Genomic DNA, 60,948 nt, shown 5'->3' on the forward strand with positions numbered 1-60,948 from the left:
GAGACCTTATAACAAAGATGCAAAGTCTTAAGAAACACAAAGCATTATATTCACAAAAATAGGAATCAAAATAATAATTTTAAAAAAACACGCTTGACTTTTTTTCCTGATTAAAGGAAATACACCTTGTTTTTCTTGAAGCATGGACCATAAGAGATCAGGTAATCTAGACACATATTCAAGGCTGGACCAACAGTATTGAAACATTTCCGATACAGCTTTTTTAAATAGAAAAAGCAATAACAAAGACTCAAAAAACCCCTTGACACTCCTGCATTTGAATATAATAGCAGCTAGAAGATTTTTCCCAATGTCAAAGGTATCCCTCATTGCTTGAGTGTCAACCCATGAGTTGGAGTTGATGGACAAAATGCAAAAGACTAAAGGGTAATCTTCTATATATGAATAATCAAGAGAGCACATAAAGTCAACAAGATGGGAACACGTAATTAAAATCACTGAAATACACAGTGGAGTTGAATTAGTGAAGTGGGATACAATATTGTCATCATGTGAATGTCTCTGGTTTTCCTCAGACATAGAAACACTGACCATCTTCTTAGTTTTAAAGCCTGACATAAATAAATTTCTAGTGAAAAACACTCAGTGGTGGACATGGCTCAGCAAGCACTGGGCTGTTTGACGCCACCAGCAAAGAGCCATGAATCCCATGAAAGCTGATAAATCTGAAGGGGTGCAGGAATTTAGGGCAGAGTAAGAATCTACTTCCAGTTCTGCCCTGCAAGTTAACTCTTTACTACCCTCATATATCTCCAGTGATACTACCTTCACATTTCAAGTTTTCATCAGGTGTATTACTTCATTTAATGGTTCTTAGCTGTTTAAAAGCCTCCAACAGGGATGTTTTACAAGGACTGTCTATACCAGCAATTGCAATTCCTGAAATGAAGAAAGGTATAGAGATTCTTTTCCTGTACTAGCTTGAAGTCAAGAGCATTTAGGGTTTGCTTTTTTTATCCCTTACAATTTCCTGTTTGAGGATCATAGAAGCTATTCACTTTATGTAATTGTTTCCTTAAACTGCTGTTTTCAAGTTGCATAATGTATCATTTAAGTAAAGGTAAAGAAGCATTTCATCTTGATAATTTCTACCACAGCTGAGATTGCAAAATTGCTTCTTGTTAGAAGGAAATTTTTAAAAAGTGCAATCACTGCAACTTTCCAGATGGCATCTAACATATTTTTCAATCTGCTGCAATAGTATGTTATAGATATGCTTGCTATTCAGTTCAAGCTAGGGAACATTTTCTCTAGCTGAGGTAGGTCTTTTGACCCCCACTTTTTCATATTGCATCACATTCCTTGATAATTTCTGATTTATTCCATAGTTCTGAACATTTTCTTGTATATTAAAAATTCTCTACAATATGACTTACCAAGACACTCTATTTCTTCAGAAAGCTAATTTCTTTTCTATTAAATCTGATTAATTCTTTTATACAACCTTATCTAAGAATGCCATAATTTAGCCAAAATGCCAATCTATGTTTATCAGTAATTTCCCCCAAGTTCAATTCTCTTCTATTATTAATAGCAAGTATTAATACATGCAGTACCCTATACCTCAGATGTATACCCATAGGTTGAAATCCTCAAAACATAAAACTCCTAAGTTTCATGCCTGATACTTCTCTGGAATTAGCCTTTATGTATAGTGTTGCTGGAAATATCAATGTCATTATATCAAATAGTTCTGTGCAGGTCAAAATCTGGCAATTGCTCTATAAACATGTATTGTTCGTACATGTTTAGTCCCACATTCACCTGAGCTTTTGACTCAGCTAAACATATGAGCCTTATACTTCCATAAAGTCACTACTTATATGCCTAAACTTCGTTTCAGTGTGTCAATACCAGCACAGACATTCAACAATTTAAATTTGTTTGGGTTTGGTTTTGGTTTTTTGGAGTTTTTTTGGGTTTTTTTGTTTTTAAACCATTTCTTTACAGGTGATAACGAACATGATCATGATGGCTTAAACAATCCTATTGCTTAAGACTGTAAATCAGACCCAGTGCCTACCAGAGAGAAAAAAAAACCTGAGTTATCTTCAAGTGATTTACCTGGGTCAGGAATAATTCTTATGTACCTGAATTCTCCCATTCTCCCTTTGCACTTCAAGGAAAGCAGGATCCATATCCTTATTGCATCTGCAGTACAGGGCCATAGACCTGTGCAGATATTCAGCAAAGTAAAACAAGATTTGTCCTTGATTTTATCATCTTCCTTTTCTTACATTTAGAATGCTATATTTCTCTCTTTATCACTTGCAAGTCTGCAAGCTGATGCAACCCCTCACTTGAAATTCTTTCATTAGATCAAGAGCATTAAAATGGGGCATGCATATCCCTTCTTGGTTGCTATATTAATCTGTCTTTTTCCATCAGAACTGGACAAAATTTCCAAGTTTTTAATTGAAAATTTGAAAATTCTTGTTTGGTTGACTTGAAAACTTAGGTGTTTTAAGGATTTCTTTTTCAATCACTCCTGTTTTCAAGCTTCATTTTAACACCAAAGAAAAAAAAATCTATGATAATGTCATCTTTTATGACATCTCTCTTGGTCAAAGTAAGCTCCATGACACATTTCAGCTTCAAAAAGCTCCAGTGCTTCCTTTATGTTTAATGACTATGACATGGACTCAAGTGATCTGCAAGAAGGCAGCAAAATCAGCCACCAGCATGGAAGAGTCAGGACTGCTTAATGTCAGACCTGAAAGACTGTAAAGAGTGCAGAGTTTATCGAGATTATGTGCACATCAGCCACGTGGTTAATGATTCATGGAGCTATCACCATGTCTTAATCTGGGTGAGACGTGCTGTGGGATGTCTCAAGTGAATTGTTTGTATAGCACTGCTTGGACATGGTCAGAGGCTGTGAAGTTCACATGTGACAGCACCAGCAAGATCATCTGAGATATCTGAAACATCAAATATCTTAATCTCAAACTGAAGGATTCTGTTAGGCTTATTTGCTAGACAATGAAAAGCATTTGTAAAGGACCAAATTGCAATAATACATGCAATTTCATTTTGAAATACAAGGACTAATGGCACACAATGCCAGTAATGGTAGTTAAATTTGATCTCCAGCAAGGATTATTATAACCCTGTGGGATATTCCTCTGCAACTGCTTTTAAAAAATTTACTTCCAACAAAACACATTTGCTGCATCCCTCCATAGCCCTTTAAGGAACACACTTCTCCATCCTGCTGCAGCCTGGTCCACCTATGCTGCCCAGGACTGTGCCTGCTACTTAGGCCAGCTGGCACTGGACAAAGTGCTGTAATTTACTCCTCTTGCCCCCCAGTGAGAGCAACTATGTATTGATAAAACTCCCATCAGGAACTTCCACTTGTGTCCAGAAACCACTTGGCTAGCTGATGCAAACCAAAACCACCCCAAAGACTAGCTAGTTAACTTCTAACATGGACATAGTCAAGAAGAAACAAAATCAAAAATTAAATAAAATTATGTGTTTCACAGAATCATCAAGGTTGGAAGAGACCTTCAAGATATTCTAGTCCAATCCTCAACCCAGCACCACCATAATCACCACTAAACCACAATCCAAGTGTCACATTCAGACGCCTCTTGAGCAGCTCCAGTTACAGTAACTCCACCACCTACCTGAGGAACTTACTTCAATATCCAACCATACTTTCAATGCAAAAACTTTTAATATCTAATCTGAACTTCCCCTTGAGCAACTTAATGTCATTTCCTCTTTTCATTTGAGATGTGGCAAAAAAACCAAATCCCACCTCACTACAACCTCCTGTCAGGTAGCTCCCTCAGCCACTCCTCACAGGACTTGTGCACCCCACCCTTCACCAGCTCCATTGCCCATCTCCAGATTCACTCCAGCACTTCAATGTCTTTTTTGAAGGGAAGAGCTCAGAACTGAACACAGCACGTGAGATGTGGCCTCACCAGGGCTAAATACATGGGGCCAAACACTTTATGGTCACACTGTAACTGATACAGGCCAGGATGGCCTTCTTGGCCACCTGGGCACACACTGGCTCATGTCCAGCTGCTGTCAACCAGCATCTTCTTGTCCTTTCCAGCTACTGCCTGGGTTGGTGTGACCCAAGTGCTGGATGCTGCACTTGGCCTTGTTGAACCTCATACAATTGCCTTTGGCCCATCAATCTATCCTTTCCAGGTCCCTCTGTAGAGCCTTCCTTCCCTCCAGCAGATAAACACTCCCACCAAATTTGGTGCTGTTTGTGAACTTACTGAGAATGCTCTCAATCTCCTCATCCAAACCATCACTAAAGACATTCAACAGGACCGGCCAAAACACTGATCACTGAGGAACACTGCTAGCAGCCATCTGCTGGCTGGATGTAACCTCACTCACCATCATCACTGGGCTCAGCAATCCAGCCAGTTTTTCACACGGTGAGATTTTTACTGTCCAAGCTCAGGACTGCAGAGTATAGCTGCTGCACTGGGGGATGCCAGCAAAGGCTTCTAAATTAACATGTAAGTGGGGTTATTTCTCGTCTACAGCAGGTATCTGAGAGGTTTATCTAGTTGCCTGAAAATTTATTAATAAAGCAGTTTGTGACAAAACTAACATAAACAAATTGTTCTTGCATTTATTCATAACTCAGAAAACTCTTCATAAATGTTATTTACTTCGCAGACAATTTCAGTCTGATTAATTAGAGCATCCTTCTTCAGGAGAGCACTTGAACATGTCCTCAAGTTCCACTGAATTCAATTTTTAGGTTAGTTGAGCAAATCAGTTACAAAGAGAGATTGGGGTGGAACACTGGACAAAGAAAAGCAGGAATTAAATAGCCAAGGACAGAAACAGAATATGGGACAAAGCCTAAACAAAAGAAAAACAAAGCAAAACCAAACAAAGGAAAGGGCCAAAGCCCCGGGACTTGAGATTAAATCTGGTGGCCTTTTGTCACTGTACTTTGGCTGTTGTTGGAATCTGTACCTCAATCTCCAGTAGTTTCAGCACACACAGAGCAGAAAATGTCTTCTGTACTTCTCTTGCAAGTTTCTTCACGACTCTTGCAAAATTCATTATTTTATACAACTTAACCTACAAAACTCTTTAAATAAATATGTAAGTAACACGGTGTAAAGGTATTTATAACTTGAATTAAGTACTTGTGATTTCATCCAAATTTAAAGACATTATGTACGAACTAAATAGTAAAAATCCCTAAATAATGGTTACAGGTAAATGCAACAGCAATGCATTTGCAAGGACATAATGAATACTCATGGGGAAAAATCCATGACAATGAATTAAGCACATGATTAAGTAATGATTTGGTTGATTTGCTCCACTTAGCATGCCCTGCTACTATGATAACAGAAGTAAGAGATGCTCACACTATATAATTTACTCAATGAATTTGACTTTCATGTGAATAAAGAAACAATAAATCAAGCTGCATGACCCAAAAAAATGCTCAGGCTCATTCTCTCTGCTCTCACTTAAAGCTCTTGTAACCTGTCACTGCCACAGGTCTTTTCTTCCCATATGACTGAACAACCAGATCAGAGCATGTGCAGGGATAGAGGCTAGATAACTAACCAAAGATCTAATTTGGAGTTCAGTATATGTTCCTACATGACCAAACTTAAATGTTTTTTCAATACTTGCATGGGATACTTGTTCAAGAAAAAGACATGAAAACAGTGATGCCTTAGAGAATAAATTTTTATATTGCTCAAATTATACCAGTATTACCTGAGAATAGAGTTGTCTTCTTCCTCCCATCCATTGTCCAACTTCACTTCCCTGTTACCTGCCTTTTTCTCCTACTCCCTTTTCCTAGAAAAAAAAGCAGGAAGAAAGGCCTTTGCCACGGTATCTGTATGACATAGCATCTGCTAGGGTTTAAGTTCAAACTTTACTGTGGGTGTGGTTATTGGATTTCAGCAGGAGGAACCAGCACGTAAAATGCTGTGCTGGTTTTAGCCCAGGGTTTGCAATCCAGAGGTTCAAAAGAGAGGCTGCTGGTTTTCCTCCTTTGGGATCCCTGACTCCTCATCCTATGTTTATCTGAGAGTTACAGCGTCTCAGAAAGGGATTTCAAAGATCAAGATGCTAAAGAGGAACTGTCTGGAGGTGGCTCAAAAGAAAACTGAGAAGAGAGTATATCCTAATCTTTCCTCAACCACTTCTTTAGGCTTCACTCAGGTTTACAGTGAGATATGTTTTCTCCAGGCTAAAAACTCTGGGTGGGTTGTTGCTAACAGCATTTTTTTTCCCCAGTAAATTCTGCAGATCTCATGTTTCTAGCACACTTCTCAATTTTTCCCTCTGATGAGAGCATATTTCTTCCTTACTGGTAGCATTTATATGCATTGAGTTTCCATTCCAGCAGAAAGAGCACTCAATGCCTAAGCCCTTCAAAGTCATACCTAGCACATGAACAACATTTTCATATGTACGCTTTGATATATCTACTTATCCAGGTTTGCCCATAGATACCTTAGATAGAGAACTGAGCAATCCATTAGAGATAAGCTCTTTTCAGATCTTTCTCAGCATAAAGACACGCGTATTTTTAACAAATTTCAGAATATACTAAACCAACTTCCCTCCCAATCATCATTTCCAATATCAAACTGATGGCCATTTATTTTCATGTGATTCTATTCATAACCCAGAGAAGACTAATTGCTTATATTTTAGAATGCAGCTTATTGACAACAACAAGATAAAACATTCGGTATGTAAGGACTGGTTGAAAAAGATCTGACAGATGCCATGATATGTAAGTGGTCACAAGTTCGATAACTAAATATTCGGAAGCAACAATACTGGCATCTTAGCTAATCTAGGTGAATGTGAAAATTAGCAAAGCCCAAGATGTTGTTGGATCCCAGACTCTTAAAATCACAGGAAAAGAGGCTTCCAGTTAGAGAAATTAAGCAGACTTAACAATGACCCCACTTGTGTTGTTACTTTCATAAACAGTTGCAATATTTTCTCAAATTCGGGGAGAATTAATCACATTTGGTGTTCAAACATGGTACTTATTGTAATCTTATATGATAAATTTGAAACTTAGTAAAAGGGCCTTAAAATAATGCCAGCTGCTCCAGTTCTCAGACACGGCTTGGAGCCACATGGAGAGAATGGAAACACATCTCAAACACCTCTTTCCCTGTGATGGCCAAGGAATCTGGTAGGGGCCTGCTTCCGCATTCCTAAGGCATCCCTGCTTCTTGACCTTCAGCTGTCAATGTACAAAGCAGAGCTTACACACACTGGAAAACATTGCTGCGCTTTATAGCTCACAATGAATCACACAGCAGAGATGCAATGTTGTTTAGAGGAGTTGGAAATTTAGAAAAAACACAAGCACAACTTCCAGCCTGAACTGACAGATGTAATTCATTTCTATAAAAGCAAAGACTGTTATTAAGGAGGATAAATAGAGGAATCAAAGTCAAATGCATAGTAATAAAAGGCTAGTAGCATTGCAGTAGAAAAAATAATTGAGATGAGCCCAGACTTGTGCAAATAATCAGGCCCGTTTAACTTCCAACTGGACACCTCCACCCTTAAAAATTCTTTCTTTGAGCCCCATATCAACACCACTATAACACCTAGTCATAAAGCTTGGGTGGAACTCCAAGGATGGTTGTATCCCTGGGGAAAAATACCCTTTCTGTGGCTGAAATTCTGTCCATACAACCCACACAGCATTTGGGCCTCTCCAGCTGAGTCCAGTTCCCTCCAGGGCCAAATCTGTAGGCATTCTAACATGTCTATTCAAACTCCATGTACAACATTACCTGGTGCTAAAGCTTCCTGCATGTATAGGTTCCTCAAACAAGGGGTCCAGAAACACTGCGAAAAACATGTATGAAATTACCTTCTGAAACAGAAACAGAATCATACAGCTCTTTCATCTTCAGATCCTGGATGACTCCTGAAGCAAAATACCTTCTACTATGCTTCGAGGGACCCCACAGGTCTTTTTCCTTTGCTATAATGGCTCACTGTCTGTGGTTACTTCATATTACACACACAGGTTTTTTATGTCAGCTGGGAGCTGACACTCATATACATGTTTTAAAACAGGCAGAAGTCTTTCAACATCTTTTATGGGCAAGTGCCCTAATCATTAGCCTTGTAAAGGAAGGATATAATAACACCTCCATCTGCAATCATTTTAAAAAAAATTAAAAAAAAAACAATCATCAAACACGAAAAAAACCCAGCAGATAAAACATCAGGGAGCCCTGAGTTGTTTGTGTCATTTTGGCAGGCTCTCCCATGCTGTGAATGACACTTCAGAGCAGCTTTTTATTCAGCTTCTTGTCATCTGGAAAAGAAAATACTTCAATGCATTTTTAATGAATTTCCTGTAGTTTGAAATGAAATTTTCTCAGTCGAGAAAGTAAAAATCTCCACAGAACAAACAGAAAAAGTCATTAAAGAAAAATAGACAAAATTGCAATAAATACAGTGAATACATCTGGACACAATGCCCATCCTAGTGTGCCTTTGGCAATTTGCCCCAACAGCTTCACACCTGCTAGGTCTCCAGCAAGTTTCCTTTCACACTATCCATCAGGACTGACACATAATTCCCATCCAAAGGCTTTCACCAGCATTAAAGAGTTCAGCAATACAGGTAAGTTCTCTATTCCTCTTAAAGACCCTCCAGCAAATCTGAAAAACAAGCCTTTGATCTATAATTTCTCTAAATTTTGTTGGCTTAATCACATCAACTCATGCCTTCATCTTCCCTCCCCTAATAGCATCAGGGGCTACCAAATCCTTCCTGCACTCAGACTGGGACTACTCTTCACCTTGTATTTTGAATTTGTCCTCCAGGCTCACTCAGCTGTGCTGAAGTCAATCCAACTTCCTGTCTCTCTCTGCCTGTGCTGGCTGCCCTCCTGACATGACAATTGCCAGCATAAGCTATGAAATGTCACATGAACCACATCCAGCCTTTCCCCAGCTGCTTTTACATTTATATCTGGAGCTGTCAACTATCTGGTTTCCTATAAAATTTTAGTCTTATCGTCTCAGACCACTGAACAGGCTGAGCAGGTTTTACCTTTATATACATACCAGGTCAGAGGCTGTTCAGTAGATGAATACTGATATTCAGCATTTGAGACCAAGATTTTTATTCCAGTAGCAGCATAGTTAATTGTGTCTTCTCCAGGGCCGTTCCAGAAGAGCATCCAAATACAAATTTGAGAACACAAAATTGAGACTGATCCCTGCAGAAAGCAAGGAGGAAAAAGGGCAGAAGACAGTGGTAGGCAAAAAGCCAGAACCTGACTTCCACTCCAAGTCCTCCTTAGCTGTTTTTTTTTCCTCTTAGGAGAAGTACTAAGTACTACATATAAAAGTAAACATATTTGAATGGGAATTGAGAGCACCTATTCCCAGTTCAAGATATTCCCAGTTCTCAGATATTTCATAGGCCCACAGTAAAGACCACTCAGACAGAAAACACAGGCTCAATTCCCTTAAACTCAGACTGAAATTATATACAACAGAAGTTTCATGCTCCCAACTACCAGAAATGGATCCAGGGGTCTTGAGAAGCAGTAATCACACCCAGTACACAAAGAGATATTAAAAATTGTTTTAGGAGGTGTTTTTCACCAGTCCAGGTAAAGTTCCTGATAATTTTCAGCCTGCAGACTGAATTCCTCTTATACTACCTGCAGCCATAGTTCTGAATTACATAAAACTTGACCCCAGCATCCAATGAAACTCTGCTTGGATGCTAAACAGGCCTCATCTATAACCTAACAGCAGAAATCCCCATCTAGTCAATGCAAGTGATGTGAGTAAAATGTGAGATGTGGGGTAGGTAGCATCATGCCATGTAGCATTAAGCAGCAGCAGCAGCACGTATGACTAATTTCTGCTACAGGCTTGAAAATGACAGCCACAGAAGCTAAGAAATAGGGCTGTAGTCTCCAAATCTATGATCTAGCTGTGGTTGTCAAACATAGCAGATTTCTTGGCATCAACATCTGTCCCTAAAGGAAGCAGCAATTACAGCATTTTGCAGCACTTTAAGCCATTCTGACAGCTTTCAGCTCAGCCTGCAAAGAGATTTGATGGTCCTGGCCACACTTAGCAAAAGAAATTTGGGTTCCCCACTCCCTGCTTTGCATGGGCCACTACTCACACTAAAATGATTTCTCCATACATGCCTCTATACACATATTTGCCAAGCTATAGTTCATTTTTGTTGAAACAGTTTTTGCAAGTCTATGGTTTCTAATGTTCAGAAGCTCTGACAGGCCCAAGCACAGAATAGAAAACCACTTTTGGTCATGTAAAGAAACAGAGCAGCTGACAAAGGGTCCGTTGGCAGGTAAGGCAAGAAGGAAGTGGTCTTAGATTACCTCACAGGAATAATAAATAAATAAATTAGATAATAATGTGAGCATTGTTAATCCGTGTATTAGTTGTTTCCACTGCTGTGAGAGAGGCAAGGTAATTCATTTAACTTTTAGCCTGTTGACATAGTGAGATACATCATGACAATGATACATCAGCAGACTGGTCTGCCATCTTAATAAATAATAGATTAACATTCATCATAATGCTCATGAAACCCATCCCTTTATCTGTTCATGTCTAAAATTTCAGGCTGATGGAATAATTTAGCTAGCATCAACGTTACAGCAATAATTTCAGGAGAGTCCATATTAAAGAGGTTTACTATGGTCCTTCTTCTTTCTGTTTCAGGCCACAATTAGAAAGACAACTGTTTAAGAACTCTCACAATTGTATTTTATTTGACATCAGCAATATACACTGGAGTATAATAGGAACAATTTTTTTGCACAATCTTTCTTGCAAGATGGATTTATTTTCCAAATACATAGATGTTCATAATACAGGAAGGTAACAGTTAAGCTGCACAATAGCAAAACAAGTTGACAGCTATCAAACCACCTTTTAAGTTTGTTAGTATAGTCAGGTGACCAGCATTGAACATACCATTCAAATAACTTTATCTCTGGTTTTTCAAATCTTCCCAGCCACATTTTTCCATGCAACTAAAATGTGCCCCAAGAATAGCGTAAAATAATTCAACCAAAGGCTTCCCTTTGATTTCCTTTCGGTTTTTCCCCGTGTTGGAGCCAATACAAAGGGATAAACGCCAGAATTTGGCATGGTACAGGAACTCTTGCAACATGCATCTAGGACAGCCACATATTGCAGAAGTAGTAAGTTATTGACAGAGAAGATAGGACTTTCCAATAGGGGGTGTTTAAGAGCATTTTTTACTATGCTTGCTTTAAGTGTATATTTTCTGCATGCCACTACTTTTACAGAAAAAAAAAAAAAAAAAAAAAAAAAAAAAGGTACTTCCAAAAGCTTCGTATTTTTCACCAGGAGTCTTCCTTGCAGTGTCTAAGCCTAAACCCAGATGTTCTGGTTTTAATGGACAGGGCTTGTCAGGAAAAGAAAAGCTTAAAGCTTACAGTAAAACAAAGTATCAGTAGATACCATCTTCTTTTTTTTTATTTTTTTCTTTTTCTTTCTTTTTTTTTTTTTTTTCTCTTTTCATTTTCAGCTTTAAAGTAAAATAAAGCAGCTTCTGCACCTCACATATAAATTCCTTTTTTTTTTCTGGTTCCTCACCTGGTATAGGTCTTAAACTTCAAATTAGCACAGAAGTTGGTAACTCCCAGTCTGCCTCTTAACTGTGAATTTGTGAGTAGAAAGAACAAGAGAAAGGATGCTCCTCATCATTTGTTAGATGGACTGATTTTACAAAGTGCCCCAGTAGTTTGGAATATCAGAACTGGGAGAGTGCAAGGGTGGTAGGTAAAGGTGAGGAGAAAAAGGTACCCAAAGCAACTTCTGGACACCTCATTTACTTACTACCAGCAAGTTAAATACTGTGCCTGCAGACAGACTTTTAATATACTGTCTTGCTCTGTATGCTTGCTAGTGATGCAGTACAGAGCAAAAGAGGGCTGGCAGTGCTAGCAGCCATCCAGAAAACTTAAAAACCTGAAAATCTTTTGTCTGTTCTACAAATGACCTATATTTCAAGCAACCAAAGTTGGCTTGTGCCACTGCAGTAGCACTGGATCTTGAAGCCCACCCAAAAATCCTTACACACCATACTTTGGGACTCCAACCCTACTAGCACTGTGCCTTGCTGCTTGACTGCCAGGGTTTATCTGCCACTGGCATGGGTGCACACCCTCTCCCTGCCCAGATTCTGCTGTCCACCTGGTGATGGAGATGTGATGCATAGAGAGCCCATGGCTAAAGGAAAGGTGTGGGAATCCCACACCATCCAAGAAACTCCTGCTCCTCACCTCAGCCACAAAAGCAAGGAAGAAAAGTCAGGGACAGAACTTGAACAAATCAAAACAGTGCAAAAGTAGCAGAACATGCCAAGGAGTGGGTTTAGATTGTTCATTGGGGAAGTTTAAAACAGCTAATGAGCAGCCCTCAAGCCTAACTCAACTGCAACATCTTACCTCAGCAAAATGCCTCAGTTGTTCTTATCCAGAACTGGGATACCCTCTCCTGCTAACAGATTGCTCCAGCACTTACAAACACATGCTCCAGCATGTGTTCAGCAAAGCCAGCACTGAATGCCCTCCTAACTGGACTGTTGAATTGAACCTAAAAATTCCTAGGTCTTCCACAGTTCACACATGGCATAGCAGAAAGAAAACTTGGAAGTATACGAGGAAGCTGGGTTAATTGCTTACTTAGTAAGATCAACTGAGAATGTGAAGAGCAAAGAATGTCTTTTTTTTTTCATTCATTTATCTTTTCTTACCTGATTTCACTATATTTATGCATATGATAGCCACAGAGGAAGTGAGAAGTAGCATTTTAAAAACATCTCCACAGAATTTTCCCACCTTCTGTTTATATATCCTCTCCACATTCTCCAAAGGATAAAAAATAAAATCTATGTATTTATGAAATGACTACTGAATATCCCACAGCTAAGCACCTGGTTTAGCTTAGCAGAAAACCCACATACATTTCACCTTACCTTCCTAAGTGAAATGTCTACAAATAAAATTCACGTTTTCAGTACAGAGAAAATATTTTTATACTTAACATTTTAAAATTTTAAGTAAATATTCTCCAAATTAGAGATTTTATTTAAAAAAAAAAAAGTTACCTTTGTGAGATAATCACAGACAGAAATTTGCAAAGTGTTTCCTACCTTCCTGAAGTTTGCAATGGAGATTATGATTTCCATGTGTGCAGATGAGGAAACCTCTTAAAAATACTAAAAATGAGGAGAATTCAGCTTGATTTTTTTCTTCATAATTATGAAACAAAATGGAGAAATGTGCATAATTATGCCACAAAATAGAGCGTCAAAGAGAATCTTCTTTTTCCAATGTTTAAGGGACAGGAGAGATGGTAGGGGCATAATAATTACACCTACAAAAATGTCAGTGATGCAGTTCTCTCTGGGATGGCCCACAAGCTGCTGGCAGGAGGCTGTGGGTATTTACCAGGCAGCAGCACTAAGCATCTTCAGTTTCATTACCAGACCTGGATTTGTCATTCCCACCACTCTCCATTTCAAAACATTTGGCAGACAGGCAAGGAGAAGACAAGACTGCAATACACCTTGGTGCTCCTCTAGGATGTTCTGTGCTGTTACAGTGCATATGAGCAGTGCTGATCTGATGGAAGTTTTTGTTCTGCCCTATTTTGTATTACAAAAAAGTACTTTCCATGCCACCCCCACTACTCTGAAGAGCCTGTTGCCCTACAGGACAGCTTGGCATTCCAGCTGGCAGCAGGAGCTACCTCACACCTCTCCAGTGTCATAGGCACAGCACCACAAACCTCAGGGGAGATCAACTGTGCTGATCCTCGTGCAGAATTTACAGTTGGAGTCCAATTCCACATTGCACTCAGCTTGCTCCTAAGCTGTCTACATGGAAAAGTTTAGAGGGCATTTTCATAAGTGGCTTAATCCAATATAAGCTCTGCTCAGCCTCTGGAAGAGGCAGTCACACTCTCCTTACCCTCTGTTTCTGACCAGACTCCCACCTTCTCCCACATGAGCGGCAGAACCGCTCCCATGCACCCACAGCAGGTTACACACACACCTTTGCCTTTTGTGGGATCCATCCTGTGCAAGTGCCAAGTTGTGGACGTACATTTTCAGTCATGGCAACTTTAAATGCAGGTGCAGCCCACAAGCTGTAGCACTGACTGGATTATCAGAAATGCTCAGCACTAAACAGCTCCTGTGAGTTCAGGTACAAGAATGAAGTCTTCAGATTTAGTAGGAAAGCAAGATACTTAAAAAAACCTGGTTGTTACTGTAATGAAAGCTGTTTTCTTCACCCACATCCCCTCTGATATTGAATTAAATCAGAGACAGCATTCTCTCTATTTAGGCTTTTAAACATAAAGCAAGTTAAATGCTAGACATTCCAAAGTGCTTTATTACTGAAAATTAAATATATAGAGTCCCAGAAAGAATTTTTTTAAAAAAATGTTACTGTTTACATTTTTGGTTGAGAAATGTTCTAAAACAAAGGGAAACAGTAATACTTAATAAAACTCATTCTTTTTCCCTTCCCATTCTGTCTCCTAATTCTTCCTGGCTGACAGTGAAAATACCATTTTCGAAAACAGCTTCAATGGAACACAAATGTTTATAATAGGACATTAGACACTTTTCTTTATTACTTTCTCATTATACTTATAATGAAGAAATAATTATTTCTAGGCTGTTTCCTGCCAGATGCAGTTCTAGTACCTCTAATAGGACATATCTTAAAATAACTGCTTGGTAGCAAGAAACACATTTTTCATCCAGACTCATGTTCTCTCCTTTCTCTTCTTTTTCTCTTTCTTCAGATAACTTCATCCATTTTAGCTCTTTCAAAAATTCTGGCCTCTTTTTTTGTTTGCCTTTTTTTTCAGTCCATGATTCGTCATTCATGTAATTCACAAAACCACCTTTGTGCAGGAAAAATGACCACAGGGGGCACCGGAGGTTTGAGAAAGCCTGAGAGAGCCTCTGTTTTAATGACAGTGGAGGTAAAACGAGAATCCTCAGACTGTGGTTTCAAACCAGCATTAACCCAGCTCAAAGCATCAATCCAGGCTCCTCACATCCTCCTTCGTACCAGCACCAAGATGGGAGCCAGATCAGACAGATCCCACTACTACTAACCAGCCAAAAGGAAATGACAAAATTGGGGGGTTAGTTAGCCAAGTTATTTCAACCTGCCCCCCCCCCGCCCCCCCCAAGCACTAAAATACTTCCCCACACATAAAGCAAGGCAATAAAGAAGGTGAGGGTGCTACATTCAGCAGTAATAGTTTCATGGTGGATCTTAAAAAAAGGTTGCAAAAGCCCATGGATTCTGGTTGTACTCTCTCTGGTGCAGACTGCTTCAGAAGATGGCAAGACTTGGGCCAGCTCCAATTCAGAAGCCTCTTAGAATGAACATGCCCTGAGTCCTGCCTTGCCCTATGCGCTTCATCAGCCCTTCAAATATGGGTTGAGTATTCAAGGCCAGGGTTTTTCACAGGTAGATTAATTTTCACCACATAAGCACTGTGGCTGGTATTGATTTGCAAAGGCATGTACCTATGAAACAAGTATTTTAAATTGCTCAAGAACTCTGGTTATCTGAAACACGTCAAACCTCCACCACTCAACTGGTGATAGAGAATGTTGCCACAAATAAATTAAAAAGTGAAATAAATGTACATACAGAATAATCTATTTATGAAAAGCTTATCTGACAACCTGGTCATTTTCCTAACAGAAAAGGAGATTTTCAAGCTTGCAAATATAAAGCATACCGTGACTTTACTGTCAGTAATAAGGTTAGCTATCTCGTATTTCAAACTAACTTTGAAGAAATACTTGTAGATGCTCTTTACTTCTGAGTCCTCCATCCCCATTGTAATTTTACTTACCATGGAAATGAGCTACCAGCACAAGATGATGATGCAAGACAAAGCAGTACTCAACTACATTTTTCAATATTGAGCTCAGAAGTACAGCTGAGTTCTTCATACTGTCATCTGCTTCTTCTATCAAACTCCAGTTAAGTTTTTTCCAAGGAAGAAAACATAATCACAAACAATTATTTCCTTTTGCATTTCTTTATGTCATCAGATAATCCATAGATTGCTATGTCAGTTAACAGCAACCTGGATACAGCATTCACAAAAAAACACTGAACAAATGTTGACACAACAGCAAGATGACCAGCAGGAAATAACCCAGATCTTCATGCTATTTGAAGATTAATTCAGTAATGCCACACTCTTCCTCCAGATCTTTTTTTGAAAATAATTATATGAAGACAGTAATAAAAAAAAATACCTACCTCACATGTTGTTTTCCATCCAGAAAGGTACTCTTTCAATAGAGAACTATTAGCAAGTTCATCTTGAGTTTGCCTCCTTAAAATTCAGGGAAATCATATTATTTCAATGGATATTTGAATATATGTATCCAGGCTGCAACAGCATTAGTATTTTTTAACTGCTAAAACTACACTTTTTTTAAAAAAAGCACTCAAAAATTGATAGGAGTTTTGAAGGTTTTCTAAAAAAGGGAATCTCCAAGGCTTTTGTTTTGTTGCTGTTATTTTTATTTTGAAGAAGCCATCATGCTCTCAATTTCTCTTGCACAAGAAAATCAAAGTAGAATTATGAGCAAAAAATATAGTGAACTGCAATGGATATTAACTGGTATTTTTAAATCATTTTCAGTGGAATAACACAAAAAACATAAGAAACTCTACGAGATACTTTTAGATGCAGTAAGTTGTGGACTAGAAGACAATGCTATTCAATTCTGAAATAAATACCTACCACATTTCTAACTCATGTGAAAACAAAGTGTGTTTTGCAAATTCTATCAATTTTACAATAATTGCATTTTTCATTCCCTCCAGTTAACATGGAATATAACATTAGCAAAGAGAGAATTTACAGGGTGCTCTGTACTTCGCACTACTCTCACTTGCCTGGGATGTGGCAAAAATTTACTTTCCGAGTTTGATTTACTCAGAACACGCTGAAACTCTCACCACACTCACATTCTCTAAAATAGCTACATCTTGATTCTGAGGAGAGGCCTACAAATGAAGATTGTACGAATTAACACATATCAGACTCTTTAAAAAGGTACATTTTTCCTTCCAGTAAACTTGCAGCTTAAAGTGCACTGAAGTAAATGGACAACACATATTGGTGTCATTGGATACCAGTAAAGGTTCTTAAAAAATGTAAACTCACCTTGGAAGCCCACAGTGAAAGAAAGACAAGGTCTTGAAAAATAAATAAATAAATAAATAAATAAATTTGAAAGATGCTACTGTCATTTAACTTAGTTTAAATTTTTTCACTGATATTTTTTCCCCTGGTTTTTTGGGGGGATTGGTGTCTGGTGGATAATACTGATCTCCATAAGGTTATTTGCCCCCTGGATTTTCATTGAGTATGAAATATTTTTATGCAGTTTTGTTCTATCAAATATAAATAGAGGAGTTGTATACTTGGGTTTTATTGCTTTATTCCTGTCACAGTATGAAGGGAAGCACCTCCTTTTCTCCCCACTTAGCACTGACCTGCTCTTACTTACTGCTGTATAGCCCTGCACTTCTGTAAGACTTCTACAACTTTGCCCATCCTTGGCTTGATCGATATCATCAGCAGATGTTATACTAAACCTAGGTTTCTTAACACTACAGCTGCTTTTCCTCTAATCTATTATTCAATACTAGGATGCAAGCCCTCTTGGCAAGTTCCAGGAAGACAAGGTACAACTCACCAAAATTTCTTTCCTCCTTGATCTTCTAAGTCAAGCAAAAGTTGTAAGAAGTGTGCAAAGTCCACGACCTACTCTGCTATCCAAACAGACCTCTTGGCAGCTTTTGCGATTCGAATATATAGTGTGCTACAGCACTCCGAAAAAGGTTCTCCTAAGAAATCTGTAGTATCTATGGGAAAATGGTCCCAGATGGCCAATGTGTGTCTTTTACAAAGCCTGTATGTCATTTCTACCATTCTGGCCTTCCCTATACTTTTGACAGAACAAAGCATATGGGAAGTTAGGCTTTGGATAAATTGGATAAATAGATACTGTATACTCTGACATTCTCACATGGCACACAGACAATGAGCTACAGTATTAAGGTACACTGAGGCCAAATGACATACAGGAGGTACACAATACAGTAGAAGAACATGGAATTCTGGGCATATCAAAAAGCCAAGTTCGTTCAATTTTTTGTAGAAATACTGGTGAAATCCTTTTAAATACATTTACTTGGTACTATTTTTTGTATGGTCCATTCTGAATGATGAAAATTATGAGATGCCAAAGGCTACCCTTGAACACCCTGTAATCAACAACTCTTAGCTCCTGTTAACAGAAGAGCTCTAATCACATTCCTCATTAAACTATTTACCACTTTCATTCAATTATTGTCCAGTTTACTTGCTTGATCAAAGGGTAATGTAGAGTGGATAACTAAACAGTTTAAAAAGCCTACTTTTTTCCCCTTCAAATACCCATGGGAGAAGAAATGTACTACCAGCTTCCCATTTATGGAGACAAGTCCACTTTAATAGGAGGAAAAACACATTCCAGTACCTCTGGTGCGCTCTAAGAGTTCAGGTCACCTTGCAGGGCTGGGGAATAAGTTTGCTACCTCTCTCATCTTCATTATTTTCACAATCACAATGAAACCTGTTAGTAGTGGGCCCACAATTGACTACAAACCACACTTCAGTTCCTGCGAAGGCAACCTTCCTGAACCAAGTTTTTAACTGTTTTTCTCAAATGACTGCATTAGTGGTCAGGGTCGTATCACTGCAATGTATGGGAGTTTTGCTGCTGCTAACAATGTCTCCAATGAAATGTCAGTGGAGAACTATCTCTGTTTCCTTGTAAAGATTTTTGTCTTTCTATTCAGTTTCCTTTCCTGTTGATAGATGTAAACTTATCTGAAGTGTTTGGTTAAACCACTATGATACTGTAAATACAAGATTATTCAACAATGCCAATAGAAAAAAAGAACAAAAACAAAAAAAATATAGCCGTTATAGAGTTCATCTCACTGAAGCTCATCTCTAATAAGCTATTTGGTCACTGAAATGACATCTGCAATGTTCTCCCTTAGGATTTTAGTTAGCAGTTTTGAACATTTGGACTGCTATATTTAGCGTATTCCTCCTTTTGTGCTTCCACATTATGGTGTCACCAAGTATATTGCAGGCTCTTTGTTGTTTTACTGTTTCTGATCATCCATGGAGATTAAAAATAATTAACAAATGTTAACAATAAATTCCTATTTACTTTGTCCACATGTACTTTGGAAAGGTAATTATGGCAACTTCTCCATATGCTGCAATATAAAAATGCAGTACAGTTCAATAAATTAGTCCTAGACTCATAATGATTTTTTTAAATGTACTTCATTTTGCATTTAGGCATGGAAGTGTTGGAAGGTACTTCAGAAATACACTGGCAGATTTAAAATAGGTTACTTTTTCTGTGGCATCTTTAGAAATTTCCCCCAAAATGAAAGCATAGAAATAAAGATTTGGAATTTATTGTTTTTGCAATGCTTTTTCCTCCTTGTAAGTCTTTAAAATTAAACAGAAACTATAAATGAATTCAAGCAGTACATTTAGATCAACCTTAGCCTGAACTAGTACTAAAAAAAGCTGATTATAAAATCAGTATACAAGGATGGGTGGAAGGAACAGATAACTTTCTAATGAATTGTTTAAAGCCCTGCCTGTGAGAAAACATTCTTGGTTTTCATCACAGAGGAAAGCGAAGAGTAACTTCAGTAACTTCTGGTTCAAATATTAGCTTCTCCACACAGCAGGTCACCATTCTTCACGCTAGAAGTATTTTATCATTTGCACAATTACAATTGCCAGTGGTTTAGCTTTGTTTATTCTAGCTTAACCAAATAAATCATCTCTTGTATACTATCTTTTATTCTAACAATTTGTAACAATGTGACCTAAGTGGAGAGGAATCAGCTACAGCCACCAGCAGTATATCCAAAGATACAAACTACTGCAGCTAGACATCTTGCATGAGTGCTCCATTTCCAGTTCCATGATATGCCACATAAAGTTTTTCTAACAAGTGCTGTAATCTCAGGCATCTTCTAGATGTAAAAGATGAAAAAGGAAAAAAAAAAACATACCTGGCCTTTTGAGAGCATCCCTTAAGTAAAAGAAAGACTAACACAATTGTTTATATTACTCCGTTATAATAAAGTTATGTAAGACAATCCCATTGCATTCTATCATCTACAGTTCATTATTACACATGAAAGAACCATCTGGGATCTATACTGCACACCATAGCATCTCTTGCCAGGTATCTCTCAGGTCCCGTAAGTTAATGGTCAAAATCTCAGCCATGAGCTGGCTAAAAGGCTTGGAGAGACAGAGGTACAATCATATTTTCACCATTATGGGGTCATTTTACCCTGACTCTTTTCCCAGCATAGTCTAGGGCAGTTTTACCCATGCCTTTTGTTGCCAACAGCTTGTGGTCTCCATCAGTTCCTTGATCATTATCTGAGCACAGAACTACCCAACACTCATCTGACCTGCTCTGCAGCCTAAGACTTTGACAATAGGATACCAATCTGCTACTCAATCAACTGAAGCGGAGGATTAGTCCAGAGCCTTTAAAGGCACAGCCAGATCATAGCTGAGAATTTGGCCTTTGATTTTCACTTGTCACCTGCACAGAAACACTAACCATTTGCCAAGCCACACAGATCTGTACAAACATTTCTTGTTCTTACTGGCAATGTTTTCTACCCGTTCTACGGAAAATAACATTTATGATCAGGATTTCTATCAGGTTTAACTATTCAATTCTTCAATAATATTGCCTGTTTGCCTACTGCAATTTGGTAAGAAAAGCACCTATCTATGCCACAGTTTAAAGTAAACAAATAGATCATAAATTAACTTTTTTAGCCTGCGACCCACCTAGAAATTTTACTTTCCTATTATATCACAGCAGTCCTTCTCAAAAAGGTTGTCTTTCATTCACTCAGTGACATGCCACATTCATCTGTGCACAGATAATGGGACTTTTTTTGCTTAATTTTGAGGCCGCTTTTAAAACTGTGTTGAAATTTTAACTTGACACAAAATTATATAAGGGCAGGAGAGGGGCAATGGAATATGCATTTAAAGGAAATCAGAACTGTAACTCAAAAGTATGGGGGGAAAAATGAAAAACAAGCCAAAATCCAAATCCCAAAGCACCCAAAGAAAAAGCAAAGAATTCAAATAAAAAGTTGAACATTGTGGTCTGGTCCTCATCTACAATTGGTGTAATTTAGGAATAAATCCTCTCAAGCTGGTCAGCAAGGTCAAAAAAGAATTGCCCTCTTAAGATCACCTTACCAAACAAGAAAATCCAATTTTGAGAATTACATCAGATTTCAGATTTTACAAGGTTCACTCATTCTTAGTTTGGTGTGAGAATTTCCCAGGTTACAATGCAAAATAATGCTTAGTAAAAATATACGGAGCTCTACAACTCCTTTGCATAACTTTCCTGGAGTTGCACTCTCCCAGGCTGGACTCTCTTCCCTTTTGTCACTATTGATTTTCTTCCCATCATTCTGTCAATTTTAATCTAGCAGGGAAAAGTCCTTTTCTAACAACCACTGTCAAAATATTCAGGACATAAACCTCACACTCAGAGAATGCAATGCTGTGTCCAGACAGCAGTGCCGGGTGCCTCAGGCATTTGTAATAGCCAACATGCATATTCCTAGCAGTCAGATGTGTTCCACTGCACAGCTGTGCACCTCTGCCTCTGATTTTTTTTTTCAGGTGCATGTTCCTCCCAAATGCAAGTTCTGTGCAGCCAGAGTAGTTTGTCTCAAGCAAATGTTGGTTCATTGCTGGCTGAAGGGAGGAAGACCCATTACTGTTACCCATTACTGTTACCCATTAGTCTGTTAACTAATTATCCCCACTAACTCCAGCCTTTAGAATGGGAAAGTAGCACACAGCTTTATAAATAAGAATTACTGACCTTTTTAAATAGTTTCAAAAGAAGAAACTCTGCATCAAATGTGAGTATAATTTAGGAACTACTACATAGCAGCAAAACTACATTAGACTTTCCGATTTTTCCATGGTATCTTTGGATAGATAGACCACCCAGTAGACCATGTTAAATGCTCCGAAGGTAACAGGAAATAAAATGCGTGCATATTTGTCTATCTTACTCGTGCCAGAGTGGGAGGGAGGGGGAGGAGGTGGTATGACAGTAGATGGCTTTGCAGATGCTCCTAATGTATTAGGTGTGGTGGTCTGAATCTGCTCCAGTCTAGATCCAAGCAAGTGCTGAATGGAAGGGGATCCAGCTGTGGCATGCTGGGATACAAATCCAGTTAAAATTGGGGTAGAAGGAGGAGCAGGAGGGGTAGCTCTTGCAGAAGATAATGTCTCCGATGCGTTGATTCGTGTGAAAGGGTTGGGACTTGATGCAGAAAGGGAGTGGGGTGTAATGTCAGAAGACCCCTGAGCTACAGAGGGAGGCTGGACAGAGCTGTGCCTCGTGTCAATTCGGCTCCCACCATCAGCTTCAGACTGTACTGTGGCATTCGTTCTTTTCCTCACATTTGAATTGGCATCTGTACTCTGCAAAGTTACAAAAAAATACCTGTCATTCTTAAAATAAACACTCAAACAAAAGCAATGGAAACTATAATCAAGCACTATCCAAGTAATACTCACGAATATAACCAGTAGCTTGATCCTGAAGAACAAAGTTACCAAAAACTCATAAAAATACATTTAATAGAATATAAAGTGACAAACAAGAGTTCCTTTTACCTGTGGCTGGAATATCAGACTGAAGACATCTAAATGCATCACACTCCATGTGATGCAGTACCTATACAAACTGAATACCATGAAGCTAAGGATTCTCAGGTTAGAGTCACAGCTATTTCCAGGCTCAAGCTCAAAACAAGATTCTCCAATGTCTACCTATTTCCCTGATGATATAAAAGCACTCTAGATGCAACTTATCAACCACAAAGGTTTATTTATGCTTTATATCTCCAGAAAAATAACTACCACGTACTAAGAACTCTAGTCTTCTACAGAAGAAGCTGTTAAAATGCACATATTCAGCAAACCAAGTTACCACATTGCTGCTCTTTCAGAAATAAAGCCAGTGTTTTTCACATCAACCATAGGCAATAAATTCACCAGGTACAAATGAATCAGGGAATAAATTAGTCTTTCATCAACAACTCCTCTCCATTCGTTAAGTAAGAGAAGTGGTGAATTTGGTATCTTCATCACTTGGTATCTTCAGGCAAGTCCAGATGTCTTTCTGAAAGATATTCTTCAACCAAATAGTACTTATTAGGCTGCATGAGAAACTGAAATACAGATAAGGAAGTACAGGAATAGGACATCCATCAGAATTTAATATTCTACTGAATTTTGGGAGTAGGACTTGGCCTCTGCCTTTCTTCTCTGCACTTAAGAGGAAGACTAACATCTCCTGAACTTCCTTCTGGAAAGATATCTAAAGAATCCTAACCTTCAGACCTGCACCTAAATATAATGTAAAACCTACAATACTTTGGATGTAATATGTGAATATCTTCTAATTAAGAAACTAACTGCTTTCCAGATAGGGTACATGGGTCTAAATACAGACAGGATGAAACAACCTCTTGTTATATATAAAAAATCCTATTTTCACACCTCTCTGATGATACCATTCCCAAGCATTGCCCTGCTGTGCCTTTGGTTCCCCTTTCCCCCAGCCTTCCCAGAGAACCCTGCCAAAGCTCACAGCACAAATCAAAGGGAGAGAAAGCAGGCAGTGATGTCTTTCCTCCTTCATCCAACAGCAGTTCTCTCCAGCCAAGTGACAGAGCAGTAACAGAGAGCAGGTTAGGTGTTATTCAAGGTATCAGTAGTACCTTGAGAAGTGACAAGAGTTATACTGTGTCTGTCTGCACCAGTTGAGCTTCACTATTCTGCTCAAAGAAACAGAGAATTTGAAGCTGAAAGGAAATCCAAAAAAATAATTTGAAAAAAAAAAAACAATTCACTTGATAGTATTCCCATCATGACCAGAATGCTGGTCTCTAATCCTGTTAATTGCAGTACAAATCTGTCACTGGCAATACTGTTGGCCTGAATCTATCTGAAACTGTCACAGCTTTATGCTTGTTCATGGCTGATGTATTTGCCAGCTCACAGTTGATATATCAAATAATCCCTCTTAAATTTCAGTTTTCCTTCCTGCACAGAAGCATGTCAATCCCTTTTATTTATTGTTCTGCATCTGCAACCCAAAGAAGAGGACTGGAAGCAACACCAGAAGTAACTAGTGTTTCCTGAAAGAAACACTAATTTTACTGCTTGATAGAGAAGCCTGAGTCACTCTTTGGCAAGTGCAGAAGTACACACATGTGTGCAAATTGGATGCCTTCATACTAGGGTTGTCAATGACCCAGGAATAGTAAAGCCATTTTCAAGACTGCTAAATTGAAATTATAAAGTACAATTAGGACAGAGGTACATTTACTAGAGACTTGATAATACCTGAGAGAGTGCTGCATGTCACTTGAAGGCTTGCAAAGCTAAGCAGATGGAAGCCATTAATATTCATTGCCCAAAACAACATCTCTGTGCTGTGGAGAAGCTGTCATTAGTCAATGAGAAGAGGTGAGTTTTATCTTCTACATGCAGATCCTTGGACAACCTGGCTTTGCTCAAGTATGTGTCACCCACTGTAAAGCTCTCAAGCAGTGCCTGGGAAGCAAAAATCCATGGGCTGGGACAGGGGTTGCAAAGTAGATCTGCACACATCTTGGTTCCTTCCTGTTCTCTGCCTACATTAGACAAGCAGCTTAGAAGTGTCGCTGCTGGAGAACAGAATTACCACATCTTCAGTCACTCCACATGCAACCATAAAGAATAGTCCAAAGAGCAAAGCAATAAATCAGGTGCAATTAATTAAAGAGGCCCTATTTTATGTTCTTGCTCACTTGTAATGTCACCTGTTTTCCACAACCATCTCAATATACTTCCCTTTTGTGCACCATCAACTACAGACACAGGTAAGACAGACAGGTAACTATCAGGCTCCTCACATTCCAGTCATCTCCATTTCTTTTGTAGGAAGTTTTTTCCATTAATATATTTGCATAACACTTCATCTCCCCCCCCACCCCCCACCCCTGACATCCATCTAAATTACCAAATCAGACCTGGGGCTATTGGATTCACTACTTATTTTCCATTACAGTCTCTATTCTAAATAAAATTATCTATACTATTTCAAATGGTCAAAATGGGTATCTGTGTAAAAGCCTACTGGGCATTTGCTTTCTTGTTATTGACACAGAAAATTTCCAATACTTCAGAAACCTTAAGTTTAGAGAGAAACACAATTTACTCATAACATACAAATAAATGTACACATAAAGCCAAAATACACAATATTGTAAGATCAGAAAATAAAACAGCATAACAAGCACTAAAATATGGGTACATTTTTTGTTAATTCTCTAGAAAATACATTCCAATCACTCGGAGCATGGAAATCAGAAATGGCATTTCTAACATGCTCCACACACAATGTATCACAGAAACCCGGTTGTTTTTGCACAATGACATTGTAATAGTTTGTATTTGTGTTGTTGAGTAGAATCTTGTTCTTGGAAGGTACTGAAACAAGCAAGCCCAGATCCTGCCCTGTCAAAGCTGAGCAGAATGCACTCTCCTTGTCAGGGTGACCTTACCAGCACACTGACCATCATGGCCTCTCACTTATACTTTTCTAGCACTTGTTTTACTCAAGATAATACCATGACAATAGCTCATTCTCCTTATTTAAAGCACTCAGGTATCCCTCATTGTTGAGGTGTCCAGTTGAAAAGTTTCTAGCAAAAAATTCTTATTACTGGTTGTATACATAGCGCCCTTATATATTTCTCTATTCAGCATTGCAAAGATAGCTCCCTTCTTCCTACATTAGTCTATTTCTCTGTACAGAAGCCATCTCACAACTCTACATCATCTGAAGATTAGCGACAAGGTCACTAAAAAATATCAAACAAGCCTGATTCTGTGGCAAGCCTTAATAAACGTAGTACAATACAACACTCAGTTTGTATTAGGAAAACATTTTTTTACAGTCATTTCAGTTATGGCATATACCCCTAGTAAAAGGATATAAAAGGAAATCTGACCAGAAAAATTACAAATGTATGCAAAGTACTTGCTACCTCCCAAAATTATTTCACTTTATCTTTTTTAAAACAACAGCAGGGAAGAAAAAAACAAACAAACAAACAAACAAAAAAAAAAAAAAAACCCACACAAAACTACTGCCTTTTCAGTTTGGAAGCACTGATTAGGTTTGCATGACAGAAGGGCCACAGGGGTGGCTTCTGCAAGAAGGTGCCAGAAACTTCCCCTGTGTCTGACAAACATACACCTGCAGCCCATGGAGGTCCCCTGCCGGAGTGTGGAGCAGTCTGTTTTTGAAGGACTGCACTCCATGGAAGGGACCCACACTGCAGCAGCTCATGACAAACTGCAGAGCCTGAGAAGAATCACATTGGAAATGTTCATGGAGGACTGTCTCACACGGGAGCAGAACAAGAGTGTGAAGATTCTTCCCCCTGAGGAGGAAGGAGTGGCAGAGGCAACTTGTAATGAACTGACTGTAACTACCATTTCCCATCCCCTGAATCACTGTAGGGTAGGAGATTATTTCAGGAGTAAAATTAGGGTGAGGAATAAGGCTGCAGGGAAGATGTTTTAAGATTTAGTTTTAATTTTCTCATTACTCTACGTTGCTTTTACTAGTAATAAATTAAACTAATTTTCCCCTAGTCAAGTCTGTTTTGTCCATGATGGTAATTGGTGAGTGATCTCCCCCTGTCCTTATCTTGACCCATAAGCCTTTTGCTATATTTTCTCTACCCTGTGCATTTTAGGAGAAGAGTGATAGAGCAGCTTTGGTGGGCACCTGGTGTTCAGCCAGGGTCAAACCGTCACAGGCACAAAACCAAGAAATATAACATAAAAATCAAATAGAAGCCAAATGAAAATGCAAGCCAAGAAAGGAAGGGATCATCCAAGAAAGGATTCTTTTATGAGGGCAAGTCAGGAAACCACTCGATTGTCCTGAGCCAACAGGACTGCCATGCCAGTCCAGACGGGGCTCCACAGGAAATACTGAGCACACATTTTTCACACTCTTATTCTAGACTGAGAAAGGTTCTTATTTTCTGGAGGCATTTCAGTAAGACTTTTGGGAGACATTTAAAATTGCATAGCTCAGGAATGCAAAATGGGAGCCTGGAAACTATCATAACATCCGGTCTGTTACCCCATGCAGCGCCAGGCTTAATAGAGCTGATAAAGATTGCCTGTCTATAAAAACAACAAATTCTGCTTAGGTAAATGATGTTTCACCTTCCTTTGAAATATCCTATCCATCTCATAAGTCCAACCAATTAGTGCAACCAATTCCACACACACCAGAAACTCTGATCGTAACCACCACCAATTCAGAAGTTGTAAGTACTTTGCTCTGATATATCCTTCCTTCAAAAGGAAACCTTCTTGCTATAGATCCTGTCAGGAGAATTCGGCCTCTGAACCTTCACCAGCAGAAACACTACAGATAAATTTCAAAATTTCAGGTGATTTGTGTGCACAATTCCTGTCTGTGCATAAACAAAGTTCTCAAGAGCTCTGAGAATACATATATTGTTCTAATTGTAAGGTACCTTCATTTTTTAAAGCTCTGTGGTTGGCTGGGATACACTAGTACCTATTTTATTTTTAACAGCCAAGATCACCAACAGTAGAAACTAAATTCCAGCCTTGATGGGAGTTCAAACATTTATCACCAAAACTTTGATCAGAAGTAGACACATGAGTGTAGTAAAGCCAAGGAATTGACAAAATATGGGAAAATGTGGACTACAGTCTTTTTCAGAAGCAATTGATAATCACTCCTCCTTTCTATCCAAATGAACGTTTCCTTAGTAAATACAACTAAAAAGAAAACAAAACAAAAAACCTGCTCAGTAAAACGCATTTAGAAAACTCCCATCCTATGCATAAGCATACTTCACTGAAGAAGAAGGAGGCTAGGATAGGACAGGAGGTCCAAATTCAGTCAGACAAATTTTGTCAGATAGCATGCAATATGCAAAAAGTTTTTGAAGTATTTACTGCTTTAAAACACATAGAGATTTTACTTTAAGTATCACATACTATTTCTCAAGTGTTTTATCCTTAAAATAACTAAATTATGGAAAGAATCATTAAGTACAAATTCTTCGCATGTGTAATGTCCTGATGCAAGATGCCCTTTATGATAGTACTAGAACAGAAAGTCCATTTCATTTGGCATAAAAATAGGACATCTAAACCAACCTCCTTACAAGTGTGTGTAAAATGTGGTAATTAGTGCTGTATCCTTCCCTTGACCAGTGGATTGACATGTAATTAACCATGAATAATACAATGAAAGATGCTGTTAGCATAGTTCAGGATAAATCAATACAATTTATTATTAAATACTGTGGCAGGTTTGTGAAGTAAGTTTGATGGTCAGCTTCTATAAAAAAATGTATAGAACAAACAAAAAAAAACCTAGAACAAATCTATTGCCAAAAATCAACTCACACACCATTTTCTTTTCCATTAAAGCGCAACTTTGATGGATACTGCTGTTTACTACAGCACTAAAATGATGCACAAATACAAGTCAATCTAAATTCTTCAATATTTAACATGGTTTGTATACTATAAACAGCTGCTCACATAATGTGGAAATTCTGAAACTCTTTCTAACTCTATATAAGCCTCAACTCAAGCCAAAAAAAAAATAAAGTACTGGATTGTTTTGTATGTATTACCAGTTTTTGACAAGCAAGGCAATTTTGCACTTCAATGAAGTCAAGATTGCAAATTTAGCATGAAGTGAAGTAGCGTGCAGCAGCTGAGCTGAGGTTCAAGGGAAGGGGATCATCAGAGCAGCAATATGCAGTACTGAACTGACAAACTTAGTCATCTTGTTACAGAACAAAGAGAGCTGGTAACAACCACCCTGCATATTTCCTATGATAAGGCCAACCTAGAATCTATAAAACAAACAAGAACATAATTTAAAAGTCACAAGCCAAGCACTGGGGAGAATGCAGGAATGATAAAAGTGATTACCAAAAGATCAGGGAATTTAATCTTTAGGACTGTATTTAAAAACAAAAGCAGTAAGAACACTGCAAGCTGTGAGAAACTCTTTTATTGCTACAGCATTGTACAGTCAGCTGTTTCACGCAACTCAAGAGCATCTTTCTGTCGCCTGTTAGTGCTCTACATAGCAGCTTTAAATCAGTCTCTGTAATTTTAAATTTCTTCACAGTTTTTATGATGGACACATCCTTTTGAGATGTGAATCTAAAATAAGCAGCTCTTACTGCCTGAGCTAACAGAGTAACAGTAGTACTCAGCATGAAAAATCCCCTTCTTAGGCGCTCTGATCACCAGGAAGCACAGCCATCATCAACTCCTGAAAAACAGGTGCGCATAAAACTAGAACCATGTATTGCCAATATAATTCAGATGTATTCTTCTAATCTTCCTCAGGACTCCTTGGAAAATAGCTCAGCAGTTGTGGGGTTGGATATACAGACACTTCTGAAGACCTGCATCAGGCTCACAATGTGACAGAGCTTCACAACATCACTGTGCAAGATCCCACAGCTACTTTTGCACTGTTTACTCAGGTAAAGAGCTCACTGCTGCAGGTCAGTAGATTTTCTAGTTCACAACAGATCTTTGCCACAGGATATCACTAAAATGGTATCTCTCTCTGGAACTGAGGTAGTACAATACTTAAAGCAGTAGCTTCTTTTTTCCCAACAATAAATGCACAGCAGAATTTACAAGTCACAACATCACCATCTGGTACCAGTTCTAGTGGGAGAGAGAGCTAACACTTTGACATCCAGCAAGCAGCTGTCAAAGCTGGAGAGAAATGCCCTGGGTAGGATCACAGTCTAAATTACATGCCTTTGCAAGAGGAGCCACCCAACTGTATCCAGTGCTTCCAGCTCTGAGCTGTTTGCTGAGGCGAGACAGCTAAGTCACACTGTAAAAAAACACTCACGAAAAGACTCTGCCCTCCTCTACTGTAACCCAGCAACCAGGACGGGAACATGGGTCTACTGATAGCAGACCACTTCTCAAATCTGCCCTGACTGTCACAGGGATATCAATGCAGCTTTTCACATCTCAAGCATTTCCACACTAGGCCACTGGATTATTCTAGGACAAGTGATCATCCTTCCTTGCTAGAGATGTTGCTTTCCTCACACTTTGATCTTGCACTCCCATTGCAGTGCATGCACAGACAAGCTGGCTCCAGAATAAATTCCTCTCCTTCTCCACGGCCCCATATAAATTATTTAACATAACAAGAGGAGCTTCAATAGAACTTAACATGCCAAGGACTACCTAGCAGTCTGGCTACTAATCTAATTTTCCAGTATTGAAAAGGTAGGACTCAAGTCTGCTCAGACTCTCATGTAGGATTTGTGGGAATCTGTATCTAATAGGCATGATGGCCACTGAGTTGAAATGGGGTAGGTATCCACCTAAGATGCATGGCAAACACTTGAGAAGCAGCAAGTTGGTTCTGTACATGCCTACCCAGGGAAATTTAGTAATTAAGCCTTCCAGGTGTCTAATCACCATTTTGCATACTTCATCTCCCTAAGTAAAAAATAAAACCCAAACACAAAACCAACCAAAGTCAAAAAAAAAAAAAAAAAAAAAAAAAAAAAAAAAAAAAAAAAAAAATCTGAGAAGGGCACCACAATCAAAGCAGTTTTACAATTACAAAGAATTTCAACTGTTTATTAGAATAATCAGCACGTAACAATGAGGTGTTAGCAGAATGAAATCAAAAGTGAATGGTCAATAAACATCTTTATACTTTTCTGTTAATTTTCCAAGGATACATTCAGCATCTTTCACGATAACACTACTAAAACTTCAATGAGACATAGGTAAATTAATATATAGAGAGTCAGTAATGTATTGTATGAGAGCATGGGCTTCCCAAACTGGGAAAACTCAATTAAGTCAAGCAGAAATTTATGCAAAAATTGGAAGGCCTAAAGCAACCAAAGTCTGACATCATTTACCATTTAGCTGCAACAACAAAATTGTTTGTATGGTAATTTAGTAAAATTTTACTATTAAAATCTACTACCGTGAATTTCATCCTTACCAATCCTTCCTAAGAAAACAGACTGTTCTTCTAGGAGGACATTGTATAGCCTGCCAAATTCACACTATTTGACATTCATCAGGAAAACAGCATGTTGTCATCAGTGTAAATAATGCTGCTTGTCCCAAATCCCACTGAGTCACCATATTGACCTGCTGCGAGCAAAAACAAAACTTGGAGGAGAAATCTACCCTGTTTTACTACCATGTTGTCATCAATCCGAATTGTTGCCAGTCAATCAGAATTTTACTGGAATAATACAAGAGATTTTTGGTTGCCTTACAGAGCCCTGGAATATGACCAAGTAAAAGCTCCACCTGCCACAAAACACAATGAATTCTAGTCCATAGATCTAGCAACGCAGAGAGCAGTGCAAATTATTTGGAAAGAAAAAACAAAGGGGAGATAAGTTAGAAGAGCCAGTCCACTATCTACTCTGCTCATTTTGCAATCTGAATCATATGATGGGAGGGGAAAAAAGGCAAGAAGAGCACGCCATTATATGTTCTAGCACTAGATGGGTATAAAAATGCACAGAGTAGGAGAAAAGTGAATAGAAGGTTATTAAAGAAACCTAAATTACAAAAACCTTTTATAAATAAATCGATGCCAAAATTATGACAAATAAACCCATCCACCTGTGTGTTTCCTAAAAGATTTAGACATGTAAACATGCGTGTGTATATATATATATATATATATATGTATGTATGTACATGTATTTAAATGTAAGTATTCATATATATGATTCTTAAGTACTGGTGTGCACAATTCTTAAAGATTTTATTTCTATTATGACAAAAGGAAAGAACTGAAAATGTAACTGTGGTGGGGAACAAATCTATTAGCCTACGTCATGTCCAAATGAACTGTGGAGGTGATTTGTGTAACATCTCTGAAAGGAAGAAGAATGGCTGATTAGGAACCAAGGACCTTAGTTATTTTCTGTATCTTTAAATTTTCATTGACCTTAAAGCTGTAATTGAATTTGCTTTAGTAGTTTTCTGAAAGTGCTAGCAACACTCACTTCCTTGTGGATTTTCCCAAGCCTCTGAATGCTTATTTCTTCTCATTCCAATTTTCCCAGTGTAAAAATGAAGTCAGTTAGAAATCTCACACACAGCTGGGAAACTCAAATGTGATTTGGTGTCATTGGATGCACCAGTATTGAAAACTTTGTGGAGAGGAAATAAAACTAAAATTTAAATATAAATACATGAAAAGGTTTAAGCAAAAAAATATGGAGAGTCTTGTGTTCAGAGACATTATTTCATATTAATCATGACAGCAAAAACTATAAACACTCCAGCAATTTTCAGTGTAAGGGCTGATGCTGGAAAATCTCAAAATTTTACCCCTGTCACTATAAAGGATTGCCCTGACTCAATGTTTCTGAAATGCTACCACGTATTTTTTGACTATGTAACATTTCCGTCTACAAAAAATGATTTTTAAAAAGCAGGAAATTGCCATTATATCAATAGAAGGCCTATCTGAATGCCTGCAACTGGTATTGCCAGGAAATTAACTTATTATTAAACAGAAACATGCATTGTATATTCTAGTGAAAAACATGTAAGGAAAATGGTTTTTTGGAGCATGACAGTCTTTGCTTTTCTAGTAGATCTTCACAATGTTAGAGAAAGACATTCACAAGTATTTTTGGAACTCAAAACAATGAGATGTAGTATTTTTTAAAATAACTGCATTATGCTTTGGTTTCCAAAAAGAAGCCTTATCCTAATACTATTTAAATAAAGTCTTCCACTACTTAGAGTAAACACTGTCAGGTATTTTAGCATCAGATGAGTAAGAGCCAAGTACATCTTTCATATTGCCTTGTCTACTTTGTGATAGATCATTCTAATACTTACAGAAAATCAAAGAATGATCAATTATAACATTTCCTAGTAAGGCTTGGAGAAGATAGCACTCCAGAAGGATTTTTTTTGTTATCCACCAGCTGCTGCAGCTAAACTCCTGCTTCTTTTAGCATATATTGAAAAAAAAAATCACGACAAACCCAATCTGCCCCCCCAAAAATATTTCCACTACAATAAGAAAAAACTTCATTGTCCACCTTTAAATCCCAAAAGTTTTGATCAAACACCCTACCATTTTTTATCTTCATTATAACTGAATTCTGGAATTCAATGGAGTTTACATTACAGCTAACTTGAGTCAGAACGCAGGCACAAACCCCACACTACATTGTCCACTTCTATTAATTACTCTGCTCACTTTGCAGTAGAGAAATGTTTCTACTTACAGTTTAAATTGATTCCACAACCCAACCATGTTAAAGGTAGAGTAATATCAGGTTGTTGATGAGAGACAAAAGTTTTTAATATAGGACTTTATTTTGTGCTAAGAAGACATATTATGTGAAATTTTTTTAAAAAAAATTATGTCTCATATTTATTCCCAAATCATATTGCTTGAGCACATATTATCAAAAAACCCTACAACCAAAACCAAAAAAGCCCCAAATGAACACAAAGCACCCATCTCTCACAAAAAATTAAAAAAAAAATTACAAAAATAAAATAAAGGAAGCATAAAAAGCCCCATGAAACATTGTACCTGAGCATCACAGCTAACAAAATATTTTATGAACCATTTTGGATCTATTTTATCTTCAGTTATCCAAACATTGAAACTTCCCACTATGTCACTGCAACCTTCTCCCAGGTGATCAATCTCTCCTATCTTTCAAGCAGCATTTAATACAAAATGTGCCAGTAGTTTATGACCTTCATCCACTCTCACCCTACTTAAACCCAATGCTAGCATACCTTGACTGCAAATCATCAACAACAAAAATGCTGACTAATGAGATTAGAGCAGAAGAAATTTGTTGACATGTCAAAGAAGTTGTTCACATGGCACAGCAGCCTCCATTTGTGTGGTCTTGTCCTTATACTTAGATTAACTCAATGCATTTCTTGAGCCTGACATCCTTCATTAGGATCTGAGTTTTAAATGTCACTGCCCTAAAAACACTCAGACTGTAACACCCTAAGCAGTGGAGAAGTAGCGAAGCAAAAGAAAATGGTCATTATATTTAAAACCTGAAATGGTGTCCTAACTGCAGAGCTGTTTAAGTCACACAAAGGAGATAGGCTATGCATTCACCTAAAGAGTCTGGTAACCAGACCTGTGGCCCAGGTATTGCTATCAAGACGAAGCTGCTCTTCAGATACTTACATTCACATATGAGGCAGGAGGGTTTAGCTCCACTTCCCTACTGCTGGGACAAAGGAAGCTATTATTCTACTACTCCAAAGAAGAAGCAAAGTTGTACTACTCTAGGTCTGGTAGGTTTTTTTGTACCTCTCCATTATGTCTATGTATTCAAATAGAAGTTTTGGTCCAGCAGCTAAAATTTTCAGTTTCAGTTAAAGACTAGACCTTCAACACAAGAGTGTATCTGCTGACATCTCACCATAAATCAAATTTGGGGATTAAAAAAAAAACAAAAAAGCACACCAAAAAAAAGAGATTGTATGCAGCCCATCAGAACAATTTATCAAGCCTAATCCTCATTCTATAAGTCAGGAGTTTGGGGAATGGAGCTGGGCATCAGCCAGATTAATTGCTCTAGATGTCTGTCCACCAAGGGCTCCCAAACGATCTTCACTTTTCTCCCACCCCACCATGTATCTTGAGCTATGCCCATAAATGACTAAAAAATACATATTTCATACTAGAGAAAATGCATCTGAATCACATAAAAGCAGTATGCAGTTTGTCCACATGACAACATTTCCAGTAAATTTGTGAGGTGGATGCCAATCACATAGTACCCAAGCAAAGAGAAGAGTGTGTGTCTACATGGCAGTGAAGAGCTTGACCCTTGAGTGCTGCCATTAGATGCTACAGGATTTGGTAAAGACAAGATGACATTTAACTGTCTTCAGAAGAGGAAGAAAAATGAGAGTTACAACCTACTTGTGACTGAGTTTGAAGAAATAATTCCATTCAAAAGAGTTTTTTTGAGTCTGACCTGATTTTTCCCAAGTTCCATGCTCTTATAACAAACAGCTGAGGTTGAAGCTCATGTTACCAGTGTTTAGGAGTCTATTTTGAAGACTACTTTTCAGTAGCATTCTTCATCTCCAAAACTGGGTAGGTCTTTAAAAATAAACTTCATAGGAAAACAGTGAAAAGGAAATAGTACAGAAGCATAAAAATAGACTCAGGAATCCAATAACAAACTATAAATCATTCATTTCTGTCATACACTGACTTGCACCAACATTTCTGCTTATACTAACAAAAGTAGTTCAGAACATTTAGGGGTAGGTTCATTCCTTCTAATCAGAAAGCATTTTAACTTGCTCCCAAAACAAAGAAATCACAGGTCACCATGGTTTAAGTTACCTCTCTTGGCTTAAACATATTTCAGTGCTATCCTGCTGTGCCTGACAAAAAAATCTGTCCAAATCCCTTGTCAATTCAAGGCAGACCTCAAAAAAGCTTGGGTCCCCATTCCTGCGATGTCTTCCGCAGACCTACACTCCTCCTTATTGAAATGCATTATGTTTGTATCAAGACTTAAAGACAAGAAGAAGGAAGAGTTGAAATAGGGTAGGCAGGGGAAGGAGTATTAAGAAAATATTGAAGATTACCATGGCTAAAGTCAAATCAGTGATAGAGGAACACAAACTGCATCTGCAGCTATTGCAGGCTTGTTCCTGCTACCCTCAGCTCAGTAAATTAGCTTGATGCCAGGAATTTTTTTTGTTGGAATTAAAACAGTTCAGACTATTTAGCTAGCCTCTGAACTGTATTTAATGCTTACTTTAATCAATGTATTCATCAGTCACATCCACCATGTGGCTCCAAAAAAATAAATATAATTGCATAAGAGAATAACTTAGAAAAGCAGATAGCCCACATTTGCTACAGTAAAGATTTATTGGTCCTCATGAAGAAATATATAATATGAAGTAATATATCCAAATCATTTGATCATAATGATAAATGATAGGAGTTGCCTTTGATCTAAGGCAACTTTAAAATTTGTTTTGACTGAAAAGAGAAAAATAACACACCACTAGAAGTTCTAATTAGCATGAGTAATGTATTAACTGATTCCATATAGAAAATCTATTTTAATTTTATGGTCAGAAACTGGTCAAAGGTATACCTGTCAAAAAAGGACTTTAACAATGTGCAATTAATCTTTACCAAAGTTTACTATTAATATGTCTAACTTCTAATATCATCAGATAGAAAAATCTTCATATTCTATAGCTAATCCAGTTTCATAGCCCAAGTTGCTCCGTCATAGAATCCTTCAAGGACCATGCTACTTGAGGAAAACAAAAAAGACCAAATGCATGAAACCTTCCAGTTAATAATGCAGAATCAACAGTTCATAAAACAAAACCCTTATTTAAAAGTATAATGTCACCATGTTTGTTTTTCTTAATAACCTCAACTGCTCCGTAAATTTTCAGACCTATACAGATGGCATCTCAATTGCAAAATTGGTGGGCAGAGACACCTGTATGCCCCTTCAAGGTAGGCTAAAGTATAGGGCTAATAGGCTTAAGACAGGGATCTCCCCCACAGTTAGTAGAAGATCCAAAGTACATAGCAAATGGTGAGATATTCAACAGAAAGAACTCTAAGGCTTAGGTATTCAGGCATCTTCTTCCCCAATTAGCATACATTTCATGTGGCAAAGCAAAAATTTTTAATTTTGGGAGACTGGTAAATTTAGTATTATAGACAAAGTCTGTTTGAAAAAGGTTTCAAGTTTAAAATATAACTTTTTCCTTGAGCTCTGGCAATTGTACTGCTACCAACAGAATTTCTACCACAATAGTTCCACCCCAGTACAAATTTTTTCAAATACTAACTGGGTCAAGAAATTAAGCCTATCGTACATTTATTGAGAAAAAAATGTGTAGATTTACAAGATTATGAAACATTGCTTACAAATTACATGCTACAGTCCGGCAATTCTTTGGGCATCACAAACTCACCACCAATCTCAGTACCAAGGAAACTGAGATTTCATTATCTCTAGTACATCAGCACTGACTAGACAGTATTTGTGCAGAACAAAAAGTCAGATTCATAATAAGGAATAAAGAGATAATATAATAATACTACAGTAATAATAAAAGATAATATAATACATAATAATAAAGAATAAAGAAAAATCTAGATTAGTCCTTATAAGCAAAATATAGCAAGGAGTATTTTCCATGTCATTTTGGAAAGAAGGGTGTAACATCCATGTTAAGTTCTAGAGAATTAGAGCAGTGATCCTAGTTTCTGTTCTGCACAGTGGGAGACCAGAAGTAATCCGCTGGTCATAAAAAGGATTGCACAAATGTTAAACCCTTATAACAGTAGCTGAGGGCTCACCTTGTGCACCTGTCCTGGAAGAGCAAAGTCTCAAATCTTAGTATTAGCATAATAAGGGAAAAAGCCGTGAAAAAAAAATAACAGTTCAAGGTACAATCAACACTATCACTCACTTACATACTCGTAACATTAATGTGTAACCCCTTGAGTAGATTGCTCCCTTGAGTACTTTCAAAATCTCCCAATCTGTGAGAATGCTCCCACATTTATCCCAGCAGTATTAATTAAGCAGTGGAATAGAACTGTTCACATCTAATTCTATCTATCTTTTTAGCCGAAAGAAGATGTGTGTGTTCTGTTGCTGCTCTTTTTAACAAAATAATAGCAACAGTAATAACAATAACAACAACAGGAAAAAGAAGAATGTCTCCAAAAGGTGTATTCATGGCTAAACATTACACATTACTGATTTAAAGCAATTCTGTCCATTAATCAAAAGAGTTTTCTGAAGTCTCCATGAGAACACGCTTTATTAAGCTACCTGAGAAAACTAATGTTTTTCCTGTTATTTTAAATAAAATCTAATAAATAAACCTAGGATTAAACTGTTCTTAAGTAATTTCTTTTCCTAGGCATGCAAATTAAACCTCTCACCAAAAGTAGTATTTACTTTCACTCCTCAGCAGCCAAGATACTCTAATAAACTTCATACTGCACAGTCAAGAAGCTTAGCATAAGCTCATAGGACTAATACCTCTGTGTACAAGGTGAACTACGTGCTACTATAAACATATTTCTTGATTCCTATCTCTTACCAGCAGCCAGTGGAGTAACAAATAACACACTCTATCTATCCTTTTAAGCAGAAAAGGGAGCTAACATAACAACATAGCTGGGAGATTAAAAACAGTATCTACAGTAGGAGAGCAAAGAAGAGGAAGAAAAATGGAAGTGGGTGGACAGCAGCTGCGTAGCAATAGCAAATGGAAGGGGTAGGAAGGCAAAGATGAGAAGATGAATACGGAAGGAGACAAACGACATGTGAAAAGAGGCAGAAGACAAAATTAACGAGAGTTAGTCGAAAACAGCACTTCTTAAATCCTGGCTCAGCCAACGGAAATTACAAAGTCAGCCTGACAGGAAGAGTAAGTAAATTACAACACTACTGTCAGCATCTCACTTCTTGAGTGGTGCTGCAAGAGTCAGCCATGGCTGTGAAAGTACTGGCCCATTGCATGGCTGGGACTGGTGCTACCATTTTTTCAGCTATGTCTCATGAATAGATGCTTCAGAGAGTAAGCACCATTTATTGGGAATGGGAAAAGAGAGGAAAGGGCAATCACCAGGGAGCTCAACTAGAAATGAGATCAAGCCTTTATTAGCTAGTGCACATGCCAAAACAGCTCCAACACAAGTCACATTTAATTCAAAGCATTAGGAAAGCAGGAAAGCATTTTGTTAAACAGAGTGCCAAAAACTTATTAGGAATTGAGGTGAACTACTGTCCAAAGATACACAAATTACATAAAAATTATATCTATGGTAGACAAAAAGTTTCCATCCAACAGTCTTCAAAAATTCCTGAAACTGTAACAGATAAAGAAAGAAAGCTCTTGATAGGCAACACATGCAACACAAGGAGAACTGTGATGTTTAGGGAAGTGCTGCAAGGCACAGCTGCAATGCTTTAAGATATTTTAATTCATTAAAGACATTAGTCACATAGGGCAACATGATGCCCTTATAATCTGCATTATCTTGGTCTGCATAATCAGTCCATAGAGAATCAACATGGAAAAGGAAACTCAGTTTCCTCAAGATTCCCATCCTAACTGACCTTTACCAAAACACAAAGAAACGCAGAAGAGAGTGCACGTGTGGTTGGACATAATGGGCACCTCTCCCCTGAGTTTATTCAACAAAACAAACAAGAATTAAATCATGTTTTACAGGTCTTTAAAATTGAATATAGTGTAGTATTAGCCTTCCATTAATCTGATGTACAACACATCATTAGCTCAAAGGGAACCTCAGAGGAAGCTAAAGGCCAATTTTTCCAATAAACACTACCAAAACCACAGAAAATGTTTGCATAAGCTGAAAACATACCGTGAATGTCTCTTCTGTACTTCTTTTTCTTTGTACTGGAGCAACTGGAAATTCAAGAAGAGACTTTACCGTCTTCCTTTTGGCTTTTTCCATTTGAATGTTAGTAAAATAGTTGACAGCAGCAAACTCAATAAGAGCAGAGAACACAAAGGCAAAGCAAACCGCTATGAACCAGTCCATGGCAGTAGCATAGGATACTTTTGGCAGTGAATGTCTTGCACTGATGCTCAGTGTCGTCATTGTCAACACTGTGGTTATTCCTTAAAAAAAAATAAAGCAAATGAACTGTTGAATCAAAGTAAAACAAAGCAAGAACTGGCAAGCAGCTTCAAACAAAGAATTTTAAATCACTTGTGAGTCTTCCTCTGCCTCTTGTGAATGCTGCATTAGATCTAAGTCATGGCAAGCATCATATACCCATGGGTAGTTAAGCTCACAAACGGTTAACCACTTTTTAAAGGCACAGAAAACCATGACTTCAGCAGACCACCTACGGCTCACATGAAGAAAACACAGAAGCCTTCATTTCATGTTTTTCACATCAAGTTCAGTAGAACTTTTTACAATTATTTTCTAAATATTTGAATAAGATTTAAGTTGTTACATTGGGGAGTACTCCTCAGACTGCAACAAAAACATGACTTTTCCTGTAAATGGTTCCGAATGCCACCTATTATTCTGCATCTGCGCCTCTGATCTCACTTGTAATCCAGGAGCTATTAAGTCATAACAAATTATTTTGCTTCTAAGGAAGAACACTATGTTAAAAACTCTGTAATTTAAGAAACCATCAGGTTTCTTTATAGTCTTCTGCTACTCGTCAGCCAATGAAATTTAATTAGAATTTCATCTTCTGAAAGAGCAACTTTAATTAAAAAGTGTGCAAGCATAAATATTGAACTCAAAAGATAGCCACTTCATGGTAGTACTTCAAATGCGAACAACATGCTGTATAAAAACAAATGAATGGGGTCTTCTTTTCTTTTTTCATCCAAAATATCCTATATCATATTAATGTAAAACCCCAAGTATGTCGTGAACACTGCATAAATCCTAGCACAATAACTTCAGTGCTGAGTGACTACAAATAGAGATGTCCTTACTCTTATGAAAAGAATATTGTACCCATTTCTAATTCAAGATGCAATTCTTATCCTCTGAAGAATTTTAATTCATTACAAATACATGTTTCAACAGATTACTCACATCCCTATTTGTTAAATGATGGTATTCCATCAAGGTAATATAATAAAAAAAGCCCCCTTCACCTACACATTGCCATACAGAGAACTGGTCAAAATGAAATCAGTCTCTCCTACTAAAGAAGAAAAATAAAAAATAGTAATAGCCAGGTCATGAGAGCTCAAAGGATTTCTCATAGTTTTCAGGAGGATAAAAAATACAGATGCAAGCTCACAAAACCTTCTTCAGTGGGAATGGCCTGAAAACCACACCACTGAAAATGTTTAGGCCTGAGAAAAAAAGAAGTATGGAAAGTTGTTTGAGTTTTGATTTTTTCCCTGGAGGAGACCCATCTCTGTTTAGCTCCATCCTTTCTAAGGACCTGAGTGCAACTTTATCCTCTTCAAGCAAAAAGTTTGTCTGAATTGTTTCTAAAAACATTTCCTTAATAGATGTAAAAATAGGATAAAGTGAAATAAATTACCAAACATTAATGAAAAACAAGGAGGAGACAGTAGTCTGTGACAATATTACTTTACTGACAGTCTTTATCAGATTTTTCTATATTCAATCATTTTTCTGGAAAACTTGGAGCTGCCAGTACAACTGCTCCTATCACTCTTGTCAGCATCTAGCAGTCTATAGAAAGGCTTGTAGCAGAACATTCTCTTCCTGCTTTAGGCTGCTTTCAAAATGTTTTTATCCTACTTCTTTGTTAGGCAACATATTTCCATTTAGATTCTTACACTTCGTCTTACACTGAAGACTTTCTGTTATTTTCACTGTGCCATCTCATTCAAGCTGTATTTTGAAGAGAGCAATTTTAATATCTTGTTATCATTTTGCTTTTGTAATTCATTTTCATCAAGGCAGTGGTAGAAAGGGAAAAAAAGCATTCAATATGAAATTAAAGTAATAGAATCTAAGACTTAGTCATAGCAAGCTTCCATTGATGACACAGATATCCCGTAACAAGTCATTGGAACATTGCACACACCCCAAATCAATTTATTTTACAAGTATTTTATAAACTGTGAGTTCAAGTACTTACAGTACTGTCCACTGGAGGATAAACCTGATCTGGATGTAGACTAAGGACTCAAATGTATTACTCAGAGCCAGATCTTTCAAGTTTGCTCCCTCAAGCAGGTAGAATCCCTATAGCTGAGCAGCCATTTGTTACAGGTGACCATGCCACCCTTCTGGTTATGTATTCCAAGCTTCTCTTCTGATTCCAAAAATTCATATAACAACATTCTAAATACATACAATAGCAAAATCCCACTGAATTTTAATTATTCCCCTGTTTCTGCAATAGCATGGAGTATACCCCAAGGCACTAAAAAGGCCTCTTCTAGCAAGAGTTATTTAAAGAGCAACTACAAGTAAAAAAAAAAAAAAAATAAAAGGAAATAATTACCAAACACAGTTCTAGCAGGAACGGATTCCTTATTGATCCAAAACGAAACTTGAGAGAGGATCACGGTCATAATGCATGGGATATAGGTCTGAATCATAAAATAACCCATTTTCCGTCTGAGATGGAAATAAACCGTCATAACAATATATTCACCTAAAAAAAAGAAAGTATTTCTCTCTGTAACATTTGTGTTGCAGAATAACTGTTTCAGACACTCAAGTAGGATTGCTACTCATGAATATGCTATTCATATAACTTAACACGTACAGAAAGATATCTTCTTTAGAACAAGAATGAATTAAGGTTTTTTAAAAAATCCTAGAAACAGTAGGTCCTTCCAAGGAAGTTGATACCAAAAATACTATAATACAACTAATACTGGATTACATTTTTCAGTATAAGCATGACTTTAAAAATCCTTTTGACAGCTGTTGAAGAAGAGAATCCCAAGACAATTTATCTACCTACCACAGTATCCATAACATTGTGGTACCTACCTGCTGAATAAAACAATAAGAACAATGATACACATTATATATTATGCAAGCATCTCAATTTTTTGATGCCCCATATGATAATGAAACAAATGCAACAATCATTGAGAAGAATTAAAAATACTCTACATTTATCTAAAATGTTACCATTCATATTAGGCAACAGACCAAAAAAGCAGTTTTACCATAAACTCAATACACTGTGTAAATAATGCACTAAAGAATGAGCCTTTTGGGACAGCAAGGACTTTTTTTTGTTAATTTATAATAATCTATATGCTGAGAAGTAAATTTCTAGCAAATTGCAAAATGCCATTTTATCTTTGTGTAAAACATCCACAGAGCAATACATCAAATATATTTGCTTTATTGCTTTCATTTTGACTATCTAACAACACCCAAACCTGCTGATGTTCATAAAATGATTCCAAATTTTAAAAATATTTTGGGAATATGCTTGTTTATCACCACACTGCTCATCAGTGATACTTCACTCATTTTGGATGCCTGTAGTTGCCATTTGCCTTATTTCTTACAGCACAAATCAGCAGAAGCATCTATTGTGACTAACGTATTTGTGCCTACCCTTATCTGACTAGAGGGTTTTTATGGTTTTAATAACCCATTCTGTATGCTGTACTTCTATCCTGAGCTGTTTGCACCACCAAACAAAGGAAGTCTTTTGCACATAATGTGGATACAGTGCTGAGAAATTACTTCCTCACCCAGGCATCCTCTTGACTCTTCAAACTGCATTTTAAGCAGCGATTAAATGCTCATTTTGTCCCTTGGAGTAATGATCTCATTCTAGCTTTCTGAAAGACTGTCGCAATCTACGGTAATGAATCTGCAAATGTAAATCTCAAGGACAGAAACCTAACTCAGATTTACACTCTCTCAGCCCTTAATACATACCCTATGACATTCAGTAGAATAAAACTTACAGGAAGAAAAAGGAAAAAGCTTTGGGTAGTGTTACAGATTAATTTTACCTCAAGTTGATTTTTACTGATGAGATTCCTACCTGTAATAGATTTAATAGTTTCAGAGGATACCGTATGCCCAAGCAGGTCATACTGAACTAAACTGGAAGACTCCTCAGGAACTTCCACTGACTTCTCAGGTCCTTTTGTCCAGGTATAAATCATTTCACTCTTTGGATAAGCATCTACAACACAGCATCAGTTTGCATAAATAGGAAACTTTTTCTCATGCCTTACTAAGAACCCAAGCCTACTGAAACCAAACAGTAAAACACACATGAACAACATCAGAAGATATCCCTCATGTTAAGTTACCCCACAAAAAGCCACCCTCAGAGTAGAATAAATGAGAGCTGAGGTTATATATCAAGTGTCACACATAAATTCACTTCACATATGAATGTGAAGACTAAATGCAAATCTCTACTGGATCAGCCCTTACTGGGCATGCAAATTTTATCTTCATTTTAGCAGTTTCTAACTAAAATTTTACTATTAAAATAAACTAAAAAAAAAAAAAAAAAGAAAAGAGTATGTACAAGGAGGATATATTTTGAAGACTGGGGGCACATTACAGAAAAGAATGATTATACTAAAAACAATATTTTAAACTTCTGTTTAAAATATTTGCCAGAAATCATAGGTCAGTAAAAAAAGTCCAAATGGCCTCAAAATAAGCACACACAAAGAAACATTTTACATTTAATGCAAAAGACATATCTTAGGGCTAGCATACAATCCCTATACAGTCCAAACTCCAGTTAAAATTGAATCAAATCAGTCTCACATTTGAAATGGCTATACATTATTTCAAGTTTGACAGTGGGAAATATCAGACTAGTGTTAAGAACAATCCCTGCTGAGTGTTGATTCTGTCTGAAGAGCTATGCCTGTGGATGAGACCCCACTATCAAAGCACCCCTATCATGCAGCTGATACCAAAGACAAATCTTGCAGCACCTGGTCTCCACTGATGAAAAATCATATCAAAGCAGTGTCTTTCATAGCCCCGTTCAGGCTGACTACCCAGCTGTATAAGCTAAATTTATACAATGGAAAATCTCTGAAGGTTCTCCAGCCATTTCTGACTTCAGAGCTTTGGAGTCAAGGAAAACAGACCAATGTCCAACCATTGGGGGATCTAAAGCAGAGAAGTCAGTGACAAAGAAGGCTTAAAAGAAGAACAAGATAGTTAATGGAGTGCACCAACCATCTCCAGGGGTCTCAGAGGTCTCTGCTTTGGATTCACATCAGGGAACCACGACTACCCTCTCTTGTTTGTTATGCAGATATCTCAACTATTTCTTCTATCCAAGTTTGGACATTTTTCAAAAACCTACATCTGACTTCAAAGCAGAAAAGTAAAGTCATCTGCACTAAGATTTCTCACCAGTTAAAAAGTTATTTATCTAGTCTAAACTTGCCCTGCAGACTCATCTTATAGGGCCAGCAGAAAGATAATTACAACTAGAGGTCAAATCTCTGGACATAACCTACACCTCTTTCTTAAGATGCCCATGTGCTTCCACCGCCTGTAGAGAAAGTCAGTTAACCTGCTTCCCTAGGTGTCTTTTACCTGGCTGTTTCAAGTTAAGTTTGTCTTCTCCAGAGAATCTCTCACTTCACTGAGTATCCAATTCCTCCCCAAAGACCAAGAAAAACTGCATATTTCAAGCAACTGTATATCCAGAATAGTGGGAATAGCTGAATCACCTACTGATTTTTACTTATCTGGGTTTAAGTTTTGAGGTCTTAATTGAAGTCCTAAAGAACTTAACAGGAGTTTGGTCTGCATAGGGATTGCATATCAAGACATAACCGTAGAAATTCAGACAGTCTAGTAACTGCTCAAAATTTAATTCTACAATTAAATTCTGTAGTTACAAGAAATTTCATAATTGCAACTTACAACTCCCAAATTTGAGAGGACAAGCATGACCATCCATGGGAAAATCCACTAATCTCATGGGACACTCTGCACTTATTGTAAGCCTATAATGGAACAAATTAAATAGTCTCTGGTTGCCATTTTGTCTAGGCAGTACAACTTTTGCATACAGCAATTGTAAAAAGTCAAACAAACACATTAGGTACCTCATTGTGTACAGGATGGTGCCATTTCTCATTATTCTGAAGAGTTTATTTGGGGCTGTCATATTATGTGCAACAGACTTTTTCCCATTCCTGAAGAAAGTATCAGGAGTCCATACCTTCGAAACCATCAAGTTGTTGAGTCTTAAAATTTCAATAGGGCCATCATATTTTAATCTTTTATCTACCCATGTCTGACGAAAGAAGACATCCATTGTATATTCCTGTATTAAATTGCAGAAAAACAAAGATCACATTTGCATATGTGTTTCCTGTAAAAGAAGAAATCCCTCAGGAGCAAAGAAATCATTAGAAAAGAAAATCCTAAGTCCACTACACAAACATCTTTCCACCAATTAAAGTGTCTTATGTACTTCTTAATAGCTTAATTTCTTACATTAGTCATATCAATAAGCTGCTACACGTTTAATCATTAAGGAATAATTAACCTAATTAGGTTGCAGGAAACAAGCAACTGAATTTGAAGTCAAGCATGTAACTGGAAACAAAATGATCTCTGACAAGAACTGTCAACAGATTTTTAAAGAAAATATATCCATAGATCAGCTGCTGCTGGCTAAGTTGAAAATACTAGGACAAACAATTAGTTCCACTTTAAAGTTAGGAAAGAAAACCTAACTTCATCTCATGGAAAGTAAGCTTTTAACTGAGGAAAGCTAAGTATTTTGCCATGCCCACAAAACAGGGATAATAAATTATATAGAGATTTGCATATATATACATTTTTTTTTAAGTATGTAACAATCCCATTAACTTCCTCAGAAAAGCCACTCAAGTGCTCCAAAGGAAACATGCAAAAAACAATCGCAGAACTGCAGACACAGGCACATCATGAAAAATCATATGTGAATGAATGGAATGAAGGAATGCATTTCTCATCTCGGGAAGTTAAAGATTTCACAAAAAAACTATCATATCATGTGATATTGAAAAAGGTCACATGAAAGGCTTTAAGTAATTTCTAACTTACAGTTTTGATTTTGTTGTTAAGCCAAACAATGATTTCTGACTTCATTTCAACTTCTGCATAATGTTTCCATTGAAATTACTTGTAAGGCCATATCTATTTGCATTGGCAAGGAGGCATGTCTACTAGTGTAATGCATCTTAGGATTATATCTGTCTTCTTTTCCATGACTGTATCCTCCACTGTGATTTATAGTTAATCCAGGAAAAGTTTCTCTTCTAGTGTCATTTCTTGCTGGCAACTTCATAGCTCATAAGTAGCAGTTTCTGTTATTAGCTTCTACCTGACAGATTTTCTAATATAAGATTTCAACCATTTTCATTACGAAATGAAAACAGGTACAAAAGCAACTAAAAAGTCATTCTGGTCATCCCCTGTAGTGAGACCATGGCACATGTCACTGTTACAGCAAGTGTTATGAGTGCAGCCACATTCAGATTACATTGGGTCACTAATGGATACATTAACTAAAGGGTATTCCAGAAGTGATTCCTGTATCCCTAAACAGCCTCTAAATCATCTCTAATGAAGAAAGGGGAAATATTTGCTGTAAAGTCTCCTTTTGAAAGTTCCTTCAGTCCATGTTCTCACTTCTGCCTATATATATGCTTCAATATAACTAATATGTCCCAGGAAAATGAAACCTGAGAGATGCCATGCAGCCCTCACTGTAGATTTGAGGCACATATTGTTAGATTTCCTTGGGACCACATTCTTGTACACCTTTGTCACTCTGATAAGCATCATACTGCACATGATAACCAATGAAAGGGTAAGATGCATTTCAACATCAGACTACTGTCATGAATGTAACTCGAAAAAAAATACCCTGCTATAACATACCTTTCCACATAATAAAAGTAAATCAGGTACAACACAAAGTAAACAACAGCACTATAATGGGAAGAAAATTACTACCCTGAAATTGCTTTTTCCATGAAGAAATTCAGTGCAGCATATATAGTTGTATTATTTCCATGGGATTTCTTGAATATGCTATAAAAAGATCAACTGCTGTATGATTGAAGGGTACATCACTGTATTTTAGAAGTTGAGAGTTTTGCGGGATTTGACCTTGAAAGCAAAAGCCATTGAGGCACAAATAATAGAACATGCAAATATAATATTTTTCCTCTGTTACCATTTCATGCATGTCACTTGGACGTTTAATTTCTGCAGATACTTATGAAAACTCTTGTCAGACAAACATTTGCTGAAAGTGATGCTTAAAAGGAGCACAAAGATCAGCAAAGGGCATTCATCTGAAATGAAAACGTCAACAAGTACGTTTGAAGTGATGTCGTTATTATTTATCTGAGAATAACACAAGTTTCAGAAATGAAAAGCAATTTCAAAGATATTACACATTTTCCCCACAGTAGACTTACTTAGACACTCCCTGCAAGGCTGGATTCTGCCTCGGTGCCGTGAAAATCTGTTTTAAATCCTATGAAGTGAATTTCTTAAGCCAGCCAAAACCCACTGAAAGTGTGACCAGAATCAGGCCTCATGTATCTAATTATAACCTGTAAATTAAGCTGTTACTAATCTTGCCTAATTTGCATGATTGACAGAACAGTACAGATGAAGCATCCACTCCTACTGCAGCTAATGGTTTCTCAGAACCAGGAAATGGCATTTTAATCCCAGAAATACATACCATTTCTACATCAGAAACAGGTCCAAAACTGGTGACATATATATCTGTTTTGACTTCAGTAACAGGACCTAATGTATGAAAAGGAAGTGAGCAAGAAAATTTGAATTTTGCAGGTCAACAATTCCCATAAATGATCCTGGTGTGTGAACAGTTACCGCTTTCAGGGTTCTGTGGATGAGCAAGAGCAAAACGCAAACAGAGGTCAATTCAGATAAGTCCCAAATAAGAAGCACTGCTCAATTACCTTTACCACATAAATAAATCAAAAGCAGCATTTCCATGCAAATCCCCATTCAGAAAACCAGTGTTGACTCAAGGGCTAAGAAAACAGATGCCAAAAAATTAAAAGGCTCACTAAGAACACCATTCTACTTAACAATAAGCACTGAATCCAGGAAATCCACATTCCTCAAACCATTTATTACTAATATTTGGACCTACTGCTAATAACTGGACTAGAGACATTAGCATGCCATGCACTGAGCAATTTCGTGTTGCAGGATCAAGGACTGCATCCATTTCCTGAGATGTACTTAAGTGCTTTAATACTAATATCCAAAATAAAAGTTGGAGGTCTAAGTATTTTTTGGGTTTGAGCCAAGACCCACATTCTGCTACAAAGTCTGTCTTGAGAGAACCAAAGATACTTAGGACACTGTCAAAAACAGTGCACTGAGCAGAGGTTTTGCAGTCTCACAGCTGTGTACGGCAAATCAACCAGCAGAGAAAACAGTTTCATTTTAATGTATTGTTTCATTCACTACCTTGAAATTTTAAATGGGCATGCACTCTTCAGTACACTCTACCTTCCCCCTTAAACCAAAGAATGCACGCATTAATTTCACTGGGATTTAGGTATCTCCCTAATGTAAAAGTCTAGAAAGATGCTAATCTTTATCCGCTGTTATGATGATTTTGTGATCAAAGCATTAGCTAACAGTTTAATTCAGGTAATTGGCTCACATTGTAAGTTAAAAAAAAATCTACTGAAGGTCTTATCAAACAGTATCTGTTTGAAAAAAACATGCATGATCTACAAATTCACAACCAATTCTAAACCCCTACAACTCAAATTACTAAAGAGGATAAGTGGCTCAAGTCTGATAATTCAGGTTTTATCATAATATTTGCAATGTAAAAACGAAAGGAGAAAAGAGTCAACAGAGTTAGCAACAGAAGAATATGTCCCACTTGAAAAGAAAAAAAAATTAAAAAATCATTCTTCACAGATGTCATTTTGAATCAAATGGTAAAAGATAAAAATAGTAACCAATAGGAAAACAGGAAACTTGAATTTTTTGCACCTAGAACAAGTCTCAAGCCATGAACAAAAAGTAAAAGAAAACCATGTAAAATTGTTTTACTACAGAATTTGCCAATTATTTGTAGAATAATTGAATTATTCATCATCAAAAAGAATTTTTCATCTAAATGTCAAAAAAGATTACTTTGTTGAAAGCTGAGTTTCACAGAAGGGCATTTTTTCAAAATAACTCTAAAAAATTTCACTGTTCAACAGTTGGTAGCCCAGAGGTCCCTGGAAAGTTGCAGTTTGGTATGTCTGCCTCAAAGAGGTTTTAAGAAGCAACCCCCAAGATCCAGATAACACACTTGCATACCACGCCATTTATTTTGCAGTGGGTTGCTCTCCAAACATGTCAAACAAAAGCTGCTCCCTTCTCTACAAATAATAAAGTGTTCATCAGTCAGGGAAATCCATGAGTGTTTAGATCACTCATTTTACTAACAACGTAGTCCAATGACATTTCTGGAGAGCAGAAGAGCTCCAAGAGATTAGAAGTGAAGACATTTATCTATGGTGCTAGAAAATAGGAGAGAAAAGCCCAGTCATACTTGCATGTAGAAACAGAAGAAATTCAATTACCACTGATCTCCCATACACACACTATTAAAATTTATCCAGGGTTGATTTAAATATATAAATATTTATTTAATTTGAACTTGAAATATTTCTGGAATTAGTTCTATAGAAGTGAAAAAATCACTTTCCCACAGTTTTAATAAGAAAATATAGGAATTAGTCTTTGCTACTCAATAATGAGACAATAGTGAATACTGCACTCAATTCCTTCAAGAATTTCAGGAGCTGAGTTCAATATTCAGTATTCCCTTTTTACTGAGTAACAGAGACAAGTCCCTGAACTCCTTTCAGGAACTGCTTTACTTGCTAGTTCTAAGAAACTAAATAGGAATACTCCTTAAATAAACCCCAAACCTTTAAGTGTTTTTCCTCTGATGGTATACTCTTTTCTTTAGCTTACAGAACACTGTAATTTTACAATCATACCAAATTGAGCAAAGGGATAGATTTTCCCACAGGCATGAGCTGCTTCTCCTCAGACATTGATTTTTTTTGTTTGTTTTATTAAATTATTACAGTTTCATGGGCAATAGGCATTGAGAGGCTTTTGCAACTTTGTTTTTTCGAGTTTCTCAGAAAGAAGGGGAAAGCTAGGATCAAGAAGCTAATCTCCAAATCAGCAAGCCTATGACTTAATGCTATTAGAAACACTATAGCAGCAGCACGAGACTAAAACTTTGTTTGAGTTCCCTCTCCAGTAACTGCTATTCTGTTCTCAAATATTTATTAGTATGACCTATGAGAAAGAAGGAAGCAGGAAATCTCAAACAATTAGGAGGCCACAAAATAGTATTTACATTTGGTTGCTTTGTCCAGCTTGACGGCAGAAGAGTGACAAAACAGATGTTAAAATCACATTTTATTCCACTAGAAAATGGCACATGAATGTGGATCTAGAAATACTTTAGACATCATAACAGTTATCCAGCCAGTACAGACATACAAATCCTTGCTTTGCAGTCAAAACCTTGGTCAAACAGTTCAATGTCTGGTAGGAGCAAAGACAGTGAAGCTGATTATCTCCTTAATGCTTGCTCTCCAATTGCAGCCCTTTCATGCTCCACATCTTCCACCTACATTGGCCTTAACAGTTGTGAAATGACAAATCTAGGATTTTCTAGCACATCCCAGTACTTAATGCCAACCCAGGAGTATCTATGGCGACACTAATACCTATCTCTTGTTCTTCTTGTTCCAGAAGAAAACATAGTTGGTAACAATAGCGGGGGTATAAATAGTGAGTCATGCTGCTGCTTCTTTTTTAAACTATTATTAATCGTGGGAATTCCTGTCAACGAGGAGGTGATCTGTAGTCACCTAACCTACTTTTACTGGTGATTTAAGCAGCCCTCCAAAATGAATGTGTTGCACCACTTAATCAACTCGGGCTCTGCAAGCCTAAGATCCTATTAGAATCCTTAACGCTCTATTACTGGCAATAAAATGCAGTGAATTGTAAGATGGCCAATTAACTTTAAATATGACCATTTGGGCTTACCACTCAATGGATCTTCACAAAGTATCTATCCACCATAAATCTTCAGAATGCTGAAGAACTATTTATATCATACTGGTGTGTATTTTTATGTCAATGAAATAGGAGGAGAGTCCTACACACTGCAGTGGGAACAGTTAAGTCTGAATCACTGCTTGCAAGATAATATACTTTAAAGAAGCTCAGGGAGGATTAAATGCAACCCCTGCAAAAAGTCAGAACAGTTCAGTGTTCTAGATGTTACATGTGGGCTGAAGAAGTGATGCCAGGCCCTAACCCTGGGATGAGGAATATAAAAGAGCTCTCCCATGCATTTTATGTCATCATATGGGTTGAACTGCAGCACAGCTCCTAGTGAAAGACTTCGGGCTCCATTATCCCTGCGTCTCCATAGGCAACTGTCACTGCAGAGATCTCCGCTGTATGTAAACACTCCAATCCTGCACAGCCTTTCTGCATATTGCCAATGTTGCCATCAAGGGTCCCATAACTCATTGGAAAGTCTGTACAAAGGTTTCAACATACAAAGTACAATGTAAATACTGTGCAGTTATTGGTGCTATTAGGAGATCAGTCCCAGGATATATAAACCACATAAAATCATATTACATCAGTTCCTACAGCTACATTAAAAAAAAAAAAAAAAACAAAAAAAAAAAAAAAAAAAACAAAAACAAAAACAAAAACAAAAACAAAAAAAAAAAAAAAAAAAAAAAAAAAAAAAAAAAAAAAAAAAAAACAACAAAACACCTAACCCCACAAAACAACCAGTAGTTGCGACAGATTTTTTAAAATACAACTACATGTGAAAGATTTGGTGTTTTCTCTTTCCAAATTCCTGCTGCCTGAATAGGGTTGACATTTTTTAAGTGAGGGAAAAAAAAAAGAAAAAAAAAATCCATCATATGAAACATGTGCTCTTGTTTCTATCAGAAAGAACAGCTAAGGACACCTGCTATATGTAAGAATTCTGTTCAGAAGCCAGAACTAGGTAGGGCATTTTTAAAAAATTAATGCAGAATTCAAACACATGGGCTACATTCTCTACCAAAAGAAAATACGACAAACACAGCAGCACACAATAACCTTTCTCTCTATGTATGTTCTTCCATCAGAATGTCTGAACATTAAAAGGGAAAAGTGTACCTCCAGAAATTAGGAGATTACTGTTTCTTTGCCTGTTTATCAGCAAACCATCTCTGCTGAGACAGCCAATAAGCCTAATACTGGGGCCAGTTTTCACGATGTGGACACCTGTCTACTAAGAACTGGACTAAGAATATCAGCTAATTTTATACAGATCACTGAACAACAGACAGATGGTAATGACTTCAAGCATTACTAACTGAGGCCAGAATCAAATCTGTCACCTACAGGTATCTAACACCATATCCTGTTAAGCTTTGAGTCATCAACTTTCACCAGCTGAGAAAGAATGGACAACTGCCGGAAAAAAAAAATTACTCGCTTCACTTTTCAATGCTCACTTCAAGTCCATTTTCAATCTAAATAGTAAAAACAAATTATAATACCTATTATGCTGAGCAATGGAACCTTTAAGGTATGCTTGAGTTCCTAATAAGAGCTAATAATCATGTAGATATTTTTATTTTCTCTAAAAACAGAAAATTGCCTTTGCTCTTCAAGTGTATTTTGTGTTTATTTTCTGACTGAAGTCCTGCATAGACAGGAAATGAAACTCTTCAGAAATGCTGTTCATCAGCTGAACAACACAGACTAGAGGGGCAGAGAATCCTCCTCCTACCCTTCCTAGGGGAGACAATGGTCAATATATTTAATTCCACCAAGTACTCAGCTGCACTTCCACAGTTACAAGATCATAAGAAAAAATACTGAAGGAGGAAGAAAAGAAAAAGGGAAATGAATGAACACAGACCTATTCCTCCTATTCAGGAGTCAGCAGCGGATGTGACGATTTCCAAAGAGAAAGCCACAGGGCTAACACCGGTAGTTGACAATGAGTTGACAATGAAAACTTATGGCAGGTTCTACCTCACACAAATTAATAGAACTCAGCAAGGAAGAGAGCTCCAGTTTTCACCAGCTGATGGGCATCCACGCCAAAACACACTAGCAACAGTCTGTGGGCAATGCCGCAGCTTGTGGTCAGTGGGTTCCACAGCCAACCTAAGAACCTTGAGCAGGAGGCAAGTCACATACCACTTTCTTTCTTTGGTCTGGCCATACAATTTGCCATTAAAAGCAAGATGCCAGAGATCAGATGTACTCTGAAAGGCACAATTCATTCGAATTAGCAGATACATGGCAGCACGCAGTCTACTCACCAGCTTCAGTCTACTTATTCCTTCCTATGTCCCTAAGTCCAGGTTCAAGTGTGATTAGTTACTGTACCATGAAAATTTCAAAGACACCATTACATTTTTTAAAGTTACCATCCAATACAGGATTGAATCAGCTCTTGCAGGCCCTCACTAATGTCAAGAGTCACTCAGATAAAGTCTGAAATCATGCAAGGGTTTAAAAGTGCAAATCAGACCCAGGCCTTTCACTTCAAGCGAACAATGCTCCTTTCAAAGATTTTGGACTTCTACTGCCACTTTGAAACTGACCACCAGAAAAGTAATAAGGTGATTTTCAGAGAAAATACATCTTGTATAACTTTTTATAGTTTTTCTTCATCCAATACACAAAATTTTAAAAGCAGATGAAAATTGTAGATAGGGTTTAGCTAGAAATGCCTCTACTTCAAACTTTTACAGCTGAATCAAACTAATACTTTGGTAGTGCTCTTGAAGTTTTCCAGCAGATGATGATTTTAATTAATGCCACTACAAGCAGCTTCTGTAAAAATACTGTTTATATAGAGTGGTTGTGACCAGGAAACCTACTTGGACTACAAACTGCATGCTGAAATTCAGGATAATGATATAACAGAACATACAGTGTAGGGAATGAACTAACTTAATTTCTATTGCACTATTTTCAAACATCATACAGCATTACTTTACTCATTAGTCCTTAAATACATTCCATCTACTCAAATTCAAAACTCTAAAATGCATTTAAAGTCTTCCTGACAGCAGTTGCAGGGCTTCTTTTCTTTCCTACATGAAACTGCCCATTCTGCTTTACTTCATTCAATTTCTAGGTGACATTTCTTTGCTTCTCTCTTTAGATTCTCCCCCTGCCCCAACTTAACAGGAACTTTCACTTCAATGGTCTTTAGACCATTAAACCTTTTAAATAAACCCTTCTAGTTTTGTTTTTCACACTACCAAACCTCACAGTGCCTAGCAAGGTGACAACTTTTTAAGTTTTTTAAATTCATTTAATAACGTCAACTTACAATGCAATGTATCAATCCAGTGACATGGGGAACTTCATTCTGCTATTAACCCTCAACATATGCCATGCTCCTGTGTAAGTACCACCAAGAGAAGCTTCCACATACTCCACTGGGGTTCACAACTCTCCTGAGAGACCACATTCACATCTGTAAGCATGCTGTGACAATTTAACTTCTCCTCCATAACTACCAAAAAATGTGCAAATTAATGACAGTATGGAGAATTTTGAGCCAGTTGTAGGAAATTTCCAAAATCAAACATTTTCTACATTCCTTTGCATGTGAATTATCTTCATGTTTTTTTTATTTGTGGTAACACTGGAATATGCCAGCAAAATTCAGAATTTGGCTACCTCCCCAAGTCTGATTTTAAACATAATTTGTGCCAGAATTAGAAATATTTTCATCAATTTCAAGTTTAAAATCAGCATCAGTTAGTCCTCTGTGAGGTCTTTTGCTCTTAAAATAAAACCTTCGTTTCATTTCAGGCCTTGTGAAAACTAGATGGTGAATCAGCTTCAAGAAGAAAACAAAAATAAGTATTCTGCTGTTTATCAGAAAGTGATGTAGCTTTAACATTACCAAAACACACTATACTTTCCATCTCTAAATATTCCCATCCCCTTTGACATTTTGTTTGCAATGCTATAAACTAGCGAGTGACCCACTTTCAAGCAACAAATCCCATTTCTGATAAAGATTCACCAGAAAAAAAAAAAAAACCAAAATATAGGTAAAAGTTGATTTTCATAGTCTCTATTTCAATAAAGAGTCTGTAGCAATTACTCTGAGCAATGTCAAGAAGTGAAATCTAATCAATTACAGAAATTTCTTTCTTTGGTTGGTTTTGTTGTTTGATTTTTTTTTTAATCCAAAGTTGTACTTCTCAAATCAGGTGTAGATAATTTTCACTGTAAAGAGCTAGGGAGGCAAGCATCATTTTTCAACACAAAGCATTTCGCCCCATGTTTTATGTTAAAGTTCAAAACTCAAAGATGAGTGGTTAAACATAAACCATAGAGATGGTTCTAAGGAAAAAAAGAAGCAAAATAATATCTATTTTGTGAAACAGTGAAATATTGACCCAGAAGTGTTTTCCCCAGGCTGAAATCTGAGTTTTTTCCTCTCTCTCCTAATTACTTCAATATTGCCAATGTGAAAGTTCAATGAACAATGAACTTTTTCTCCTTGATTGTGTTTTGCTGAAAGTCTGCCACACTTACAGGGGAAAAATACCTACTCTTGCAAAACATCTTGCAAAGGACAACTGTATTAAAATAAAAATCACCATATATTACATATTCAGTAGTTGTTTAATTTTGGAAATCTGATAATGCTCATAAAGCATCTTTGCTAGATGACTAATTAGTTGGCATTCAACCTAAAATGATGCCAAACTTAGCACATCTCTTGTACGCGTGCAGAAGTGTCTGTAACCTCTCTACAAAGACTAAATTGCAAAAGACTATCAGTTCCCAATGACTCCTCCGGGTGTTAATAAATTTAGCTTCCTTCTCACTTGATGTGTAAGCTAACTTAAGAAAGCCTCATTTATTCCACACACTCAAAATAATAAGAGTGGTCCATGGGTGCCAGGTGTTGTCCTTTGACAATCACGATTGTGCATGTGAGAGCACTGCATACGGCATGTGGGGAATGTGCTGTCATACATGTCAGTGTGGAGAGATCACATGTATGGAGCAGGTACTTTCAGAGAAGGAAGAAAGTATTTCGCAACATAAACCTACGCAAGGATCTCATTCAATCCTGTATTGGAAGCAGCCTATAAAAACCTCATCACAGCTCTGAGCATCATAAAAAGGTCTGTGGCATTTATTTTAAATTTTTAATATTATTTTTACTTTCAAATTTGCCTTTTTTTAATATCTTCATTCCAAATTACAGAATAAACTTTCATTTTGCCTGGATCTTAATGATTTTTTGGTTCCAAGTCCCTACATAAAAACATCAAAATCATAAAGAACAGCAAGTCTGGCTGCTTCTTCAGCATCACAAAACTGCATCTTAACAGCCTGGGGAGAGGAAGAGGCCCCAAACTCCCACACGCAGAACACAGGTAAAGGCAAATTTGAAACTCCACCACGTCTAATTCCTACACAGCAATTAAGTCTGCTACTGCTAAATCAAAGCTGGAATTTCAGCAACTGTGATAAAGAACTGGGACCTGAGCACTAATTTTCCCTAACTAGTGGAACATAATCCATCAGACCCAACCTCCCGGGCTGGTAAAAGTACACCTGTTTCTATCAGGAGCCGATCGCGGCGTTTACGGGTCAAAACCCGGCAAGAAGGAGATGAAATCTGGGTGTTAGACAGGTCCCTCCATCCCCACCGAGCCAACGCACCCCGGTTCAGGGCTTAATTTTCCTCTGCAGCGGCAGCGGCATCCCGATCCCGGCATGTGGGCAGCGCAGCCGAGCGGGGGCCGAGCCCGGGACCGCCCCACGGGGCCCCCGCGGCTCTCGGGCCAGCGCTGCCCCGCTGCCGGCCCTTCCCGGGGGTTCGGGCCCCGGGGCGGGGGCACAGCCCCGCGTTCTCGGTCACTCTTTTCGCCCCCCGCCCTGCCCGGCCACCCCCGCCCGCCGCCGCCACCGTACCCCCAAATCCCGGTCGCAGCCGGTTGTCATAGCCATCCAGGAGGCTGTTCAGGATGCTGGTGAAATTCTCCGGCCACAATTTCTCCTCTTTTTTGATCTGCCCCGGCGGCCCGGTGAGACTGCGAGGCAAAGGGGGAGCGGGTGAGCGGAGCCCGCGGGGAGCAGCGGCCCCGCACCGGCCCCGGGCCCCGGCACCGCCGGGATACTCACCAGGTCGCCAGGCACAGGCAGTGCAGGAGGGCGATGGAGAGACCCGAGGACATGGCGATGGCTGGCTCCTTGGCAGAAACCATCCTTGCATGCCATACTTCACGGCCGGGCGCGTTAAACGCCGTGCCCGGGGCGGGGAGGGGGGCGCGGGGCCCGGCGGGGGGGCGGCGGCCCCCGGCGGTCCCACATGCGCGGCGCCCCGGTTGCCAAGCGCCCGGCACGGGCGGAGCAGCGGCGGGCGAGTTTCCCCGCGCCGTTAACTCTCTCGGGGCAACAGGCGCCGCTCCCGCCGCTCCCGCCCCCGCCCCGCCCCGCCCGCGGCCCGCGCCCCGCCCCGCTCCCCTCACGGCCCGGCCCGGCCCGGCCGCTCACACCGGGCCCGTGCGGGGGGGCGGCCACAGCGCGGGGGGGCGGCGGGGGCGGCGCGGGGGCGGCCGCGGTGGCGGAGTCTTCGCCCGTCCCGGTCGCCTCTGCTGCCCGCCAGGGGAATTAAACCCAGAGCGGGGGCGAGCGGGGGCGTGAATTCCCCAGCGAAGAGGGTTTGGGAGCAGGAGGGTCTCTCCGCTCCAGTAGGAGAGGAGCTGGCAGGAGAGAGAGTGGAAGAGGAGGTGAAGGAAAGCTTTGACTTCAAGGTTAAAACAGAGCGCGCCCAAAACAGATGGAAGCGAGTGGGTTATCCCAGGTTTCTAAACGCAAAAATTGCTAGAACAAGGGAATCGTTTCACATTATATCTGGTGGGGTTTTTTCTTTTTTCTTTTCTTATCATTCCTATAATTAGGAAACATGATTTGGTGACCCAAAAAAATTCCATTATGCAAGGTCCAAGGGATTCTGAGGAATTACAGTAAAATCCACTCAGAAGTGTTGTTAGTCTGTCACAGGCTATTGAGGTGGTTGGGTGGAGGAGGAGGAGGACTAGGGGAAAGAAAGAAAGAACGGGAAGGGGAGTGTTCCACACGCAGTAAGTGTTGGCAACAAACAATTTGTTCTGATCAGGTGTGCTGTAAATATAATTGTTGAGGTTTCAAAATCAGTGTGCATGTCAGTTTTAATGAGGGTGGTGAAATTCATTATGCACATAGGGCAGGTATTGTAATTGACTCAAAGACTACAGTACTGTCAATGCCGACAGTAAAAAGTCTTTATTCATTACTTGCTGCAGTATCTTTTAGCACTGAAATGCCTGATTATCTTCAAAACTACTGTACACTTGAAATCTTCCTGATTGTACTTCAGAGCTTGTTCCAGCTAGGGTGCCCTTTGCTGATTCGTTTGAAAAACAATTAAAGCTGTGCTTGAAATCCATTTAGCCTGCTGACGCTGTTTATCTTTCAAAAAACTCTGTCTAGGCATTCAGTTCTGCTTCCAATTTTAAAAGTCCTATTTAGGCCTCTGCAGATTACTAGTCTGCTTCCTGAGATTTTGACAAGGATCTCATCTCCTGACTGCTTTACAGGATCCTGATCTGACTGCCTTAGTGGAATGACAAATGTGCTGCCAAAACATCACCAGCTGGGGCAGCCTGCCTATGGATGGCACACATGCTCTGTGCAGTATTTACAAACCTGGACAACACAGACGGTAGGATGTCAGGCTAAGGTCACTTCAGCTCCCGTGATGAGTCTCTAGGAGCAGCCTGTTCAACTCCATAGACAGGTGAAAACCAGCATGACAGCCAGAGTCCACTGCTCTGTCTCCATTAGCAGTCTGATCAGGAACAACACAAGGATGGATGCACAGTTCTTCAGAGTCTAATTTCACCAGAGTCAGATAAATTTCTCTGGGTTAATCAGCCACTTGAGATCTTCTGTAAAGTATTGTGTTTCTTTCTCAGGATCAATCATCTGGTCTAGCATGGATTATACCAGAGGGACACTGAGAACTGGCCTCCAATAAAGAGGGTGACTAGTTTTTCTGCCTTGAAATAAAAAGTAAACCCTTATTGCAGAATATTGAAAATATTTTCTAGTGAGATTATCTTATATAAGGATACCTCAGAAAAATTTTGCTGGCAGAAGTGGAACTCAAAAAACTAAAGTGAGAGCAATAGGGTAATTGAGAATTGGGCAGAATCCTGCTGGCTAGTCACAAACTTGGGGCAAAGTGTGGCTATGTGGCGCTGTCACTTATTGCAGCTCCTGAGGAAGAAAACAAACACCCAGGCAGAGCTGGGGACACCCTTGAGTTTAGATGGCCTTAATACCTTTTGGATATGTATAGACACCTGCATGAAATAGAAAATTCAAGTGGTATTCTCCAGTAATGATCTCACCACATGAACGTCCTGAGAAATGCTATCACACAACCTGCTCTCAAATCCATGCCTGGAGTCAGTAGTTCTACTCCAGCTAGAAATCAAATAAATTCCCCCTTTCATCAAATCTAGGAAGTGAGCTTGTCTTTGAATGATTTGTAAGTTCTTCAGAACAAAGAACAATATTATTGATACCTTTCATCTCTTCAGTACAGGTACTTCAGTGAAGTAACTGAAGTAACATTCAGTAAAGGTAACATCAGCCTAAAAGACTTGTGGGCATGCCATGCAAGGGCAAGAAATACTCATGGCTTCTAAAATGATGCCCATGTTGTTTTTTCTAAGAAAATGTAGTGCCCTCCTGTCCCACTAAGCCTGCCTCAGGTTCGATAAATGCAGTATCTGGTGCCACATGGGTGCATTTACTCCCTACAAGTGCTAAAACTTCCTACAAGTGCAAATGAAAATTCACTTTCTCTAAATCTATGAAATTAATTCTAGCACATCTCAAATTTATGAGTTAATATGTCTCTTAAACCCAGCGATGGTTATCAAGAAATCCATAAG

General features: G+C 38.2%; 1 protein-coding gene across 1 annotated transcript; it reads right to left on the minus strand.

Moving 5' to 3' along the window:
- Nucleotides 1-22,155: 22,155 nt before the first annotated feature.
- Nucleotides 22,156-58,209, minus strand: GABRA4 (gamma-aminobutyric acid type A receptor subunit alpha4; the record flags this gene model as incomplete). The annotated part of the gene is made up of 9 exons (XM_083861512.1): nucleotides 22,156-22,689; nucleotides 39,776-40,035; nucleotides 42,378-42,530; nucleotides 43,896-44,039; nucleotides 45,764-45,846; nucleotides 45,949-46,169; nucleotides 48,594-48,661; nucleotides 57,917-58,035; nucleotides 58,127-58,209. 9 exons carry the CDS (start codon nucleotides 58,207-58,209, stop codon nucleotides 22,156-22,158), a joined length of 1,665 nt encoding a protein of 554 aa, XP_083717638.1.
- Nucleotides 58,210-60,948: the final 2,739 nt, after the last annotated feature.

The sequence above is a fragment of the Zosterops lateralis genome, assembly GCF_965231275.1.
Source record: "Zosterops lateralis genome assembly, chromosome: 5".
NCBI classification, from domain to species: domain Eukaryota; kingdom Metazoa; phylum Chordata; class Aves; order Passeriformes; family Zosteropidae; genus Zosterops; species Zosterops lateralis.